A 72089-nucleotide genomic window follows, 5' to 3' on the forward strand; every position below is an offset into this window, starting at 1 on the left:
AAGATTATACAGAATATTATGAAAGTTTAAAAACTTTTGGGACCATGGCTCCAATTGGACCCCTCCCTCCGCCTCTGAGTGAGAGATAATAAACTTTTACATTCGTAATTCATTTTATAATTAATAAATTATAAAATTACGATTTTCATATGAAATTATGCTGGTCCTTTGTATATTAATGCCTGTTCCTTCCAATATTATCCATGAAAAAGTGAAGGATTGATTATAATACATGCTAAAATATCCCTTAATTATTCATAAAGATATATATCGCTAAGAATACGGAGTAAAAGGTTACTGTTAATGGGCTACAAATTCATTTGTCTATCTCTATCGCTTGCATGGCTTAATTTTTTAAATAAATATTTTTTAATTGAAAAGCGTGTTTAAAAATTATTAGTAATCATATTTTTCTAATTTATTTTACTTATAAAAAACTATTTCCATACCTTACTCAAAAAATAACTGTATAATTACAACTTTTTTTAAAAAAAATATATAAACAAACGGCCCATATCTATTTACTCATGAGTAAATACCGATACTTACATTTTAATAATTTCAGGCTGAATATAAATTTAAGAAATCTAACTGTTAAATTATTTGATATAATCTTAATATTCATATATAATATTTCTTGATAAAATATTTTTTAGAATTTATGTTTATTTATATTTTAAAAATACATTATTTATTAATATAAAACTATGTTATCAAAAAAATGTTTATTTATATAACTTAAATTTATAATAAATAAATACTTTTACTATATAAATCATATTATAAAAAATATCTTTAAACATAAAAATTATATTTAGATTTATGATATATATATATATTTAATTTTTTTATACAAGTTATTTTTACTCATCAATGATTTATTTTTAAAAATATTAAAATTAAACATAAAAGTAAAGGTTAAAAAGATAGATGGAAAGAGATGCTGAAAAATCCTCAAAAAGACTCATTGAAAAAAATCTAAAAAAAATATTTGTTAAATTATACTTCTTAAAAATGCTCTCGTTTAAAATAGTTATTCTAATTTTTAAATAAGATACTATTTTTATGAGCTTAATATATTTAATGAAAATATTCAATTCAACGATTAAGCAATAAATAGATTTTATTATTCATTTAAAAATTATTATTTTTTGACAGAAACCTTCACTTGAAAATTATTAGAAAATGCAAATATGAAAGAATATATTCATGAAGTACGCAATCTAAATGTTGAATAGCAGTTATCACGAAAAGGGTATTTCAACAAATTAAACAAAATTCAAGGGTGTAGGATTCTTATGTATAATATCTAAATGACTGTGTCTTATTCTTAGCATTATCTAATATTAAATTACAGGAAAACATGTATATCATAATATCAAAACAAAGTGGCTGTCTCAAGGGGACCCCATCATTTGCTTACAGGCGTGGGTTTAGAAATTTCAAAGACAATAAATATACTACAACAGTAGTAGCTAGGGTTTTGTTTAACAATTTAATAGAAAAATAAATTAAAAAAAAATGCACAATACATGAATGGGAGGTGAAAGAAATGATCATATGAACAAAGACACAGAGTTAGGGATAATTAAATGGAAATAGATTGATGCATGGACAAATAGGGCGACAGGTGGGAAGGATAAGATGGAAGCAACGCATATATAATATCAAATGCAAAAATTTGCAATTCAAGAAGCATTATCGATTGATTAAACCATTTAGAAGATAATCCAAATCCTAATGCTGATTGGTCACTTGATCTTGTGTTAAGCATTGTACTGATTACAATCTGTGTGTTTGTCATGTTGATCTGACGATCGAACAGGGACAACAGGACACACACGCATAAATGAGTTTCTTTTTCCATTTGGTGGGGATTGAGCCAATAGGCACAAGAGGCCGAAAGCTTTTCCTAGTTCTTGACCTAACGCACAAAAGGCCAAACTTGAAGGTGCCCCGCACGTTATCCATGTTAGAAAGAAACTACTTTTATTTTTTACCGCTGGAAAAAAGATACTCCCTCTTTAAACTTGAAAGCTATCTATGTAATTGGTGTAACATTATTTTAAATATATAAATATTATTGAAAATTAAAATAAAATATTGTAGTGATTTATAATAGTTAAAGATAAAAATGTTTTAAAAAATATTATAATAACTATTAAAATGAGGGGAATTAAAAAAAAAAAAAAGACAACAATAAAAGAGACCCAAAAAGAAAGAAATGGGCAAATAGCCCATTGAATGCATAGTGGGAAAGAGAGACGAAAAAAGTAAAAGGAAGCAGAGGAAGTAGCAAACAACACGGCAAATGTGTTTGGAATAATGTGTGTGTGGCACATGCTTTTCCACCGCTTCTATGTTAGGACAACAGATACAGCCAAATACTTAAATGCACGCTAACTACAGACCTTTATTTTATTTTATTTGACTACGGTTACCATTGAATTGAACTAAACTCGTCAACACAAACAAACGAAAACAAAAAATGAATAAGTAAATAAATATTATATAATATAATATATCATGAGAAACGATTTTATTTTTTACCTCTTTAGGGATGTATCACTCTCAGCATGTGTGCTAGAGACTCTTCTCCGTAAAGGAAATAAGATCGGTTGCTAAAATAGAATGAATTTCTCTGCGGTGAAATAAGAAAAATGCTTACTTTTCTTGTTTAGGTGGAACAAAAGTCCTTTCTCCCTCCCTCACTAGCATCCTTGTCTATTATAGTTTTGATATTTAGTTTATTTTCTTTTTGCGTACTTTTTTTTTCTCTAAAGAAAGTAACACAATTATTATGAACATAATTGCTTAACCATGCACTATGAGGAGGCAAATTCGCATTTGTTTCGTCTTTATCTGAAAAACATTAAAAAATAATGTGGGCTTAGTACTGTTGAACAGCTGAACAGCTGAACAGGTGCTGTGGAAAAAAGGTGCACAAAACTAGTTTTTAGAATTGCCTAGTGAATGGCTATACCATGAAAAGTTTTTCTTCTTCTGAATTTTGATAATAGTTTAGGGGACGAAAAGACATTGATTTCTAAAACTAGGAAATGCCATAAATCTTGATAAAAGTTTGAAGATGACATGCTCTGACATTCTATTTTAAATTGCATGTAACTAACAATTTTAATTTATTTGAAGATATTCATTATTTAATATATATATATATATATATATATATATATATATATATATATATATATATATTTGAAAAATATTGATATTTATTAATATGTTACTTTAATTTTAATTTACTATAATTATTAGTACAATTAATCATTTTCTCACAAGTACAATATCTTAAATGATAGATAATTTGAAATGAAGGAAACATTAATTAAGGATTAATGCATTAGGATGTCATTAAACTGGATGAAACATTACAGTGATATTTTCAGCTGACATATTAATTAGGAAGGACCATATCACTTTTTTTTGGGGTAATTAAATCACATCATTTTTTAGTTTAAATAAAAAATGAACCTAATAATAAATATTACTATGTATACATAAATTAGGAAATGCTTGGATGGGAAAATATTTCAAGTTAAAAGATTACAAATATTTCATAAAACTGAAAAGTTAAAATATTGGACATAAGGCTTGGAAATGTTGATTTCTCTTGCTTGTACGTTTCATGGTTGAAAGATTGACCATTATACTCCCATCTCAGATACTAGACTGAAAATTCATGATCTGGAGCGAAAAATTCTTAGCTGCAACCGAACAACCTTTATAATTTATTCTTATCCTCATCAAGTAAAAGTGTTTTTTTGCTTTCTTTTCTTCAATCTTCCATATTTAAAAATTATATCAGGTTTTAATTAATTCGAGAGAAGTTAAATAACACGCTTAAAAGATATTTCTTTCAATGTTTCTTTAATACATGATTCTAACTTAAATTTTCATTTAAAAGAAAATCAAGCTTCTATGACTTTTTTTTTTTTTTTTTTGACAAAGAGCTTCTATGACTTAAACCATATTGTATTGGTCATCAAGTATTCAAGTGGAAGCTAAGATAATTTCAGCTCCATTTGTCCTCAGTGTAGGTTACGATGACTGTATGACAAGTAATTTAGGAAAAAATATTATATGAGATTATGTAACTTGGATCAATTTTCATGTAACACACTATTAATATTTTTATAAACTAAAAAAATATATATTGTGTGGAAATTAGTTGAAATCACATAATTTTATAATATAGAATAATTTATGGTAGTTTAGATGCTTCGCGAACATATTTGCTAGTCGCCTAATGCTTTTGACCAGTCACAGAACGTTTAGCATGCTTTCATTTTGGTGCAGTGCGTCATGAAGCCTTGTCCATCTATCTCCGGCGTGTTAAATGACACATTTTTTTTTTCTTTTTCAAATCACATGTATTTACAAGAGATATAATTTTATTCGAATTGAATAAAATTAAATATTTTTTTTAATATTCAATAAAATTATATATCTAAGATTTAAATTTAAGATCATTAATTAATAATCTTAAACAACTCTATCCTAGATGATCTATGTGTGGGTGTTGTGGAGAGTTTGTTGTTGTTACACTATAGGTGATAGTTCCAAGTGGAGTATTGTCTTAAATTCTCGAGGGGTCTTAATAAATCTTAATAAATGCCTCTCCTATGGACGACAATTTGGTATCAGAAGTATCAGACAACTTTTGGAGTTGTGCTCAGACATGGATGCTTGTAAGGTCGGTGATCACCAACAGTTTAGAGTTCAATAACAATTAATGGACTGGGTCAAGCTTCAAGTGGAAGGAAAATTCAAGTTCTTAGGGCATTGTACGCAATTTGCTGGTGTAGTGCGGTGCATGACTGGTCCTTGGTATTGACTATTGAGAGATCGATAAGCCACGACACCAACAACGGTTATAAATGAATGAAAGAGTTGTACTAGAAATTTTAACTTTACCCAATAAAAAATTGGCAATTGAATTTAAATTTACAAGTTTCTTGAGTTCAATCATATACAATATTAAACTTAATTTATACTAAGTAAATGTTTAGTCTCAGTTAGTGGAATTTATATAATTTAATGAAAATGAATATTAATATACATCTATTCACGAATTTATTTAACCATCTGAATTAGATTATCTTGATAATGAAATTGGATAATAGTATGCATGGATTGTATTTTCTATTTTTTACCAACGTATACATCGATAGTAAATATTGTTGTTGTTTTAAACTATTTATATATTGAGCAAGTTCATAAATTAATGAGTCGAAAACGTGAAAAATACAAAGTCGATGTTTTTGTAAGTAACCTACATATTTTAGCTAATTAAGTTGTAAATAAATTTAGATGTGAACAAATTTATAAAGGTGTCTCGAGTCACTTTCAATCCTAATAGTAACTTCCTTAACTATGAAGCTTGAAGATACCCAGTGAAGCAATATTATGCTCGAGGAAGAAGTAGGTAGAGTAGGAGGGCAATATGCAAGTAAAATGAGTAATTAAATTACACTCTGATTTATCAAGAGAAGTTTAAATGAGTAAATACATATTCTGTTTGCTTTAAATTAGGACTAATATGTATTATATATATTTAAGTTCATTTTAATGCAATTGAACAATTTAGAGATTTTTCTCTTGTGAGATGATTCTCGACATGATGATCGAATAATAGTTTTGAGTATTCGTTACTACTATCAATTATGAGACTTTTAAATCATAAAATAAAATAAAACAGACAAAATTTAAGACCAATAATAGAGGTACTTAAATAAAAATAATTTTTATTTTCCAAAATTTAAAAATCAATAATTAGAAATTTAAAAATTAAGTATTCATGACACTAAAAGTTAATTGAAAATGACAATATTATTACAACATTTTCATAATGATTGATTATTGTGCAGAGCAGGCTATAAAAATTCCATCCATGAACTTGTATTGTGGTGGAGATCTAGATATTGTAGTATGAGCGAGAGATCCCGGGTCACACGATCTGGACGAAGGTTACACATGGCTAAAACTGGAACCAAGGGTGGTGAGATTTATGTCCAAGATTAGATTAATTATTTTATATGAGATCATAAATTCAAACATTATTATTACCATTGTAAAAAAATTTATTACTTCAACTTTTTTCATCTCGTTTCTTTTTTATATTATTCAACTGGGGTACAGTAATTAAAAACACGTATTGAATATATAATTTTAGAAATATTTTAAAAATCACTTGATGAGTTCAAGAGAATGAAGAACACGTGTGATAGGGTAAAGAAAATGTTTGTAAGAAAAATGTAAATTGATTTTAAAAAATAATAAAAAAGCAATGTTGTCCTTTGTTGAAAGTTTTTAATGTCAAAATAAACATTTCCAAATAACTTATATTTATCTTATAAAAAAATGGAAGTTCAAATCTATCTATAGATACAAAGCTTTATCGTGTCAAAATAAACATTTCCAAATAACTTATATTTATCTTATGTCAGGGTTCAAGTATGTTGTGGGTTTGTTTGTTGAAGATCAGATTCATTACTTTGTAATCTAGTAAATGCTTGATGACATCAGCAAAATAGACTTTATATGTAGTTTTCCATCAATACGAATAACCGGGTAAAAACATCATTCCTTTTAAGTCGTTTATCTTAAAACCGTTGGATCTTAATTTAAAATAAGTTAAATAAGTTATGTATATTATATATTGTTGAATCATGTTATATTATTTATTTTATTATATCAGAGTTTAATTTTTTATTTTTTATAAATAAAACCTAAGGATCTTTTTATAATTTTTACATTTTTATTTTTAATTTAATATATTTTAAAAAAAACACTTTAACCTTAATTAATTTTTAATCTTTCTAATTTTAAACCTAGTCTTCCCCTAATTAATTCCTAATCTTCCTAAAACTCACACCCCATCCCCGTCCCAAAACACATCCATGAAGCGGTGGAACGTGACCCAACATCTCAAAAATTACAATCTTCATCTTCTAATCAAGTTTGTTCAGTACCACCACGTACTTCAGGAACCAATCTTTTCCACCGCTCCAACCTCTCTCTTCCACCGTGTTTAGAAATTAAGTAGAAACATTACCTTTATGTTGCGGATTAGTTTATTAGACTTTTGGAAAATCAAAGGAAACTTCAACAAAGTTGTAGGTGTGGTGCGTTTATTAATAATATGATGTAAATTAATTGGATCAAGTAATATGATTATGACTTATGATTGTTAGTTGGTTGGTCTGTGTGCTGCTATATTCAATAAAGTTGGGTGGAGACAAGTTAGCAAAAACAAAGTTTATTAGAATTTGAGAGCTATATGAAATGTGAAGGAATTAAAAGACGACTTAAATTGGATCAAACAATATCATCTTTAATAAAACTTGTCAAACAATATTATCTTTGGTGGTAAATGTTTTGCATAGGGAAAGATTCATCAAATTGTTAAATCTCTTGTTTCAATAGAGTGCTAGCGCATGGTTGTATCAGTAGGTGAAAAGGAACTTTTTCAGCTGATATGTCCTTGAATGATATTTCCTTGAATATTATTGATCCAATTGATCATGGTTATTCTCAATTTATATCACGTTTGGAGGGTGATAGAGGCAATACCACAAAAATAATTCATTCTAAAGAATTATAGACATTTGCTCTCTACTGCAACAATACGTGTTTTGGGACGGGGATGGGCTGTTTAGGAAGATTAAGAATTAATTAGGGAAGAATAGATTTAGAATTAAAAAGATTAGGAATTAATTAGTGATTAAAGTATATTTTTAAAATACATGAAATTAAAAACAAAATATTAATTTACAAAAATGCCCTTAGGCTCCAATTGCAAAAAAGCAAAAAATTAAACTTAATTATTTGATGTGGTAAAATAACCATGTGATATTATATGATTGAATAATATATAACACATATTGGTGTAACTTAGTTTAAAGTCATACTGAAATAACAGATTTATCATAAATATAAAATATTTTTTTTAAGAGTAAATGGTTTAAATTTTTTCTTTATTTGTTTCTTTTTGTAGGTTATTAAGCGTGTTTGTAACTCTGTTTGATTTGTTTGTTTATTATGAAAAAGTCATTTGAATCAAACTTAAATCAAACTTAAAGATATGTGATTTGATTTGGTTCGGAATTCATTTAATCAAACTAATATTTTGGGATTCGTTATAGTTTTTGTGATTTTTATTAAAATATTATTTTATTAAAATTTATATATTTTGTTTTCATATTTAAAATAAAATTACATTAAAAAATTATTGATAATAATTTATGAAACTTATTAATATGTTAAACTTTTTATAATAAAAATATGTAAAATTTCACCTATTTTAAACTAAATATATCTTAAAAAAATCATCTAAAAAATAAAATAATATATATTATATAAATTTTATATATATAACACTAAAATAATATAAGTGTTAATATAAATGTTACGATTTGGATTGATTTCTAAAACATAAAGCATAAATCAAACTAAACCAATCCAACTGAAAAAAATCATTCAACAAATTTTAAAAAATATCAATTTAATTTAATTTTTATTTTAATCGGTTCAAATTTGAATAACCTTTATTATAACAAAACCGGTTTTCATAATAAAATAAGTAATTTGAATCATTAATAAATAATTAAATGTTAATATTATATACATATATAATAAATAATGAAATATTAATGATTAATTTTTAATCAATAATTAAGACTATTTATTTTATTAATTTTTACTTATGTAATAATATTATGCACACACCCTCGATGTGTTATATATACAGTTTATTTTTATACATCTTATATTATTAACGAATCCTTACAAATTGTAGATTTTCTAAAAATATGCATGATTAGACTATTTATGAGCATTATGACACGATTTTATAAAAACCGAAAAATATAATGAGATGAATTATGAAAACTAAATGCAAAAGGTGCTGCCGCCATTGATTCTGGAGTGGTGGTTTATTTTCTCCACTGGGGAAAGAATAAAGCAACGTGGAAAATGATAAGCCTTCTAGCGGATGCAGTAGGTCACCATGATAAAGATGATTAAAATATGTTTTTGATATATTTACAATAGGATACTTATTTTAAATTTAACTTTCAATATACAAGTATTTTACATCTACGTTTTAATTATACTAGAGTTATAATTAATAAATATAACATAATATAAAAACATTATATTTTTATATTTTCTACATTGTGCTAATTTTAATTATTATTTTTATGCTTTATAGGAGTAAAATGAAAAAAAAATATAAAAGCATGAAAATAATTATGTATAAAGCAAAATTAATTTTGTAATATAGAATTGAATCAAAATAAATGTTATGTATAGATAAAGAGAAAAAAAATTAAATATATAAAACAATAGAAGCATACAATGAAAAAAAATGGCAAAAGACAAAAAACAATAATAAAAAAAAGGACAACTCCCTTTATTTTAGTGACCGAGTCGGAAAAAGAAGTGGGGCTTCCAAATTTAAGCAAGCCATTGATTTAATGAAACAATAACAAAAACAAACAAGAAAATCTTTAAAAGATAGAAAATCTTTAAAAGATAGAAAATCAATTCCCTCCTCCACCACCACCATTACCTTCAATTGCATAATGGTCCAAAGTCCAAACTCCACGCCTCTCTACATTACAGGAAGCAAATGTGATGGCTCTCTTCATTTGTCAAACTTGAATTGAATCCCATTCTCATTTCACACACCCTCCAATCCATCCATCCATCCATGCATAATCCTTATTTATGCGTTGAAACTTTAATAAACAATCCTTGGATGATTCTTGTCATGAAATATTTACTGTAAAAAATAATAATTAATTTTTATTGGAGTACATAAGAACATATAAAATAAACATTTTTTCTAATATAATCTTTTATCATTCTCAAAATTAGAAATGAATTTCTACACTGTTTGATTAAAAGCAACGGCAGTGATCCAGCGCAGGGTCCCGTGCGAATCTGATTGAATCGGAAGAAGTAGAAAGCAAGATGTTGGGCACGTGTCAAGCAAGGAAAGCCGCACCATCGGATCCTCGAAGCGTGTCCCACATCGAAAGGGCAATTTGATCATCGTATCAAACTCGTTTTGAGAATAAAGACTTCAGCAGCGGGACCCACCCCGCAAACAAGAGCTACGTCAGTACGCCACTTGTTCGTAGTGCACGATGAGAGATGGAAACAACGGAACCGCCTCGGTTTCACTCAATACGACAAAAATCCAAAACCCTCCAAACTATTTTCTTCAATAAACAATAATAAATGTCATGTATTATTATTTAAATACCAGTTTAATTTTTTATAAGAGCAAATTGAGAGTATATATTTTTAAAGTCTTGGTTTGATTTGACAAATTGTTGAGAAGAAATATAGAAAGGACGAAAACGAAGGTCCCTTCGAGAGTCTGACAAAAAACATGGCGTCATGCGCGACCTACTACTGGACAAAAGACGTGTCATGGTCAATGGCAGAGTGGGGGGTTAAGTGGGAACGGGGAGGGTAGAATGGGGAATTTGGTTGGAGGGTGTGTTTGGCAAAAGCGTGGAGACGGAAGCCTTTGTCGCCACGTGCCTTGGCGTCGGCCACACGCAGGGAAACTGATTTGTCTCCTTGTTCCGTTTCGCTTTGTGTGTGGCTTCTCTTTTCTTTCTACCGAGATTTTTCATTAGGTACGGCTATTGCCAGACGCTGTTTTTGACTATTTCCCGTCTCTTCCAGATCTACTGTCTCTATATAAAATGTACTTTTTGGCGTTGCAAAAGTGAAGGCCATCTCTTCAATTCGTTACAACAAAATCATTATACCCGTGAAAAAATAAATAAAAAGCATCCTCCCATTTAGGTAGGAGCAGTGGCTAGCAAGGAAAGATAATATGATGTAGTCATTTTCATATAATTTCTTTAAAATGTTATCGTTTAATCATAATGTGTGGTTGGCTTTATCTCATAAAATCATAAAATTTATTTTATATATTTGATTTTATGTTTAAAAGTTAAAATTATTTTTTGATGAAGAATTTTGATTAAAAATTTTAAATAATTTTATACATTATATCCAAAAATTTGTATTGAGTTTTATTCTTAAGTTAATTTTATAATAAAATATTAAAACAAAAGTTATATTAATTCAAAATCAATTTTCACCAAAATTAATTTTAAATAAAATTAATTTTTTTAACACTCATCCAAACACACATTATTTAATATTAGTGTAAGAATTTTCTATTATCAATTAACCATAAAATTGTTGTTGAAGCAAATTTATTATATATATATATAGATTGATTTCTGATTACCGATCAGACAACAATAAAAAATGTTTTTATGTTGTAAGTATATAGATTAATTTTCAAAATATTAATATTTTCCTTTTCATTTAAAAAACTAATTAAAATCTATAAAATAAAGTTTTTAAATGAAAATATCAAAACATGAAGTTTTTAATGACAGGTTGACAAAAATACAGGAATTAAATGTTTTTTATCCATAAAAATCTAGTATCAAATAATTTACAATAACTCATAAGTTTTAACCAATTAAACTAGACCCAATTTACATAAAATATTTAAAGATAAAAAATATATATAGCTGGTAATGCTTAAATGAATTTAATTTCTTTTAGTCTGTCTGTATGAGTAAATAATCAAGTGTGCAACTAGTTATGAGGTACGATCCAGTGAAAACTTTGAGCTGTATGTAATTGTCAATGTCAACAAGGTTTTGTATTTTGTGATTTCGAATTCAATTTTCATTGAAAGTGCATACGGTCCAAGCCTCAAGCCACCTTATTAGATGTATGAGCATTAGTCATACATTTATAAAATTTAATAGTAAAGAATTGAACAGTATGAGCATTAACATATATTGATGTTTAATAAACCGAATTAAATTTCTTAATTATATTTAGATTATTATGACAAATAATAATACAAAGACCATGCATGACTATTCTTTTTATAATTTTGATGACCTATTTTTGAATGAAAAAATTAATCACATGAGTAAATTAACTTAAATTCCACCCAATTATAATACTATCTCTATTTCTTTTTTATTTATTTAATTACTTACGAAAATATTTTTATTTATACAACTCTTTAAAAATATAAGATAATATTTATTATTTATTATTTTTTAAAATTACACACTTATCATAAATAAGAAAAAATAATAAAAGTCATATTGAAAATTTTAAAATAATTTAAATATAAATAAGAATAATAATTATATTTAATAATTTATGTATTATTTTAAAAATGCACAAACAAAAAAAGAGACGGTATTAAAACAAAAGACATTAGAGAAGGAGGGAAAAAGGTAGAGAGTGAGTTTAAAATATGAGAAATAATTTGGTTCCGATACCATCTAACATCAATCAATTTGGGAAATACAATAATTCTTTCACAAATTATATCAATAAAAAAAAATAAAAAAGTTACCATAGTCCCGCAGTTCTATGATTTTGGTTTTCCCACCCCCAAAGTTGTTGAAATTAGATTTTATAAGGCCCATATTGTAAACGAGGCCAAAACGGAGTTGTCAATAGTGGCGAATACAGAAAGGGGGAAGAAAAAGACAACATAGGAAAGAGAAAATCGATGTGGAAGGAAGGAAAATCCGCAATAATAATAATAATAATAAAAAAAAAAACGATGTTGAAAAAGAAATGGGAAATAAAATACGAAAATGGTGGGTCCCATATTAACAGTTTAATTCGGCCGCCCGCTTTGTCGTTTCTCTCGTCTCCGTCCATTCCCGTCGTTCTTTTGCGTTTGACTCTCTCTTTCTCTTTCTTTGTTCTTCACTTTCTTATCCTCTCATATCCGTGATCTCTCTCTGTTCCCTTCTTCTGTCTCATGCACACACCACTGTACCTTGTTCTCACCGAAACCTTCAACTAGGAATCGATCGAGAGTGTCTTGTGTTGCTAGTGCAAGAGGCTGCAATATAGATAGATACGTTCGTGCGTACGTAGGAAGGGTACGTACGCGGTAGTACACAAGACACGACGCCGTTTTGCACTCTGTTCTTATTTCCGATCATGAGGGCGCACAAGAAGGGTGTTACCGTGGGGATCACTGTTGCTGCTTCTTAAGCCTTTTTCTTTTCTTATGTGGGTTCCCCCCTTCCCCTTTCGATTTTCTGCACTTTAGAGAGACAACCAGACATGGCTGGCAGTAACCAGGTCAATCTCAATGAATCTAGGGTAACCCCCCTCTCTCCCCCTCTCTCTCTTCTTCTTCTTCTTCTATTCCTATCTTCCCTTACCTTACCTTCAGTTTTCCCAAATCATTTTCCACCTTTTTTTTTTTTTTTAATTTTGAAACTTCGCATTTCGCTTCGGTTTTGCTTCTTGCTTTATTGCTCATGTTGGGTTGCCAACTAAAGGGTTTTTTGGTTTTGGTTAATAATGAACAGACTTAAAGACACCTCTTTTGGATCATCTTATTTTTGGGGTTTGTTTTTGTTTAGTTTTTATTTTTATTTTTGTACTTTTTCTGTTTCTTCCATGTAAGCCTTGTTTTTCTTGTTCTGGTAATTCGAAAACGAGTTTCATTTTTGGTGCCACAAGTTGGATAAGTATACTATTCTATACTATACTATACCCCTTTTATTTTGCTTCTCCTGCACTGTTTTTTCAATTGATTCTCTGGTTTTGCTTTTGCCCCTCTCGTGGGAACGATTCTAATAAATTCAATCTTTGGTTGTTTTGTTGTTTTTTTGTAGAGTGTTGTTCCGTTAAATACATGGGTGCTTATTTCCAATTTCAAGCTGTCTTACAAGCTTCTCAGACGTGACGATGGAACGTTCAATCGTGAGTTGGCGGAGTTTCTGGATAGGAAGGTCCCCGCGAACGCAATTCCTGTTGAAGGGGTGTTTTCAATCGATTATGTTGATAGAAACGCGGGTTTGTTTTACCGTGTGTACTTGCCAGCCTCTGGAAACGAGGCTCAATGGGGTATCAAAGACCTTGAGAAGCCGTTGAGTACTACAGAAATTGTTCCTGTGATCATATTCTTCCACGGGGGAAGCTTTTCGCATTCCTCGGCCAACAGTGCCATCTACGACACCTTCTGCCGGCGCCTTGTGAGGATTTGCAGGGCTGCTGTGGTGTCTGTGAACTACCGGCGATCACCGGAGCACCGGTATCCTTGCGCCTACGACGACGGCTGGGCGGCACTGAGGTGGGTGAAGTCGAGAGCATGGCTGCAAAGTGGGAGGGAGTCCAAGGTTCATGTCTACTTGGCAGGGGACAGTTCTGGAGGGAACATTGTTCATCATGTGGCAGTGATGGCTGCAGAGGAGGAAATTGAGGTCCTGGGGAATATTCTTCTCCACCCTTTGTTTGGTGGGGAGAAGAGAACGGAATCAGAGTTGAGATTGGATGGGAAATACTTTGTGAGGCTGAAGGATCGTGATTGGTATTGGAGGGCTTTTCTACCTGAAGGAGAGAATAGAGACCACCCTGCTTGCAACCCTTTTGGACCAAGGGGGAGAAGCATTGCAGGACTCAAATTCCCCAAAAGTTTAGTTTGTGTGGCTGGTTTGGATCTTCTGCAGGATTGGCAATTGGCATATGCAAAAGGTCTTCAGGATTCTGGACAACAGGTCAAGCTTCTTTTTCTCAAGGAAGCCACTATTGGCTTTTACTTCCTACCAAACAATGACCATTTCTATTGCCTCATGACAGAAATCAACAACTTTGTCAATTCTGATTCTGACTGTTAATATACTATTAGTACTAAAACGACTACGACTGCAACTACTACTTAACCTTACCTTACCTTACCTTACCTACAGGAGGCATACATAACTAAAGCTTGACATTTTACTTGGGTTATCTTTTTTTTTTCCCCTCACTTTTGTATCTTGTCTTTTCTTTGTAGTAAGGTGTGTAGTTATAAGATTGTGTAGCATTACTTGTTATTGTCATAACATCTATGGTGGCCAATTTGAGAGTTCTGTGACCTGGGGACTACTGCTTCTTGTTCTCTCTGTTTGTGTCTCTTGGAAGGTAGCCCCTAGCACCAGCTTCGGCAGTACCAGAACTCGGTTCATTTGGGGGGTTTGGTCGAACCACCGTATACAACGCTTCCCCCCCCCCCCCCCCCCTTTGAGGTCCATGGCAGGAGGGGCGATAGAAGATGAGGATTGGTTCATCATTTTGTTTGATTAAGTGAATGGTTTCCTCTTGTAGCACTAAATTACTGAATGTAAACTGGAGTCCCAACCTGTTGTTATATGAATTTGTATGTTATATATGTACCTATGTTATATAAATGTCTTGGATATTTGGTTTTGCTTTTTAGTTGGATTCTCCTTCTCCAAATCCTGCTATGGTTCCAATTAAGAATAAGTTCGGTGCAGTTTCAATTTCTCGTGTCACAAATGGTGTTGTTTAGATTGACTTGTTGAATATGTGTTTTCATTAGATGCATGTGCAAAAACTTTGGTGCGGTGCGGGGCTGTTTTTGCCTTTCATAATTGAAGGGAAATTATTGAAAGAAAAAAAAAGAATTGAGAGGAGGAAAATGGAATGTATGAAGGGGAATAAGCCTATGATAATGCGACACAAATTAATTTGAGGATGGCGTGTCCATTTGACTAAGAAAGTAAAGTTAAGCCTTTTAAGTTTTGTCTGTTATAAAGGGCCATCGTTTTAATTCTTGCCGTTCGGACCTTCCAAAATATAAAGTAAGTTGTTCATCTTTAGCATCTGAATCATAAGCAACAGTATAATAGAAGTAAAAGGTAGTACTAGTGCCCCCAGTGGTAAAAACAGATGAAGCATTTGATATATTCTCTGCTTCCCCCCTCCCCTCTTTGAGAGCATTCTAGTTACGTTCGAAAAATATGATTCTTCGTCTGAAAAAAGTTGATGCTGAAACGTCAAGGTGGAAAAGAGTGTTTTGCGTTTGCTTAATCAATCATGTGCTTGTGACAAGAAGAATGTAATTGAACTTGAGGGGAGTGAGAACTGAGGAGTGTTGTTTTGTTCTTTTAATCCATGTTTGTAAATTTGTCAGGTAAAAATAATTTTGTCAATGTATTAAAACTGAAGAGTGTTGTTGTATTTTTTAATCCACTTTGTAATTATTGCATTCGATTTACATTAAAATATGTGTTATAATATTTGTAACTAAATCAAACATACACATATACTAATATTCTGAGAAGCCTAATCACTCACATCCACCAAAAGGACAAGAAAAGCTTTCACGCGAAGAATGATTGGCAGGAGTTTGAATCATTAAATTTTTTTATCTTTCAACATCAGTCTGATCAATTCTTGTCATCTCCTTATAGCCTGTTCTATCAGTTCTGTTTGGAGCTTGGGAAAACAGCAAATGCGGGAATTTGGCATTGTTTTGACGGGGGGAACCCATTTTTCTAGTGGTTGGAATTTTTGGATGTATTCTTAGGGACCACTTTTGGGAACTCACGAACCCATAAAAGTCCAAATTATAAAAATTAAACCTGTTGGGATTGCTTTAAAGTGTTTAATGGTCACTGAGTGGTAGGGAACAGCTAAGCTTGGACAAGGACATTGAACCCTGTCTTTTATGGACTTTTCCTACACCATATTTTATACAGTTATACACACACACACACACAGAAATAATTATGTAAGTTTGATTTTCACCCATCTTGTGCTGATTATCTTGCTTATTTCATGTCTTATTGTGAACTGTCCTTAGTAAATTAGCTGTTTATGTCCCTGAAAATATTCCCAAATGCGACAGAGGAAGGAGTCATTGTCAACAAATGAGTTTTTGTTTATTGGGGGATTACGGACAGAAAACTTCATTTGTTTGGTCGGTCCCTTGCTTTTTAATAATACTACAATATTAAAATTAAAACCACTCATTGCTTGTAGTTTGCGCGTTCACAACATTATGATGATTCTTCTATTCAGGTGTGTGTCATTAGTGTCCAATTTTATTTAGTTATTATACTTTAACCATAGTACGAATTATGTCTCCAAGTTTAAATAATATGGAAATTTATTTATTTTCAAATAAAATTTTGGGCTTAAAGTTTTTTAAAAGGACAAATAAGGTGCTAAAATAGAACAAGGCCAGCTCAAATAGAATTAATTTTTTCTAAAATTAATTTTGCAGGGTAAAAAATAAACTTTAATCCTAATTACTTTGTCAAAGAAGATTTCAATTTGTTTCTCATCTACTGTTTCTTGAGTTATAGTTGAATATTAAACGTGAGCATTTCTTTAAACTTGATCTATTCGTCACTACATAAGAAATTATCTTGTCCATTATGCATTTATTATGCTCAATCTCTGTTGATTTGAAAAGGTTTACAAAGTATGATTCTCGATGGAGAAATTAAAATTCATTTATCTGTGATTATGTGTCGAGACTCGATTCAGCAGAATGAAAAATTCATGATGACTTTTATCTTCTATTCTCCAAAGTTGAAAGAGTGGTTTTCTAAACTTCTAAGATGGGATGCATATGGTAGTATATATGCAGTTGACAACTGGAGAGGATTTTGGTAATTGCATATATTGTGTTGTATACAAAGACAGCACCTTGTAAAGTCCTAGCTACACCACCGAGGGTTAGGGTCAATATTTTGGTGCTAAAACAATTATTATTAAAAATATGGTATGGCTAGGGTTATCCTTTGAACAGCTTAAACATATAGGATCTACTCATTACATTTTCAAAGTGTGGCTTTGGAAATGTGACACGAACTTCCTAAATATTATTAATGAGCATTAGCAACAATGATAAAACAAAATATTCCCAATATAATACTGCTTATAGGCTGTGAGTGATTGTAGATGTAGGTCAGCTGACAAAGCCAAACCAAATTAACACCCTGGCAAGAAGCAATACTATAATACTAATCCATAGGCTTCGACAAAAAATAAAAAATAAAGAAAGAAATCCATTTCAGGGTGGTGTGACTTTCACTATCTTTTTGAGTTTTTTTTTTTCAGACATGCATATATATTTAGGGCAAGGGGTAGTCAATGGCATCTCTAGCTTAGGTTGGGTCCTGATCTGACTGTGTTTGTTAATTGTATGTTAAGGAAACTTATCTAATGGATGAGAATGAATCTTTGGGGACAAAACAAAATAAACAAAAAAATAAATCGACACCCCACTCGCTTTCTATTTGCCCACTACGTACGATAATATACACAGTTTTCTGATGCAATTAATGAAAAATGAATGATCCTTGCATTCATGCTTTGTTTCATGCTAGTATCAGCGTTCTCATGCTTTTTACCAAATAAAATTATGAAATAGCAGACGTGCTTCATTTCCTAGAAGAAAAATTATATATCTTCACTGGATATTGACCCGCGAGTTACAAGGATAAACAAATACTTTAAAATTTTTATTTGGATTTTATATTCTATGTAATGTAGATTTTTATATTTTTCTCTTCACGCATTCACAATTTTTTTTTCATTTGTTAATTTTTTTCAGTTCATAAAATAAAACATTAAATAAAATATTTAAATAAGGAAAGAGACACCTATTAAAAACACATTTACTTAAAATTATTATAATAAAAATTTATACTAACGCGATTTCAAGTAAATTGTTTATCCCGTCAATTAAGTGAATGTTTTTTACTTGTGTTTATAAAATAAATTATCACTTAATTTGTGTTATATTTTACATATAATTTTTATTTTAATATACTGCAATATACATATTAATTTCTAAAAGAAAATGAAAATCTGTTCAGTTAGAAAAAATATCAATAATTTATTTAAGTGAGAAGATAATAAATAAATAAATAGTTATTTGTTTAAAAATTAATTTTAGACACTATTGGGTGAAAAAATAATGGCAATCATGTTGACTTAATTTGATTTTTTATGCTATTAAACACATATTAATTGTGCAAAACAATTAACTCTGATCGTGCAAAAATATTTAATAAAAAAAATTATCCGCGTGAATTCAATGTAAAGTTTAGTATTTGTTTTTTTATAAAAAAATATTAATCCTCTCGTGTGTTAGATTTTATGTATTTTATATAATAATAAATTAAGTCTAAATTTAAATTTCTCTTGATACTTAGAAAAAAATCTATTTACTATAAATATTTTTAATTTTTTATTATTGAAATGTGAAAGGACTGTATGACCCTGTGAAATGCACTAGTTTGCAAATCACATATGTACCCATATTTTAGGTGCATGGCGAAAATTGTCCTTAAGGGAGCAAAAATATCTAGGATTACACCAGACTTATATATCTACTTTTAATGTATTAAAAATATTTTGAGTTATTGCCTACAAAATTATTCTCTGGCAACATGAAACATAACCTTTCACGGTACTTTACTATATACAGCATTTTAAGTTAAAATAATGTATTTAATTAAAATTTCAAACAAAAAAGTATTATCATATGGATGTGTATTCTCATTTTTGTATCCCAAACCCTAAACCACAGTAAAACCTATATTTCAAAAATTAAACCATGCCTAGTTGATCAAATCTAGAAAAAACATGATAGGAATATATAAATAATTAACTTGAATATGTCTTTGGTTGCTAATAAATTATTTAATTTTATTTTTGATGGCTAATAATTTTTTTTAACTTTTTTGTCCGTGATAATTTTTATCTTGCCTTTGTTTCTAAAGTAGCATCTAATTTACTTTATTTCACTTTTTAAAACATTATCTAAAAAACTTGAAAGACAAAAAAATAAAAAAAAATTATAGGGATCAAAAAGTTAAAAAAATATTAGTAACAAAAATAAAATTCAATAATTTATCTAAAACAAAAAATATATATTTAAACCTAAATCATCACATTACAACTAAATATTATATGAACGTTGGTTATTGTGTATACTAGAATTCATATAAAACCATATAGGACCCAATAATATTTTAAAAACAATGTATGAATTTCAAAAGAAAATCTCTTGATATAATGTAATACTATTAGTAAAGTACATTATTTTTTTATGCCCTTCTTTTAATACTTTGTTTTTAAAAATAAAATAAATACATACGTGTGTGTATATATATATATATATCATAAACTCTATCTTAATTTCAATAACATTTTTTTATGGAGGAGAGAGATGAGATCAAAATACATGTAAAACAATTTTCTAAATTTCTTTAAATAGATAATAAAGTAACAATTACATGATTAATAACAACACTTATATTTATATCTTAAGATTTGAAATCTTACTAATAAAAATAATAGTAAATAGCATATCATATTATAACAAAAATTATCACCTAACTATTAAAATTAATTTATTAAAAAGGGGAAAAAATAAATTTAAGGCCCTGTAGAATTGGGAGCCTTAGGTCATTGCCTCAATTACCTAATGGTCTATACCACCAAGAAAATGCTATAGCTAGGGTTATCCTGTTTGGACAACTTAAACATGTAGGATCTGCACATTGTTTTCTCCTTTTTCATGTAATATTGTCTAGTGGTCTACACGGCTACAATACCATGATTTTTGTTTTCTCTTTCTTTCTCTAAACATACCCAGCTCATATGCTTCCTATGACTATTTTATATTGGTGGAAAAGTGGTCCGTAACATTATGTGAAATTCAAAGACAAGTAGGAAAACCATGTTGAAACCAATACCAACCATGTTTACCATTCACGGGTTATGGCCTCAAAATAATTTGCCTAAACCCCCACCCATATCGATCTGTGTGATCCAAAGAATCAGTATCCGTTGCAAACCAAAAGTTTATCTTATATATACACTAGTATTTACCATATATATCTTGAATGAAAAAAATAATACTTTTATTTTATTTTTCCAGATTCCTCCTGCCTTGAGATCTCAACCCTCAATGGAATTAATGGCTCATTTTTTTGGCACTTGATGATTATCGGTTTTGGAAGTATGAGTGAAGCAAACATGGAACGTGTTCATCAAAACAAGTTCCAGCAAAATGCTTATCTCAACCTAAAACTGACATACAAGAGAAAGATTGATCTAGATCTAGTGGCCATCCTTGCAAGAGCGTATATTGTCCCGCATACCATAATGACTTGATTGTCCAAACAATATGTGTGTGCAAGTATTGGCACATTCCCTCAACTTTCTTGTCATGAAAGTCCAATAAAAAGTTATAATCTTTCTATTGTTTTTTTAAAGGTATGGTAGATTTGACATGTGTCATATAAATCTCTTATTAGACTCGTCAACTTATTTAAATATATTGGATTCTTTTTTAATTTTTTCCTTTCATTTTTTGTTTTATTTTAATTTAAAAAATTAGGGAATTGACTCGTTTGAAGTGAGCTTGAGAAAAATAAGTAATTTTATTAAAAAATCAATGGTTATATTTTAACACACCCATGATTTTGTTACGTATGGCCACATAATATTACAATTGATTTTTTCATCAATGATTGAGATCGATTTGTTACTTTACTCTCTAAAGTGAAAATCTTACTCAAGAGAACTTGATCCAAAAAGTAGATAAACATCTTTTTATTTTTTTTAAATAATAACATTTAAGATAAAAGATAAATTACAAAAAAGATAACAAAATAAAAAATAAGTTAATAAACTACTACAAATGACAAGACATATAAGAATATTCCTTAAATTAACTTTAATAACAAAAAAAATTATTCTTAGAGGTGAAAAATAAACATGATTGTGACATGTGGTATAAGGCATGTGGACTTATATATATATATATAACATTATATTAAGGATTTGCAGAAAATAATATTTTGGGCTTTTTTTTTACTACGTTTCCTACAAAAATATTTTTATTGAAAAAATGAGAATCTAATTTTCTTGAGTTAAACAAAAAAATTTTGTTGTGATATTCTTATTAAATAATTTAATGAGATAAATAAGTAAAATTTGTGGTAAAATGTCATGTTACAATTTTATTTTTGCGAAACTTATATGAAAATATTTATGATCAATCAAATAAATTTAGTCACCTAAGAAGTATGATTTCTCCAAGATTAATGATTATCTATTAAAAATGATGATTCCTTCACTCTAGGGCATGAATGAAAAAAAAAAAAACCTTAGAAAAAAAGACTATACACTACGAAAGTAAAATGATTTTGTATAATTATCTTATCACAACCTCTAATTTTTTTTTCAGAATAATAATTTTAAAAGTTATATTAACAATCATTTGTAATTGAATGATAATATATAATCATTAAACTCTTCCATAAATATTAGATATGATTTGTTTTATTTTTCTTTTTGTTTGAATAGACCTTTCTTTTATATTTAAAAAGTTTATTGACATGCTGATTTTTTTTTTAAATAAAGAAAAACATTTAAGACAAAGGATAAATTACAAACAAGTTAACAAAAATAAAAATTAAATGATAAGATAAATAAAGATAGATAGAAGAAGATTGAAAACCCTTAATTCATGAGCATGTACTGCAATAATTTTATATTTAACTATTGTTCTTCGTACAAATCAAACATCCGTCTTCTTACAATACTTTGCACCATCTGTGTCGTGTGATTCAGATTCTGTATTGTATTTGCTTTCTGGTAAAAGATTTGAAAATATGATCAAATTAGATTGACCACCTCCATTTCAAGAAAATCCCAATTACAAAAAAAGTCTTCTTCCAATTCAAGGAATAAATAATTAATTTTTTTTTATTGTAACCTAAATTGTATATAAAAGTATCTTGTGAGTTATGAATATCATAATTATTATCAAGTATATGGCAAATTATGAAACCATTTGCCAATATGAATATCGATTTATCAATTTTGTTTTGAAGTTTAGTCTCTTTCTATTTGCAAACTGATCTGGTTTCTAATTCAATTGTAAGAATTTTTTTTGCCCTTATGTTTAGGGTACTTGATAATCTAACGGGCAACATATTTTTTTAAGTGAACTTCATCATCTATGACTATTATTAACTTTGCACTTTTTATTAATTTGAATTCCATTTAGTATTTTTCTATTTTTCTCAAATAAAAAAGAACCTTTCTTAATTTTATTGATAAGATCAAAATCAATAGGTTTGTGTCTTAAAGAAGTACCACCTAGAGCATTCCTTATACTGTTAGTTCTACATGCTCTCAGAACTCAGGCTTGGACACTGATGGAAATACAACACTGATTTTCCTCATCCTCTCCCTGTTTTCATCCTTGATAGGCCGTCTTAGACAGGTTCTATAAGGATGCACAAGGATCTGAATCTTCATACGAGGAGCAACTCAAAGATTTGAGAGGCCTAAAGCAAATTTAAGAATAAAATATTTTATTTACTCATAAAATAGTTTATTAAAATTATCATTGTTTTATTTAAAATTAGTTTTTTGAGTTTTTTGTGTTACAAAATTATCGATTAAATTGTCGTAATTAATTTTATTTAATTTTTTTTTCAATAAATTTTAAAATATAATTTTACAATATTTTTTTTAGGTATATTAGTATTAAAAATAAAATTTTGGGGCTTTTTTTTTTTGCGCCTAAACCCTTGCTTGGGCTGCTTCGGCCTTAGGCCGGCCCTGCTTCATACCAACCTCAACCTTTTGGAAGTTACAACTTACAAGCAAAGGAAAGAAGCCTGGTTCTGCAGGATCCAGGGGTCTGAACTTCAGATCAATAGGATACATATGGACGGTTCTAAAATTTATATTCTAAATTAGATTTGAAAGATATATTATTGCATCATTATTTATGTTAAAGCATACTAAATGATTTTTTTTAGTTAATACATTTCCTTATAAATATTTTATCTAAATTTTTATATACTGTAAATTAGAGTTTTGTCTCAATCTATCAATTTTAAAAAATATTTTTTATCCTATCAGAAGGACGTTTTGGTGAAAGGTGGATAGTGCCATATCCAAAGGTTTGGAGAAGAACTTTAAAGCTATGTGCTGATGGCATTTTTTTTTTCCTTGAGTATAGTATTAAATAGATGCATTGTAGTGTTACAATGTATGGAAGGTTGAGTTTTTTTATTGTTGATATCATTAGAAATGGGGTTTGATTATATGTATTCTGGTCAAGGGTGTTTCTATGTTAGTAAGATAGGTGATTGTGTGAGTTTTCATTTTATCTAATTCACTTTTTCATTATATACTGAGTTCAAAATATTCTTAGTTTTCTATGCTCTCTATATGTATCTACACATGCTATAAAATTAAATTTTTGTATTATTAGTTGCTGTTGTGAGTGTTTTGACTCTGTTTTGGAGTAGCCACTACGATATTTTAGTGTTGTTATTGAACCGTATTGACCAGAAAATGATTATTAGTTGAAGTTTTTATTATTATTAGAATGTAATTGCAGGGGATGGAGTCACTGATGTTGTCTACTTCTCTAGTTCTCTTCACATTCAATCTTCTCGATGTGTTCATGGAGATATTTCTAAAAGAAAAAAAATTGTTTTGTAACAATTTTTAATCATCAATATCTTCAGAAAAAAATCCCCAATATCTTAAAATCATTAATGACATTTAAATCTATATTGATGGAAGGATTAAAAGAAATCATTTTAAAAACATAAAAAACTAAAATAACTTTTTTAAAAGATAAAAAATCAAATTCAACAAAGAAAATAAAATAAAGGATAAAAAATAATATTTAACCTAAATAAAATTGGACCAAATCATTTTTTTTTTATCAAAGCAGACTACTATAGTATAATCCAATTCGATGAATCGAATTAACCGAACCGCCTCTTGTAGCCAGAAGAAATTTGATGTATGTTTATATATTCACGCAAGTTGAAACTTGAACGTAACGTGAATCCAAATCCTCTCTTCCTTCTACATTTCTGTTCTTAGAAAGCGTAATAAATTTGTTGAAGGAGAGTAGAATGACTTTCCAAACACGACTCTATACATAACTGTGGATGCTGGAAAGCAGAATGCTTCTCGGGCTCCATATTCTACCATGGTGCTTCTTTTCTCATGCTAACTACACTTAAAACTAATTTTGCTTTTTTAAAAAAAAATCGGTAATGAACATTTCTTGGAATAAATATAATAAAATATATATAATATTTCTTGATTCCTTCATCTTGATATATATTCCATGTTTCCAAAGACATATATATGACTGCTCACTCTAGCCATCCGTTTTATAAGTAGGGATAAGACTTATTTAGTTGACCTTTAAAGATTTATATATATATATATATATATATATATATATATATATATATATATTGTCACTTTTCATTTATTTGATTAATCTTTACAGCGGCTGAATCAATGGTTCCTTTCTTTTAGGAAGCGTCAGTACAAAATAAAGAACCTATTTATGGTCTATTTATGGAAAGACACCATCATACTCCAAATATGTTGATAGATATACGACCAACACATAAATGCTAGGCAAAATCAATAAGATAAAAATAGCAATAAAATTATTGAAATTAATAAGATCTATCCAATGACAACTTTTCACGGAAGTGAATAACAGGTATTAATGGACTTCTAGAGGCAGCCCTAGTTTCAAGCTCCAAAACCTGAAATATTTGCCACCCCTTAAGGCTTAAGCACCCTTCCAAAAATCGGGCAATCCTGTTGTACTACTTCTTTAGCTTGGGTTTCAGGATCAGCCGTATTATTGAAGTAATTGACCTTGAGGTCAAAGCTCTGAATTTCATTTCAATGATCTCCTTGTCGTTGCACATGAAACCAGAAGATCAAAAGATCTTCTACCTTGTGCTTTGATCTCTTCTCGAGCCATAACCAATATACACTTTGGTATCTTCCAAAAACAATTACCTACACAGATAAAAATACAACAAAAAAAAGATGTTTTTGTACAGCTGCATACTGTCTAGTAATATCCAGAGGAGTGTGCAATAGTAAAACCCCAATACAAAGTCTTGAGTAGTAAGCAGGCCACCAGTAAGGTCAACGAGCAATAAAAGAGACATGCTTGTGTCTTTCTTGCATGATAAAAGTATCTCTCATCTTACACAAGGAAACAGCAATTCCTTCATGCTCCCAATGAATGATGAAACAAAGTTCTTTCTTCCAAACATAGTTCAACTAGCATTTACAAAATGTATAAGAAAACTTATTCTACTCTACTTATTTGGAGTGGCAGCACAAATCATGCTTTTTAATTCGATGTCTCAATCACCACTATGTTCTAGTACCCTTTATAGAGACAGGAAATTCTGGGAATTCTTTCATAAAATGTGCTTTGGCAATAAATAATGCAAAAGGCTGAAAGAGCATGCAATGTGCAACTCCTCAAGTTATTTCGTTTTTCCATGCCATGTATATGAATGTTTATAAAAAGCACTGCAGAAAATGTGAATCATACAATCAGGAAAGAGAACCTACAGAATCAATTTGTCACCGGAGCAATTATCAGTATTTGAATGACATCTATGTCTACTATGTTCTCTTTTCCAAATAGAGTAAAATGCAAAGTGACCTGCATTAAGAAGGTTAGTTGAGTCAATTCAAAGGGAGGGGCAATTTCCATACTTACTTGATCCACTAATTCACACATAATTTACATGTTTCACTGCTATTTAATTCTTGTTACAGAAACAATTCACCGTTTTGGTTTTGTAATTCAGCTTCTTGTGGGTGTGAGCAAACTTTGAAAATGTTCCAGATACAACTCGAATGGTAGAACCTGGAATGAGGAGTTTAAAATCTATTCACGTGGATGAAACATCTGTGTCTATGAGCTGGTTAGAAGTTTTCCTAATTCTACTTCTACACTTAGAATCAACTCAACAATATCATTTGAAACATCATGTGCACCTCGGGGAATATATTTCATGATGGAAATGCACTCAAAGGAACTTCATAACCATGCTTGAACATTTGTCCCAATGTTTTTAAAACCATGGAACTCTGGCCATTTCTCATGTAAGCTTTGTACATTATCCATAATGTTTTCTTTGTGCATTCAAGGTTGACCATTTCCATCTCCTCAAGGACATTATGCATTAAGGGCAGCTGTGACCCATACATGACTAGCTTACAATGATATGCGGATCGGCAGATACTCCACCCAGAGATTTCAGCACGTCTCACAAAATTTTCTAGCTTTTCTACTGCATTGTATCGATAATAAGTTGCAACTATGCATCTCAAAATACCCTTGGTTGTTATAGAAGTCCCATGCTCAAATGCCTCATTTATAGCATTCTCCATTTTCTCTAACCAGTCTTCCTTGGCATAGAGTTTAATCAATAAAACATTTAACCATGGCCTGTACTCTTTTCCTGGAATAAACTTCAACAATAATTCTATCTTCTTAAGTCTATCTGCATCAGAACTTCTAGAATAGGCACATATCATACATCTGATTAATGAAATTTCCTTTATATCAACACGATCCGTTATAAAGGAATATATCTCTTCCATCTTTTCCAGATTACCTGAATTTGCATACCCACGAAGCATTAGCATGTAGGTTTTCATGTTAGGCTCAACAGGGCTCCTCTTCAACATTTGAAACACATTTTCCATATCATCCCACATCCAAGCCGTGATATATCCAGCAATCATGTGATTGTAAGTGCAGATGTTCATGGTGAAGGTTAACTTTTGTATCTCCCTAAATGTTGCTTCCATGTGATCAACCAGCATCAAGCGACCAAAAACAGATAGAAGAATATTGTACGTGGCAATAGAAGGATCACAAGTTGGATCCCTCTTCAAATCACAAAACAAGGACTGGCAGTTATCAGCAAGACCATTGGACATACAAGCACCCATAAGCGCATTGTAAGTGCTGGTCGTCTTGATACCTTTGACAGCAGCCTCCTTAAAGAGCTTAACAGCTAAATCAACATTCCCAGATCTACCTGCAGCTTTTATACCCTTTGAGTACTCATACGCATCCATAGGGTTTTCAACATTTGATCTCTTTCTTCTCCAACTAAACACCTGAATGTTAAACAACACAATCCAAAAAGAAAGAGGGTCACTTTCAAATCCCACAAACTATGATTTAGGACACCAGAAAAAAAAAACCCAAACCATTAAAACCAGTTTTATTCATTCATTTTTTGCAATAATATAAGTTTCAGTGAACCAATATTAACTGAACAAAACTGGATTGATCGAAAATCAAACAGAAGAAGAAAAAACAAAATAGCAACATTTTCAAGATACTAATACAGAGAAACTAAAAGAAACAAACGATATTAGGAGCAATTAGGAAGCAATAAGCAAAACCAAAAAACCTAAAAACCATTTTTAAATTGAGTTGATGATAAAACAAAATGGCAACAGTTTCAACATTTATTCGGTCAGTGCATAGCCTATTGTTTTCTCTATTATTATTATATCATGCAATTAGGAAGCAATAAGCAAAACCCAAAAAAACAACTAATTTTAAACTGAGTTGATAAAAAATGAACCTGGAGGGCAAGGGAAGGATTTGAATTCAATTGATTCATAAGCCTGAGCAACACAGATCCATCGGGGTGACGCTGAATCAAAGTGTCGGAATTATCGTCCAAAATGCTCAGAACCCTAGCAGAGTCGCTGGATTCTCGTATGAGCTCGTTCTTCAGAATGGAGGCCTTGTTGATGAGATCCTCTTTGGCTGAAGAGCAAGACTTGGCAGTGAACAAGGGAATGAGGTCAGAGTATGCGTTTGGCACGGAATTGAGATTGCGATGATGAGATAGCGCCGTGGCCAAAGAGGGAGTGGTTTTGGGGTTTGAGAATCCATGGAAATAATGGGATTGCAAGAGCAACAACAACTGAGCTCGCCTTGTTGCGTCGGAAGAGAATCTCCACACTCGCCTCATTGTCAGATGCTCAAATTTTTCTTTAGGGTTTTACGCAGAAGAAAACCCCAGACACATTACTATGCTGCCCTCTACTTATTTTTGGGCTTCGGCTTTTTCAGCCCATATCCCATTATGTCATACTCAACACAATTTTGACAAGCCTAACTCCATGTTTGTATTTCAATTCCAAATGTGACCAAGGAATTCTGAAATAAATTTAATTTTACAAAAGGAAGGGTTTGAATATTTTTGTAAATTTCATTTTGCTCCAAACATCCGCAGAATTTGGTTCCTTAAAAATTAAAAATACAAGTTTAATCCTTAAATGTAACAAAATATAACAAATTAATTCCCTTGTTATAAGTTGTATTTTTATAGATCAATTTCTTTTAGTCTGTAAAGTTAATTTGTTAATTATACTTTTTACATACAGAGACTAAATATAAATTTCTCATCTTTAAAAGATCAATTTATCTCTTTACACTTTCAACAATGAATTTGATTATTTATCCCTCTAAATCAGTTTTAAAAATAGAAAACATTCCTTAAACCAAACACCCCTAGTTTTTTAATTAACTACGTTTTTTCTCTCTTTAATAATCTTAAAAAAAAACCAAACAACCCTACCTCCTAGACGATTAGACAATTGCGTAAGTTGAAATGGAATGCAGATTTTAGAAGATGATTCCTGGTCTTTTATAGAGGATGATTATAATTTTTTTATTTTATGGAAGAGGATGATTATAATAAGTGATGAGAAAATAGTGTGTGTAGTTTAAACTGTTAACCAAACAACAAATGCCTATGTAATTGTGTTAATTTTTACGATAAACATTATATATTTTTTATTGGTTAATAGTATAATTTTTTTATATTAATATTACATAATAATTAGTTTCTATTATAAACTATAAATTAAAAAAAGTAAACTTTATTATTGTTTTCATAAAAAAATTCCTATTCAAAATCTAATCCTATTCCTGTGCCCTTGCAGTGAGACAGTTTTGTTAACCTTTAGAAGGCTTTATTATCTAATTAGTACAGTATTTTATTTTGTGGAATATATAAGATAAATATTTATTTACATAATTAAAATTTGTAATAAATAAATATAAATAGTTTTAAACATATGAATTATATTTTTTATATATAAAAATTATAACGTTTTGAATGAAGGTGCATTTAGGAGTTACTCTTTAATAAGAGTATTTTTAAGAATTTTTCCTTCAACAATAGTGTTTTTAGGTAATTTTTTTTTAATCTCTTATCTCTTTTAGTCTATCCATTTAATTAAATTAATTTCAATTTTTTTAAAAAAATTATTAATATGAGAGATGGAGGTTGGCATATAATGTTGCCATTCCAAATATGAGTTATAAATGTCATTATGAAACACAAAAATGTTCAAGCTGCAAAATGGTTTTATTTTTTATTTAAATGAAGGGCGTTTAGAGGTATCGCATTGGGTCCAGGCATCCCAACAAGGTTGTTATCTTGAACCTACAAATCATCTGCAGCGCACCCTAAATATATTAAAATGCAAAAGATAACAAAACAACCGTGTGGGACATAAACCAAACCCATGATCCAAGTTGAAAATGGCTTTTAATATACGTAATTTCAAGTTGACTTATTCTATAGAGTAATTGATGACAACTTAGATTCATTAATTTTCTACTTTTGATACGGAGAAATTGATTTGTTGTACTTAATTTTATCTTTCAACATTTTCTCTTTTTGAACTCTTGGCAATGGATAGTCAATTTGAAATAATTTCATAAATATGTGCTCTGAGAATGGATTTCAGAATTAGGAGGGACTATTGATCTTTCTATAAGTTTTTGAAGACTAGAAAAGATGCCTGATCAGTTGGTGTAGTTGCTTTTAGAGTTAGTTTTAATACTACTTGTGGCAGTTGTAACTACTGGAAGAGTTTTCTCTGCTATGAATGTCATCGAAAATTGTAAGCAAAATCATATGGAAATGAATGAATGATTGTTTGGATACTTATATATAGAAAGAGATTTTTGCTAATATTGAAAATGAGAAAATTATTCAATGCTTCCATACTATGAAAACTTGTAAAGAGCAATTCTGATATATATATTGCGGTATACTTTAAGAAATAATATTAATACTAAAAATTCAAGTATAGTGGCAGGTTGAGAATCTAATTCGGGATGGGGAGGGTTTTCATCAGCGGTGATTGTTGTCGTCTTTTTAATTTGCCTGTAAATGGTCCTTTGCTTATAATCAAATGGCAAACCAAGCATGTCTCTAAATTTTCGTCTGCTAGTTGCATGAGAGTTACTGGTATCTTTGACATAGGAACTAGTCATTGTCATTATCATCAAGGTTAATAAAATAGAGAAACTGAGTTAGTATAGGCTGAGATAAATATCAGAGTTCTTTGCTTTAATTTGGTTATCATTAATTCATTACCTGCTGCAGAATTATATATGTCCCACAAGTAGTCTGACAAGACAACTAGAGCAATTTAATTAATTTGTCCCTTTTAGCTTGTTCTTTAGTGAAGAGGAAACATTCTATTTCTAATACACGTACGATATATATTGTTTTTCTGTGATCAGCTTTGCCGAAAGGCAACCTAGCAGGGATTCGAATGGGACATGCACCTTGAGGATATTATCCTTATTCATAGCCGTGGAAATGAAAGTTATTTCATTTTGATAGTTGGAATATCTTTAATCTTTTATTGTTTATGTGGAAGCTAAAAATTCACAAGATCTATAATTTAGGATAATTTATCAAAAGCTACAAGATCGATAACATGTTTAATTATTAGGAATTAGATAAAATATTTGGATCTGTAGTTGATTTTTGATCTAAGCATTTTTTGACATTTGTTGTAAGATTTTTTGCAATTATCCATTACAATCATGAACAATGACATTATGGTTCTTTCTTAATTGGAGCATCGTTGTTATTCTTTAATAAGACCTTTGTATAGGTGGGAAGAAGAAAAACTATGTGTGACAGACTTATTGTAGGAGAAATCATGAACAATGATGATTGAATATATTGGGAATCATAGTATTCTTATAGTGTTTGTTAACATAATAAGATCAACAACACTAACATTTGATCATTTAAGTGTATATCATCTTATTTAGTTGTCTAATGAGTTCACTTAATTTGATTATATAAAATAAAATTATTAATGACAAATAACTAATATAATTATCTTATAATATTAATTGAAATTAATTATTAAAATAAAAAATTCTAACATTTTAGTAGTAAAGACCAGGGATTCAAACTTATGGATATGCACAAAATGTGATCAAATGTTTACATCTGCTATGTTCATTTTTAACTTCAAACATTGTAATGTCCATGTTTTTCAAAATATGTATTAGCATTACTCATGAATGATTGTATGGTTACTTATATATAGATAGACCTTGATAAATTTTCAAAAACGTGTGTGATAGCTGCTGCTTCTCCGAACCTTTTTCCTTCGTCACTCAAAAGGGATTTGAATTTTGTCTAATAAGTAATAACGAGAGTACATGTAAATAAATAACATGATGAATTCCATAATTTATCAATGCATGTTCATCTTTGTATAATAAAACTTGTTTCTTCCTCTTTCTTTTGTGACATGCGAGGATTTCTACACGAGGCACAAAGGGGTACCTTAGCATGCATACTGACACTAAAGTCCGATAAGTGATAATTGACCCAAAGGCGAAGGTGTTGCTCTGAAAAGGAAAACGAACAAAATATGGAATGTAAACAATTCTGTAAGAATAATGACGGTAATGTCTTGTCGACCAAATTCATTACCACCAGTACTATGAACAGTAAAAAAGCCTGTGCAGTATGGCTTTGTTGTTTTTTCTAGTTACAACGGCCAGTATTATGTTACATTCGTGTTGTATCTTGTTTAAAACAAGATTCCGCTAAAAACTGTTTTTAAAAAGAATCGTTCATGTGACGTATCGAACATCATTAGGTTTCAAATTCTGCAATCACCGGATTTAGACCAAGATCTCCATTAGTATTTATTATGAAAATTATAAAAAATAAAAAAATTATGAATAATATAATTTTGTATATTTCAACAAAAAAAATTAGTTTGATCAATGTTTTAAGAACATCAATTAATAACTATCTTAAAATAATTCAATGTGACGATTAATATTTAAGAATGATCATGGGTTGAATCAAATTCGGATTAATCTATCCAACTCAATTGTAATTTTCAAGGAAGGAAATTAATTTTTTATATGCAATCACAGCTCTAAAATTTAAACTTTAGAATTGCATATACAATCTACCTAAATTCCCATCACTAAACCGATTATAATGGATTTTTTTTTTTTATAATTTTAATATGTATCCAACTCGCGTGGAGGGGGGGAAGACGTTTTGTTTAGATACAGGTATGCATCTAAAAGGAAAAACTTACAACATTACAACTAGATCATGCAATCTAAGAAGGTAATTGACAAATGACAATGATACATATGGGAAAAGCCACCATTGGAGTGCAGTAGTTGAACTGCTGCTTACTTTTTTTTTCTTCTCCTTTGCATGGGGCCAATAGTGAACGCTACCTAATCAAAGATTTTCGTTTTTCCCTAACATTTTTTCTCACTCTTTACATGTGGTCAGTTCTACCACTTGTGACAAATTTACATTTCATTTCAGGTCTATATGGGTAAAAAAAAAATAAAAAAATTAAAATTATCAAAGGCAATAAATGCAGTAATTATTAGTTTAAAACTTTTATTATTTTTGTTTTCGTTTTAAAAATTAATTTGATTTTTTTTTTAAATGTCTTTCATAATCTTTTCTTTGTCAATTGTCTTTCTTTATTATCTTCTATTTTTTAAAACTCATTCTTTGTCACGATTATTATTGCCACACTTTCTTTTGTTAAATAAAAATGACCTACACACGGTGGTCATCATCACCATTATTTTTTAAACTTCCTATTTACTAATTGAAGAAAAGGCAGAATATAATTACATTTTAAATGTATTATTTTGTTTAATGCTTATCTTATAACACATTAGCAGGATTAGAAAGAGAATAATAAGGACATTTAATTTTCTCACAAAATTCTGAATCATTTAATAATTATTAATTAAGTCCTTGAACCCTTGAACTTATATTTATCTTCTAGTTGGGTCCTTTTATCTAACATGCATCAATTGTTCCTGACTGGCAACCAAAAATGTTGGAAAATAATACAGGGAAGAATTTCCCGTCATAAAATTGAGGACAATGGCGAGTTAGTTTTATTTGTTCTTTCAATTTTAAAAATATTTTTTGATATGTGCATGTAGTAAAAAATCAAATAATTATACATAATGTTCAAATACTTGTAAGGTTTACCTTGGGCGCCAAGCGAATATAGAGCTTGTTAAGTTAGAGAATTGGCATAGAGCATGTAATGTTCAAATGATATAACTATAAAAATAAAATAACATGAGATGACACAAATTTTTATTTGTACACGAATATATTACATTAATTATAAACTCTCCGGTCTGCGCTACAGTGTTGCAATTATTCTCATTTCACAATCCTCTTATTCACATCATAAAAATGAATGAAAGGGGTGAAAAAAATAGATAAATATAAATTCACATCTATAATACACAATATGATTTTTCTTATAAAAGGCGAAACTGATGTGAATTGAATGTAGTATACTAATAATTTAGTGAAATGTAAATGCTTTAATGGAACTGAACCAAGCTTCAGTTTCACTTTCACACAGTTTTAGCGGTTGCACTGCTGCGCTGGTCTTATTTTCCTTTTGCCGGCGTTGAAGGGGCACGCCGTCTGAACCGGCGGCACCATGCAGTTATACTGCAAACACAGGGTGCTGCTCACCGGAATCTCCGCCGTCGGGCTTATCGCGATTCCGGTCAAAAAATTGTGCTGCAAATACAATATCTGAATGCCCGCCGCCAGTAACCGCTCCACGAAGCTACCCGGAACCTGCCCTGTGAAGCCGTTGTTGTTCAGGTACAGGTTCTGCACGCTTGCTAGCATGGGCGACACCTCACCGGATAACCGGTTGTAGCTGAGATCGACGGTCTGGATCGTCACCTCGTTAACCGGTTGGATTGGACCCGAGAACTGGTTTCTTTCGAGTTGGAGGTTTGTGAGAGGGAATGTGAATAGTTGGGCCGGGATTGGGCCTGTGAACTGGTTTAAACTAAGGTCCAGGAAGTTGAGCCGGTTGAGCCGGGTTAATAGCCGGTCCACCGGTCCAGTAAACCGGTTCCATGATAAAGAGAGGTACTGTAGGGAAGGAGGGAGAGAATCCTCTGCGAACGAACCGGAGAGAGTGTTGTGTTTGAGTTCGAGCCGGGTTAGGGAATAAGAGGAAGCGAACGAGGGAACAGAACCGGAGAGACGGTTGTGGCAGAGGAATAAGTTTGTTAGCTCCGGCATTGCTCCGATGGAGGGAGGGATTGTTCCAGTGAGTTGGTTGTAGCTGAGATCGATTGTTCTGAGATTCCGGAGCTGACCTAAACCTGAAGGAATCTGGCCGGAGATGAAGTTGCGGCTGAGGCCGAGGAAGCGGAGGTTTTTTAACTGAGAGAGAGACTGAGGGAGAGGACCGTAGATTCTTCCCGGAACGACGGTGAAGTCTGCGAGAGCGGAGAGTTTGGAAATGGAAGGGTCAAGTTTTCCGGTGAGACCGGGAGAACCGGCTCTAGGATCGCCGAGGTTGAGCGCGATGACTTTGTCGTCGGCGCAGAAAACGCCGGCGAAGTTGCAGGGGTCGGCGGTGAAGTCCCAGGAGGAGAAAAAATTGGAACCGGGAACATCGTGAAGGGATTTCCGAATTGATTGCAGAGCGAGGAAATCGTTGGGGTCCAAAATCCCTCGCACCGATTGAAAGAAGCACAGGAAAAGCAGAGAGTAAAAAGCGACGTCGTCCATTGGAAGTTAGAGAGAAAAAGTGGTGGCGATCGGTTTAAATAGGGAGAAGGGAGGGTTGAGGGTTGCCTTTCTGGTGAGAAATGGTGTGAAAGTTTTAATGGCGGAAGATATAGCTAGCTTGGAAGAGAAGCAATTCCTTGCTGAATCTGTGTTTGCTTTTCATCATTTAGGCTTCTCTCACAAGCCTTTCTTTGCAAATACTACTTACTACCCACACCCACACACTTTCTCTCCTTTGGCTAAAATACAAATGCCTAAGGCTGGCAAAATTATAATACTGTTTCTTAATTGCACAGTGCACGCTAATTTTGTCATTCTTTCTTGCTTTGGACTTTCAATTAAGCAGCTTCGTCTTAAACGGTTCTCCGATCCTACCTGGACTCCAAGGCTCCAAGTGTACGTTTTAGGTGCTGACAATCTTGATGGTTAACTAGTTAAACGGCTCACACATTAATTTTATTTACAATGTGACGCGTTAGATATTATTATTATTGTAAAATGTAAACATTACTAATCATTATTTATAAGAGATATAAGATTAATTTAATAAATAAATAAATAAAAAGCACGAAGAGATGGTGAATTGAAATTGTTGGGACACGGTCTAGGAGTGACAGCTAAGCAGTTGAAGGTAAAGTGATTTGGATCGGATTCGGTTTCACCCACTTCAGTTCAGTTCATGCTGAAGACCATGGCTTTGTCGAGCTCACACTCACATGCTTCTTGTGAATAGCAAGGGTATCTGTCCTGTTTCTCTGGATAGCAAAAATCTCATCACAGAAATAAATTTGTGTACCTTGTTTTGCTTCCAGTTATTTATCAAAGGATGTGGTGATCATTGAACACGGTTCAATGCTTTCAATCAATGAAAGGGTGCCTTCTGTTAATGAAGGCTAGCTATTCATACACACATACGTTATATACTAGTATTTAAAAATATACATTCAAAAACAAATTTATTTTTTCCGTTTTTGATGTTACCAAACATTTTCGCTTCTTTTATTACTGTAACTTACACACTACTTGCACATAACAACGTAAGCTCCCTTGGGTCTACATGAATGTCTTCTAGCATCATTAATTAGTCTCTCATAAATAAGCCAAAAAAAAAAAACTATAACTACGACTCATAAAGTCAAGCAACTATAACTTGAAACACAATGTTGTAACTTGTATGCTCCGAGCTTGATTGCCAATTATTTACTACCTATACCGTATGGGAAAAAAAGAAGAAGCAAGGGACCAATCAATTAGCTAGTATATTTTTACTTAGTATAAAAGAAATCGATTGCTTACTCTTTAGTTAGTATGTTCAAATGAGGTCGAGTCTCATTTGTTCTTTTCTTGTAGGAAATCTCTCCAAATTTAGACTCACATTCGTGATTTGACTCATTTCTGTAGGGTTTTACTTCTTTTGAGCACATTACTAACTCTTTAATTAGGAGCATATTCACATAAGGTGTTCAAAGAAAATTTTGTTGTCTGACTATAGTAATAACAGTCTACTGCATCTGGCAGTCGAGAAATAAATTGATTTTTAAAGATTATCAATTTTCTGTAATAAATTTTGTTAGCAAAATTAAGTTTCTTATGTATAGACAAGCGCACTTGTCGCATTTGCTTTAGCATCTTGATATACACCTTCTTGTATTAGGAAGATTTTTTATTTTCTCTAGCGAAAGATACGCCCCATTTATTGTTGTATCATTTTGGATTTAATATAATTTATATTTTAAAAAAAAAAAACACACATTGTATCTCTTTTGTATGAAAGGACAACGGAGGAAGATGATTTGTCAGCTCAAACTAACTCAGTGCTAACAGACTCATAGTCAATTGCGTCCAATTCAAGATATTTGCATGCTCCAAAGCTTGTTTCGCAATTCCCATATTCTGCTTTTCACCAATTACTGTCTAGTAGAGTGGGTATGTGGCTCAACTCTCTTTCTTGGAGAGGAAGATTGTGAGTCAACATAACAGAATCAGATTTTCATCAAGTGCCCTGCTTATTATATGGGGAAGTTTATTCCTTTCCCCTGAATTGTTAATTTCTTTCTTGGCTTTTTGTTTCTGCTAAAAAGTTTTTAGGTCTTTTTTAGCTGGGTCAAACTCAAAAGCTATGCTATAATTAAGTTATAGGTCTGTTTGTTTGAGTTGAAAGAGAATAAATAAGAAGAAAGATGAATAATAAAATAAGGTGAGATTAACACTCTTATATTTTACCTTAATTCAAAACTTTTAATTTTATTTTAATGTACAAAATATGATGTTTAAGAACTTCTCCAAGAAAAATATCCATGTGTCATTATTTGATTTATGAACTTAAAGGTAAGGGTACAAGGTAAAAACTATCGTGACTGTGAGTCCAATCTTTTTTCATTCCAAGTTGTTTGCAATCTTAAAACTCAAGTCAAACTTTAAAAAAAAAATGGTGATCTTCTTTAAACTTAAAGAAAATAACGTTAAAATAATAATTTTTTTTATATAAGTATTTTTTTAAGAAGTAAATATGATATGATTCTTAAAATAAATAAAATAGTTTTAAACAGAGACAATTTAAACAAATACATTAAAAAATAAAAATTTATTTATTTTATCAAAATAAACATTTATTTCAATAAATAAGTTTAAACACACTTACTCGTATTATTATAAGATGAGAATTGATTGGTTTAATTTTTTTAAAATCACCCAATACAAAGGAGGTTGAACATGCCCATCTCTCTCTGACCCTCTCCATCTCTTCCTTAACAAAATAAAAGCTATAGCATATTCTTAACAAAAAAAATAAAAAGTGTAAAAGGAGTATCGGACATCATTGCTATTCAGCGTAATACTCTAAGTGAATCTTTCTTGCTACTTGAGCCCATTACGTCAAGTGCAAGTATTTTCACGAATACGCAAAACAATTACAAATTGTATTATTGCTCAGTAGCCTCATAATTATTTAGGATCGTCAAATTCATTTTGAGATCTGTTGGACAAGAGATACGGTGATGGAGGAAAGTGCCTCGTATATATGCCAAACAGGAGCATGAGGAAACACGTAAATGTTAAGAAATTATTAGGTAATAGGTAATTCTAAATCATATAATTCTCATGAGTTTTCATATAACATGTACTCCTATTTAAGTGTTATTTATTTTTCTCGTAATTTAAAAAATTCAAATACAGTACATGTTTGTAGAGATTGATTGGAATTTAGGACCATAGATTGATAGTAATGCTGAATTATCTAATAATTTCTCGTAAATGTAGACATTGGACCCGGTTAGTAATTTAGAGAACATGACAAAAACAATCCCGCTATATTAGTTATAGATGTGTTGAGGAACATGTGTCAACCTCGAACCTATATAAATAAGGCCATACTTGGGTACCGTAAGTACGTATGGGTTTAGTTGGTCTGGTCCCAAGACATACGTATATACATGATAGTAGCTAATACCAATATCCCAATAGGTGTACTGAGTTGATACAAATAATACAATGAAAACGAAAAATTTAGCATCATCTTTAGCTACTAACACCAAAGAAACCAAATGTTTGCTAAGAGTTTGGTAAGTAACTCCCAATAGCCCAAGAAGAAATGCTACTTAAAGATGTAATTAACTTTATCGCAGTTATCCTTTAAAGAAATAAAAAAAACCCATAAAATTACTTGTATATATAATAGTGATTGGTCATGAGCACCAGAAAAAGGAATTGATTGACAATTATGCTAATCTAGTGCTGGTTATGTACATCATTATACACTCTCAGCATGAAAAGAACACTATTTCCAGCAAAACTAGGACAAAAAACGTGTTGGTGCATCTTGTATAGGAGAGCATCTTCCCTAATAACTATAAACATTTCTTCAGTCTCTTCAAACTGTTTTCTCTGATGTTGATATAAATCTTGAAGAAAATAGTTATCTGATTCTTGAGAATTTCCTTTATATATTTGCAATTTGTTTAGCTCTAAAATTTTCTTGAGAAATCTGAAAGTTATTACGTTGCTTTCTAGAATATATTTTTTGGAATGACAACATGCATACTATAGAGGATTTAATGGAAATATTTTGGAAAAATGATCAATTTAATACAAGATTAAAATGATATAACAATAAGGTAAAATTTTATGAGAGTAAGGAAGTAAATTTTTTTATATTATCATTTAATTACAACTCATCATATATAATAAATTTGTTAATTTTTATAATAATTACTTTAAAAATTATATTAATAATGAATTATGATTGGACGATAATGTAAAACTTTACATTGGCAGTGTATGATCATTAAACTCAAATTTTAATATCTTTAATAAAAAAAAAGGAGAAAAGAGAAAATAGGTAGTGAATGATGAAAATGGAAATATAGAATAGGATTTATATTTTTTTATATATAAAAGAGTTAACAATCAATTTATTCTTTAAATTATAAAAAAATAAAAAATTATTTAATACAAGAGAATATTAGAGAGTGTCATTACCATCTCTTCCTTTTATATGACTGTACAAAACTTTTCCTATTTAATAAATATGTAACACTTAAACCCAAAGCTCTTTATTTCTATATAAAATTAATACAAATACCCCTATTGAAGCAAATTGAACCATGGGTGTTTCATAGTTTTTTACAAATCAAAGCAGAATTTGGAGAAAGGAACCACTATAGTTGCCCACTCCCTACACAAAAGGCCGTATAAAATTACTAAAATGTAAAATCCCTTGACCTGAAGGTATAGATAGTTTCGGTTACTTTGGTTTTGTGTCACCCGCGTTTATAATCAAGAGAATCTACGCTTGGACAAACTAAAATCAAAATCATATTCATACAATGGTTTCTCATAGCAATGACCAATAAACTTGTTACCTTACTGAGTAAAAAACGACACTCCAAAGAAACCAGTATAGTTCATTGGGAAATGAATCGTATATCTTAAAAGAAATGCCTATTCACATCCCCACCATCCCCTAGTTCAAACTGGAGACAATTCTCAAAGAATCATTCAAAAACTGGAAGTTGCATAACCCCAAAACAAATAAAAACTTGTACAAAATAAACTGTTCCATCAAAAGCTTAGGTTTCGTAGGTTTTTTTTTTTTTTTTTTATGATCAGCAAACAAAGATAATATTAATTAAGTGGTTCCAGAGAAACCATATTAATGAATACAAAGAGGTTACTAAGTATTTAAGGCAGCGGAGACTAAAATACTGCATAACCCCGATACAACAAAAAGCACTAACATGCAAATGATCTTTAAAACAATATATGCATTGTACTCCTGCATGATTATACATTGAACCAGCTAATATTCCACCAAAGTTCCACTGGATAAACAGCACTGTTCCAACCCAGCAACGTTCCCATCGAACGGATTGGTAACAGAAGATTTCCACCACTGTTTCGTAGCTTGTTTTGGTTTCCACTATATGACAATCATGTCGCTTGCATCTATTCCACTGTGGAAACTGAACCACCAGCAGCTTGGATTTCTTGTTGCAGCTGTAGTAATCAATATTAGGAACATAGTTAAGTACTAGTAATAGGATTCAAACAACCTGTAAGAATAGATCATTCAAGGAGGGACAAGCATTAGAAGCTACAAAATTGCCAAAGCCTTTCAGGTGATAAAGTTTTCAAGCCTCTCCTTGAACAAGATGTTACACTTACTCTAAATAAGTATTGAAGATTGATCCTCAATAGAGAGTATTCTTGCTGCAACTGTTGCAGACAATTCACACACCTACTCCAATACATGTTTTTAGTGATTCCATTTCTTATCCAACTATTGTGGTGAGGGTCATATCACCATGCTCAATTTCAATCATCAGTACAAGATCTCCTGTGTTCTTATTGGTTAATGATTATGACTCTTTCAAAAGTGCTCACGAAAAAAGCACACAACAAACATGCAATATTTTAGGCTGAGTGGAAAGGCATATTCCCTAACTAAGTGCGGAAGTGGAATTTTTTTTATAAATAATTTCCAACACAGGATAAATTAAGAACAGTTGGTTAATAGCATAGTTTTCTCTTAAAAAACAAGAATACAAGTGGACAACATCTTACATTAACTAATAATCTTTTTTCTTTTGTTTAGGTACCTGATCTTGGAAACCAGTTATATTTCAACCAATAAATGACTCACTTCTGCCACCCATGAAAATATGGACAGTACTATACCCGAGGAGGGGGAGTGATGAAAGTGGGATTTGATCTCAGGACCTTGCCCATAAATCACTTCATTAGCTGAGCCAGCTAGCACCTTCAAACTCTTGATAATTTATTTATCTCTAGAGTTTAGAAGGAAGAAAATATAAAATTTACCGGAACAACATACTTTTTATCTCTTTCATCCTAACACATTAGATAAGCCAAGGGAAGTGCAACAATACTTGCTTCATAATTTGCCGCCCATAATCTTACACAGTGAAACCATGGTAGTACACAAACAAGCATTATTAATTGCAGTATATGCATGACATAAAAAAGAGGTCTTCAATATCAAGAATCAGAAATATGAACAAGAACAGAGATGATCCATTATCATTACTAGATATGTTACTGGTCCCCCATCATTTCAACAGGTGAGTTCAAATTTTCATTGAACACCTAGCTCCTATGTTTCCAAAAAAAAAATGGCACTGGCTATCTAATTTTATAAAATCCAATTGCTTCTTGTGAGTTGTAAGATTTGGTTGTTTTGGTTCCTTAGACTATTCGATGAAATTCAAACATTATATTTATCATTTGACAATGGGGGCAAGTGTGATGTGTTGGCAATAAGGGTGAAAGAGTGAATGCAGAGTCGCTGATATCTTCTAACATTGCATTCATGAACAAATGCACCCTTTTATTTATTTACTAAAACATGAAATATGGAATTTTAAATGACAAATTCTGAAAAGATAAAAAAAATTAAATCTATTCTTTAAACAATCATTAAAAAAATGTCTGAATTGAGTAAATTGAAATACATACCACCAGACCAATTTAAGAAGTATTTTGTACTTGTAGCATTTTCAGTGTTTACTTCAAAATTGATTTCTGGATACAACTTCAAGTTCTTCATAAATTAATTAGTTACAAGAAAAGTCTTATTGCTTTGTGCCCAGGATTGACTACCGGGTTGTAATCCAAGCAAGCAGTAACCATAAATAATTCACAATCACAGGATACGATATACACATTTTAAGGCAATAAAGTGCATGTTCAAGAAGGGGAGAGGAGAGAATGTAATAGAAAATGAGTTTTCACTTTGCACAACTCGCCCTTCCAGGTTCTGAGCCTCGCAAATATTTCTGAAGTTAGTGCAGACATCTTTAACTCTCACAACACCAACACTGTTAATCAAATAAAATCACAAAATAATACAAATTTCTCATAGCATATATTTCTTCTGGCTAGTGCAACACATGAACAATAAAAAATATAAAGGAAAAAGCAATACTAGATTATACCTGGCACTGCTTCCTTTGAACTGATGGACATTAGAATCTACACTTTTGAAATCCACAGGTTTTTGTTCTCTACATAGGTCATACAGATAATTAACATTCCCTTTAACCTATTTCATTCACATATAATATATTCGATCACAATAAAAGTCCTACCCCTTGAACAGAGAGAATATATATTCACAGAGCTAGTGCAATTCTATTTAGAAGTTTCTCAGAATCACCAAAGAACATGGTCATAACCTCCATCACAAAATATGGACTACTCTCATCTTGCAGTTTCTGAAGCTGATTGAACTGATCATCCAGAAATCCCTACACCCCAACAACAAGAAAACATTACCCTACATTCATTATTAAGCATGTCCCAACTATCCAGATTATCCACCGGGAAAGAAAAAAAATAGGAAAAGGAAGAAAGTTTAAAATTGAAATAGTAAATTGTAGCCATCAAAGTGATCAAACTTTTGCTTGTATTTGTATTCTATTTATTTTTTTTATCGGTAGGAATCGAAGACAAGTACTAAGTACTCTACAACAATTCACTCACGCTCTACCAATTGAACTAGACATTTTGCTTGTATGGTTAATAAAAATACGAAGAAGTCATACAAAAGATTATAAATTAAAAAAGGAGGAATTTAATTTACTCACATCCATGATGGTTTGGTTTGATTTAGTTCAATTTGAGAGGGAATACAACTGAGTTTGGAATTGGAAGGGGTTTGAGTTGAAACTAAAATGGAAATGAAAACGTTGTTTGTGTCGTGTGTTTTTGTTCAGCTACCAATGAAGGAGAGAAAGGCACACGTGGATTCCTCAGTGATTGTCAACATGCTTACTTTTGGTTTTGTCTCACCAATATTAGTACCCAAAATTATGTAAAGTTCTTCCCCTTTTTGTTGTGGAAGTTCAGGCTGAAGGGTTGATCTTTTTGGAATTTTAGGGTAAAATAGTAAAAATTGAATTTAACATATTTAATTAGATTAATTTAGTTTAATGTTTAAAACTTTCAGACAAATTAAATTAAATTACATCAATAAACACTGTGTTGTGGCTTTTCCCCTTTTTCTTTTAAAAAAAATCAATTAACATTGTGTTGATTTGGTTTGGGTTATTAAATTAAATTAAAAAAATATTATGTTTTTAAAATTTATGTTCTGTCATTTCATATTTTACATAAAAGTTGAATTTTATATTATTGTAAATTAAAAAACTATTTACACTTTAATATTTTAAAAAATACTTAAATAAGTTTTAGGTATTCATATTCTTAATTAATATACACTTTTTTTTAATAAATTAATGTACGCTTTTTAACAACTGTAACTTTATATATCTCATTCTATAAAACATATTATATCTTTCTTTATCTAAAATATGATAAAAATAAATAAATAATATATATGAATCTAAAATGTATAAATTTCTATTATAAAAAATTATCGAGCGATTAAGTATGTCTGTGTTAAAAAAATTAAGAGTAGAACTGATTGTAGATGATTTGATTTCAATTTAAAGAAAAATAAATAAATAAATCAAACTAATTTGAATTAATTTAATTGATTTGGTTTAAATTTATTTTGAAGAACAATTTTTTTTATAAATAGAAAATAACTCAAGAAAATGAATTAGTATTCTACATCATTCTTTGTTTTGTTGACAAGGGATAAGACTGTGTTTGAATTAAAGTTTGAAAAGTATTTTTTGTAAATTCTAATACACTAACGAATTCCATTATACTGAACGAATAACTTTTAGATTTTCTCAACTTTAAGTTAAACATGCACTTAAATTCTAAATAAAAACAATAATAAACATTGAGTAAATAATTTATCTACTAATAATATAAAACATTTTTACACTATCAATAAACATTAAATAAATAATTTAAGAACCAATAATGTAAAATATTTTTTAATTATCATTGAATTACAAATTAACATGGTAAATTTATTAAGTTTTGCAATAATTACTTTAAAAATTATACTATAATTTCTAATTAAACAATAGTGCATAAGAATTGAACTCATAATATTTATATAAATTTACTAAGCTTTTAAACCATAACGGAGAAGCAGTTTCTTGGCATCCAACATCTTCAATTCTCACCGGAGTTTGACTGTTTTGATGGATGAGATGTCAAATTCATCAAATGATAAATATATCTAGAGAAGCTAATGTGGCTGTTTATCCTTATGTACCTTGACCCTCACAACCATGCTGTCCATTCTCTTATCCTATAATAATAATCGCACATTCCATTCTTTCTTCCAATAAAAGGAACTGAAGCAGAGTTTAGAGAGACAGTCCTTTCCACTCGTTCACATAATCAATCATCATACTAAGTTATCATACTACACCGTCTGCAACTGCAAGAATGAAGGGAGGCAGAAGCATTAATGAACACTATTAACTGAGCTTTTTTACATTTTTCATTTCTTCTTGTCAAATTTAAAATAAAAATGTTACACAACTTGAAGGGAATTCCATGCCTGATTCGTATTTATAGACATTGGTAAATGACCCGCTTACAACTGTGAATGCAAGCTCAAACTACCTTTACCCAGAACTTTTCACACTATAGGGCCCAAAGTTAGCGAGCCCATGAACTTCCATCTACAGAATGTACACACGGGTGAGAGTCCCACGGAGACCGCACAATTCAGCAACAAATCAACTAAATTTTTGCTCATATGTCATTTCTTATTCACAACATTTACATTTGATTTTATATATCCTAGCTATGATTCCAGACAGCACAGATGACAAAATGACTTCATAGATGCTGTGACTTATTCTTCAACTGTGGTAATCAACCTAAAGTACGTGTGAAGTTAATAAATTAATTGGAAATAGACTTATAGATGATAGTAATATGATGATACCAACAAAACAATCACAAGATTAATTAAAATAGATGCAGCCTTATATTTTTACCTTCTTCGGAAAAGGAAAATATGCCACCAAGCATTTCATCGTTCTCCCCATGCTCCTCTAGTTGCTCTCTTTCATGGTAGCTACAGCTGCTGTCAACATCATCAGTTACAACTTCAGTTAACACGTCACTCCCATCATGCTCCTGTGTTTTGCAGTGGGTATCCTTGAAAGATATCCCAACACCTTCATTTTGCTTTGCCAAGGCTACTTCCACAAATTCAGTCTCGTGTGAAGCATGTTCTAGAACCAATGCTGAGTTCTCACTGATCTCAACACCTATAGAATCTCTTCCTTCAGAAGTTATATTTCTCCCTTGGAATATAGGACTGGCAATGTGGTCAGCGTTGAAATCAACATGTTTCAAGTTTCCAGACAGACATGATGGACTCATCACAATCTGGTTTTGTAGACAAGGCTCAACATTGATTGTCCCCATTCTTTCCAGGCATATCTCACCAAGTATTTGATAACTAGAAGCAACTTGATCCAAGTCAAGCAGATTTTCAATTCTTCTTGATGAACCTAGAGTAAATTAGTAAATATCGTATCAATGAGAGGTTGCCACAATACCACATGAGATTCAAAATAATAAAAAACTAAAAATAGACTTAGCAGAGAATGTTGATGGTTGCAAAATATAAGAAATTACTTAAACACAGTGTGGAATGTTTAGTACTCAGCTATTCATCAAGCATTCCATCGAAGGAAGAAAAAAAATAGTAATATGAAAATGTGTCTCTATATTCTTGCACAACTCCAATGGGTCATTAATTGGCTGGAATATAATTTTTCAGTAAACTAGCTTCTTACCTCCTTCTGAGCTTTCAGTGGAACTCAGTGATGCTGGCTTTGAATGACAAATAACTGTCACATCAGCAGTTTCCTTGTCATCAGCTTGATCGAGAACAGGAGATGTAGAGCTTAAATATCTGTCCCCAGCAAGACCTCTGAACCAAAAGCCAGTACTAAGTAATTAGAATGACTAATAAATAAGATCATTGACGAGCACATACAAACGAAAAACAGTTCCTTTAGGATAACAGTTGTAACTGATTATAATGTATGCATTTTGCAAGACAATAATACTCAATTGGTCAAGGTAACAGATCCCCATAAATGCCTCCAATTCGTCAACTGAATGCAAGCAGCAGATACTTAAAATATGGATGACCTCATGCCATCTAGAGACCCTAAGAAAAAAGGTTTGCAACATTTGATAATATTGGCATTCATTTCTTTTTCTTTGTCCTTTTATTCTGACAGGCGTGCATCTATAAGTCAAATTATCTTTGACTTTGAAACCCAGACTCAACACAGACAAAATCAAAAGGAAAAGATAAAAACAAGACATTCTCTCATTCAAAGAAGCAGCCAACAAGCATGATTCAACAATCAACAAAGGTGAGATAAGACAGGAAATCCAGTTTATCCATGGCATGATATGGTGAGTCAGTTAGGGTGAGCTTGCAATACCAAGGTTGTAGTTGGAAACTTATAAACTACAATCTGTAAAATTTAGATTGAATATGTTCAACATCAATGAATATCATGTGTTCCCAAGGTAACCAGTTAAGTGAAATAAGTATTCAAATAATAAACATTATCCTTATACATTCTCCCCTGAAACAAGAAATTCTGTGAACTCTAGAGCTGCTAAAAACCCATTTTATCGTTTCTTTAATGTCCTTGCTAAAGCTCATTTTGTTATAGGCTAAATTGCAATTTTGGTCCCCCCTTTAATTCCTGATCCGCGATTTTAGTTCCCAAATATTAGAAATTTTGGTCCAATCCTCTATTCTGCATATGTTTGTTTCTTTTATTTTTTACACTTTAATTAATAAATTATTTTTTAATTCTTAAATGTTAATTTCCACCTCATCACAATACTGTCACATCATTAGTCAAACATTAAGTGTAATTGTATGCAAAATTGAGGACTAGACCAAAATTACAGATTTTTTAAAATTTGGGAACTAAAACCACAGGAAAAAATAGGGAGACCAAAATTGTGAATCAAGAATTAGAGGGAGACCAAAATTGCAATTTAGCCTTTGTTTTATAATGTACCACTGTTACAGTAAATTTTTGTCATCCAAAAGTAGTATTAATCAGATAGAATGACATGATTTGATAAAGCATTGACACCATACACAGATCGCAAAATCTGCAAGGAATGAAAAAGAAAATAGTCACCACCTCTCATTCCAGCTTGATCTGATGCTATGAAAATGGTCAAAAACAGGAAGCAGCTCCTTCCGCCTTATTTCAACTTCATTAGCAGGGACCTTTTCAATTTCAAACTCCCCAGTACCACTGAAACTAGCTCCTGCACAACTCATTGAATAGAAACAAATCTGAAGAAGCAAAATTGTTAACTACAAATTCATAGTATTGTATATGAAAATCAGAACTTGGCACAATAAATACCTTAGACTTTTGCCATATGGGTAACCTTCCAAAGTTCCCTTGCACCTCCGCATTAGACAGATACCAATGGAACCTGTCTTGCATATTCTCACTGGACGATTTTATCATCTTTTCCCCTGCCTCATCTCTTGAGCCCACAAAATCCAATCCATGGAAGTCACTATAACTTATTTTCTCTTGAACTCCCTCAATACCTCCTTGTCTATCAAAGGTACTGCAGCAAGAATCCCCTCTTTCTGGCCATTCTGACCTTCTACATACATCCCACCATTGAATAGGTTCAACTTTGACTCTGAACTCATCCTCCTGCATATGCAAGACTGAAGTTGACTGGTTTCTCAAACCACTATCAGTTGTTCCTAAACCAACAGATGGCAGAAGTTCATGTTGAACTACATGACCTGAAGGTGTATATACCAATATATGTTCTAAGGGTTTTGCCTTTGAGTTAACAGGCTGTTGCGAGTGAGACAAGGAATTGTGAAAGATGGCAGCAATGGCACCAGATGGCACAAAAACTTTTTCAGTCACATTTGTAGAAGAGTTGTGAACAGTATTAAGCCATCCAAAACTACTATATTTTATCCGGCTAGCCACAGAAAGAACAGCAGGTGCTGGAGGAGGCAAAGATTGCTGGTAAGGAATGGAAGCCGGAGTATACCACCAAGGCAGAGAAACAACAGGGAGTAGGGACGGTTCTTCACCCTGACAACTAATAATTTGGAAGCCAGTATCACCCCCAAAGGGTGACAAAACAAAAAGATGACAAGTACCCTTGGATGAGACAATTGCAATCCACTGACTAAAATTACTGAAACAAATGTCCTGAATCATCTGGCAAATAAGAAAAAAAAAGATCAAAAGGGTATGAAGGCAAGCTATAAAAGGAATATCGTACTTGAAAAGCAAGCAAAATAAACCCATCAGAACTAAGATATACTGACAGCTGGTGTTATTCCGCGATGAAGTTTATAAAGATGCACATGAGAAGAGTTCCAGTTGGAGCTTGGAGTGGCTGAACTCTTGCATGTGAATGATGGCATTATCCGAAATATATTAATGTTATTCCCATATACTGATGCAGTGACCAGAAGGGTCCCACTAGGGTCAAAACATAGTGCAGATATAGGACTAGTGTGAGCTTTGAATTGTGATATGATACTTCTAGAAACAAAATCCTGGACAACTACCTGCAATCAACCAAATGACACAAGAACATGTTGGATATTAACATCTCATATAAAGCCCACAAATATCTAACTTATCAATTAGTCCAGGCATCATGAAACAATACCAACCATTCCCGCATTATCTGCATCAATTCCTGTAACCCTATCGACTTTCACACCTGAATTTGATGACACGGGAGAAGAGGAACCATCAGGAAGCAGCTCTTGACAGTATTTGATTATTCCGGCAGCTAAATGTCTACTAGACTCCATTGCATACCGAGCCACTAAACTACCACTCCTTGGAGAAGTTGATGGACTAATTCCGGGAGAAGCACTGAAGTTTTGTGGGCTTAAGCAACCTAAATTAGAGGGCAGGGGGCTGTTAGAAGCATATGCCAACCACCTTCGACCCAGAGCCATTGGACCATAACCAACATTAACACCAGTTGTTCCTTGTCCAGCTAACTGAGTAACAGGATAAGTGAGAACACTTAACTTATTCTCAAGAGTCGAAGCATCAAAGCAGTGTATCTGCAAAAATAATCAACAAAATGCATCAATTATTGTATACATTACACAAAAAAACTAAGTCAAATAGATCCTATTATCTTTATCTGACAATAAAGCTCTAATATAAGTATTAAAATTTCTACAAGACACCGGAGAAATCACTGCATACTTGTGTTGCAAGACCAACCGCTACTATCCTTGAACTGCATCTGATCATACACACAGTTGAACGGAACCTCAGAACATGAACATAAGAGTGAGACTTCAAGGAGTAAAACTGAACAACGGTTGAAGAATTGACATTGTTCCTCGTTTGGGTTTCAACATTACCATCCCTTCCTACACCACTCAAACTGGTACTTTTGTGGTTTACCTTGCTAGTGTCATCCCCACAAACAACCAACAGTAAAGGGTGTGACTTTCTGAATCCCTCCTGACCATCACAACCTACAGGCAAGGGCTGCATCTGTAAAAAAGAAACTGGACCATCGCGCTTTGAGACCAGTTCACTGAAGCCAGAGGCATCCTCAACATCAAGAACTTGAAATCCATTCAGATAACCAAGTAAAAGAACACGTTTGAGGTTAGATGAATCAAGCTCCAGTGTATCAAAACCAGCCCAGGTTACCTATCCACCAAGTAGTAAAAGGCACGTGATATTGGATACATTAGCTCATGTAATATAAAGGTCAAAGAAGAAAGTCCAATCATCATAAAACAAATGAACTGGAAAATGTAAAATTAGCCAAAATGCAAAGCAATTAATGTGCAAAATGTTGGGAAATCTATAAACCAAGTCAAAAAGCTAATAAAGCAAAATCTGCAACAAAACCCTGTACAGAGAATTTAAAACTCGTATAAATTCCAATGTGAATTTTGTTAAACTATACAAACTCTATATCTAATATCTTCATATCATTGGAAGTAATTATTAAATTAACATTCCCTACGATAGCTTTCAAGTCCCAAAATCCCGAAAAACTATTGAGTAGATTCACAAATATTGTCCCCCGGAATCAGTTTTATAACAAAAGAAAAAAAAACTGAAGGTGAAGATGAAAAATTCAGGGTTGATTTTTTCTTTTACATACAATTTTCTCCCAAAATTCATCCCTGATTGTTTTCACCCTCATTTCCCATTGAAAGGCTATTCTACATCAATTAACAAGTTAGTAAAGCCAACTCAGTGAGCACTTTCATTAGACAAACACAAAACCTCGGTGCAAATAAATGATATTCCCTAATATCTTCAGTGTAAACTCTAAACTACGCATTTATAATTATAGAGCTAATCCAAGAAGAGATACAATAACACATTTGCTCTACAAAGTAATAAAGCAAATAAGTATAGTTGGTTCTTTTTCGTGATCAACTCCTTCTTCCAGTGTTAATATTCAATAAGCAACGCCAACAAATAGGTTTATCTATCTAGCGGTACCTGATCTTTGTGATCCTCCGAAGACGAGGAAATAGAAGCTGCGAGGGAGGCGCCGGCGGAGCGCACGGTGGAAGCAACGGTGGTGGCATTCGTTGACACAGTTTTGAGGCATAGAGAGATAATCCTCAACGAATTCGGCAACAAGCCGTTGTTCTTCCCCTTTCCTTTCTTCATGATGATTAATCTCCTTCTCCTTCGGCACCGCCACCCTCAGCCGCGTCTACTTTCCCCGCCGCCGACATTTCCGATCAGAAAAGGAACAAAATATCATCCGCGAAAGCGATAGAAGACTTCTCTCACTCTGTTTGAGTTTTTTTATCAGCAACTTCTGATGGCGAAAGTTTCTCTCTTACGAGTTTCACTTTCGTTTATCGCTCTCTCTATATGTCCATGTCTCTCTATATGTCTGCAGTTTTATTTTATTTTATTTTTCTTTGCCTTTCCTCTCTTCTTCTTCTTCCAGATTTTCTCTCTCTGGTATTTTTCAACGAAAAATAAGGTGATGAAAATAATGGATTGGGCTTGCATTGTATAACACTCTAATCTAAGCAAGCAAATTAAAAAAAAAATATTGTGCTGCACAAGACTTTCTTTTGTTTTTTAAGCAAGATTTTCTTTAGTTTGGTTGTTGAAATAAACTTGATAGATACTGTATTATTTTATAGTTTAGTAGTTTAAGTTTACTTGCAGTCACTTCATAAATAAAATTTTTTTTCTTCTGTCAACTGAATTTGTTTATTTAGGTAAAAAAACAACAAACTACCAGAAACGAGTTTCGAATAAATTTTCGTACTTTATTTCCATTTTGGTCATAAAATTAGGATCCTGTTTCTCTTTTTATCAAAGTACATGGTAATATTAAATTACTAACAATGAATAATAGTGGCATTATGATTATGTTTCAGATATTATTTATCTTGTTTGAAATATCCACCCAAAAAAAGTCTTACTAAAAATTAACAATATTATATCTTCAATTAAAATAAAATTTAAAAACATAATTAGTTTTTTATAATATTCATAGAAAAGGTAATTACTTAAATATTTTTAATTATATTTATTTTATGACGTTAAAATAATGACTTAAACCATTACATACTTTTTCTTCCAAATTATCCGGTTATTCATTAACAAAGTGATTGCAATAATTGCTGCTAGGAACAAACATTCAAGTATATCCATAGAGTCATCAAAATGGGTTTCGACCCACGCCACGCTAGAGGTGGATCAAGTTCAATTTAAAAATAAAAAAAATCGATACCAATAACTTTTCAGCTCGGTCCATTTAGCTCATGGGTTAAGTGAGCTCAACCTGTGGGTTGGTGGGTTAGCCCGTCAACCCACCAAATTTAAATAATATATTATTTTATTTTATTATTATTATAAATTTATAATTATTAAAAAATTAAATTTTTATTTTATAGCTAAAAATCCGCTTTTTTAGTGTCCAAAATAGGTATTATTAGACACCAAGTCCCTAAAATAGGTGGTATGATGAATGTTTTGAGTGGTGCAATAGGGCAAGTCTAGATAATAACAAAACCCAATTGAATTAACAAGTGTTAATTTGTTAATGGTTCGCAAGGCAACTACGCTGCACCTTTCTTAATTTCTTAAAAATATAATTTCTTAATATTTTATTGGTATTTAATATTATTTAATATATATATATATATATATATATATCAATAAATTTATCTTTTTTTAAATATTTAGTATCATATTAAATATAATTACATTAAAATTGAGTAAAAAAATTAATTATATTTTTAATTAAGCACGTATTATCTTCAAACATGTTTAAGCCTATTGAAAATTTACATGATTTGCTCCTTATGTGTATAAATTAAAAAGAAAATAGTAAATATAAATTTATAATTATTTAAATTTAAATTCATTAAACTTTTGCATTATAAAATATTTATAAAATAAATTTTTTATTATTTTATAATTTATTATAAATAATTCATTATAAATGAAATTTGTAAGTATTATGAATATCTTTTAAAATTAAACATATTGATGATCAATCTTTTCATGAGATTATCATCATAAAATACAATATATCAAATATTATGATTTATTAAAGTAATTTATCATATATTTTCTTATAACCTGTATATTTCATATTCATTAATATTTAAATAAGTAAAAAGAGTAAAATATAAAATAATTAACTTAACTTTGAAATCATCAAAGATATGAGTATAGTTTTATAGCATATAATCATAATAATTGTTCTTAAAATAATCATAACAATAATGTGAATAAATTTTACATTTATGTAATTTCTCACTCACATAATTAATATGAAGTAATGGGTAAAAGCATGACAATAATTGTTCTTAAAATAATCATAACAATAATGTGTGTTGTTTTATTTATTTAACTTATTAATGATATTATTTATTTTTTTTGTCGAAATTAATGGTGATGTTGAAAAAGAAGAGGAAGTTGTTCTGGATTTCACGGTACATGACTCTAATGTTTAATTTCAATAGTTTAGAAATTTATTTTTGATGATATTTAAATTTCAATTATCTTAATGTTGAATGTTTATTTTGAAGACTTCAATCACTTTAATATTGAATGTTTGGATTTGATTTAATTTGTTTTTTATATTGGATTTTATTTTAAGTTGTTTGGAATAAATTTAGTTTTGTTAAAAAAAAAAAAGCAGGAAAGTGGGTCAGCCGGCATAACCATCGATCTGTGATGGGTCAGGCCGGGCTGACATTTTGTTAGCCCACACAAAAGTGAACCGAGTTGGGCTAGCCCACTTTTAACTCAACCCGTTACGAGTCAACCCACGTGGACTGGACTGACCCGTTTTGACAGCTCTAAATAATCAGGACACAGAAAACAAAATGTACCACGATATGTATTATGTACCCCAAAAAATATGCAAATAGGTGTTCATAAATTATTCAATCCAATGATAACCGGATGAATCAATAATCAAACGAATAGAAAATAAGTAAAACCAAATTTGTAAAACCGACTTCTAAAAACATAAAAGTAAAATAAAATTGAAAATCATTCTATCAAAATCTCTTTGAATTGGATTGAATCGAATAAGATTTTGAACAAAATCAATTTGACGATGAATCAAGAAAAATTAAAAAAATTAAATCAAATATTTTTTTTATATCGAATAATTTAATCTGCGAACACCCTGTTATAAAGAATATTTAATTACACGAGAACAACTAATTATAATTCTCAGATTATATTTAACAGTCAAGATTACAATCCCAACTAAAAAATGCATGTCTTCTATTATTCACGTTTTCTTTCTACATCGTGCGCAACTCTGGTTCTCTCCCACTCGGCCGGATCACGGCAACCATGGGGGCCTTGGCCACTATCTTTTTTAATGTAGTTTTTTGTATTAGGTAATGTAAAAAAATTAATATTAAGTAACTATTTTTCTTTGAAAAGTTCTAAATATCTAAATAATATTATTTAAGTATTACTTATCATTTTCATATTTTAATAAAATATTTTATTCTTGTGTAATATTTATTGTAGAGATAATTATATTTATTGTAGTCATTGTCACAACAAATATTTTTCTTTTTTAATTTTTCAATTTTTTTTAAAAAGTAAATTATTCTTCAATAGTTATTGGCTACTATTGTTCTAAAAGATAATTTAGTTAGTAACGTAGCTTATTCAAATTTAGTACGTCTTTGGAATATGATTAATATCAATTTTCATAAGAAAGATATAGTTAACATAAATATTAATTTTTATTATAAATTAATTAAATTTCTTGGTGACATATGAAATTAGTTATTGTCATTTGTAAATTAAGATATTTAGAAATAGGTTTTTTTATGAATGAAAAATATGTTTGATATTTTTATGTAAATGTATTCTCTATTATATATATTTTTTAATTATTTTATAAATTATATGGATATTTTTTATGTAAAATATATAAAGTTGGATGGTAGTTTAGATAAGCATGGAAGTAGGCATGACAATGAAACTCGTATCGGTGGGTGTCCGTCCAAATTCATCTCGATTTTGACGGGAAATATCCGAGTTGATAAGGTATGGGTTCAGGTTTGAGGATTATTCGACTTTTTTAATCGGGGTCGGAGACAGGGATGCCACTAGTTGTCCCATACCCATTCACAAAAAAAACTTTTATATAAATCTGAACTGGAAATAAGGCGAGGATGGGATATCTGATACCCAACGAGGATGAGGTAACAAATTTTAACGTATGGGTATATGTTGGGGAGTCGAGATCGGAGATTGGGGAGACAATATTCGTCCCCATCTCATCCCATTGCCATATCTAATGGAAGGAATGTTTATAGTGGTTAGAATTTTTATATATTTGATACGAGTCTATGGAATGTATGTATAGATTGTAGAGTTAAAAAGAAGAAAGAGAGGCAAAAAGAATGAAAATATATATAGTTGGTAACAATGAAGTCCGTAGTAAATTACTACCATGTTCTTTTGTGTACGGCAAAATTACTATCATGTAATTACATTGTCAATTGGTGGACCAAGTTTGTAACTAGCAAGCCTATTTTCTGTGTTGATGGTAAGGTATTGGAATTAGGACCGGTTCTAAGCGTAAAATAACTTGAAGTTGTTGTTTTATGCTTACAAAAATATTAGGTAAAAAAATATTAATAATTATAAGACTCATATTTTCTAATAATATTCATAAAAAATAATATAGAAAAATTATAGTTTTATTTTTTGTTAAGACCCATAATTTTATTGTTTAATTTCATTTAAAATTAATTACTCATTGATTCTCATTAATTAGCTATCTATTGATTGGTTATATCAAAGGTCTCTCAATTTGAATTATTAATTTTTATTTAAATTAATCTGAAATCTCCTTTCTTATTTTCTTCAATTAGCGAAAGTAATTCAAAAGTCACTTTTTATTCTCTCTCAAATTAGATGAAATATCACTCTTATTTTTATTTATACTCTTTGTGGCTCTTTGTTTATACAGATTATTCATTCATTTATTCTCATTTGATTGATTAAGTACGCTTATTGATCTTTTTCTCTTTATATTCTTTGTTTTGGTTTTGAGTTGTGACTTGACTTTGCTACTCCTGTCCTGATTTACATGTAAGATATTACACATGTTATTTTAATAATTCTTCTATCCATTTGGCTAAATCATTTGAATCTTTTATGTTTTTTTTGTCTTTTGAAATATGATTGTAATTTTTATAATTTTATTTTAATCCAATTCGGGTATTATTTTGGTAAAATTTATTGAAATTCTAAAATATTTTTGTTTTACATTTATTAGTTTTGGCGTTCACATAGCATTGTGGTAAAGTATGTCAACTCAAATAAGTATATAAAACAATTCATTTGTAAGTTGACAATCAAGTTTTATTGTTCTAACATATTTTTTCATAATCTTGATTTATAATTTTTATTTATTTTTTATACACTAGTTGCTTTATTTCAAAATGTCAATTTGAAAATTTGAATATGATTATTCAAAACTTAAAAAAAAAGAATTAATGCTTTAATTGAATCACAAAAAGGGACTATAGATAGATTTATTATAATAGATAAAAATAAATATGAAAATATAGGTAATTACTTGTTGGATGAACAAGTTAATAATGTAGAAATGGATGAAAATGAAAATAGAGAAGAAGTATTACTTAATGAAGAAGTTGACAATGTAGTAATTGATGAAAATGAAGATAGCGAATAAGTATTATTAGTTAATGAACAAGATTATATTGATTCCCAAACTTAAAATGAAAAAGAAGAATAAATTAATAAATTAAAAGAAACAACTATTAAAAATATATATGATCCAAGTCAATGGACAAATATTATTACAAGTTTGAGAGTTTTATTAGTAGAAAAAAGTCCTATTGAAATTACTAATATAGATTTTCCTAAGGATGAATTCTCAAGGCATTTTTCTTTATCATTTTACATTCAGAAGTTGTCTAATGGTGAACAATATGAAAGAAGATGGTTAATTTATTAAGATTTGGATAAAGTTTTTTGTTTCTATTGTAAATTGTTTAATCTTGTTTCTAGTACAATTAAATTAGCTAATGAAGGTAGTAGGGATTGGAGAAATATTAGTCATAAGTTGAGGAATCATGAGATAAGTAATGGGTATATTACTACTAATATGAATTTATAGATTGACTTAGAAACAAGGTTACTAAAAAATAAAACAATTGACAAACATGTTCAAGAACAAATAAATAGAGATAGGAAACATTGGAGAAATGTTTTATTTAGAATCATTGCGGTTGTTAAAACTTTTGCAAAGAATAATTTAGCACTTCATGGAACAAATGAAAGAATTTACAAAGAAAATAATGATTTTTTTTAAGTATAATTGAAATGATTGCAAAATTTGATCCTATAATGTAATAACATATTCGTCAAATTAAAGATAATAAAATTCATAACCATTACCTTGGACAAATGATGCATGATGAATTGATAAATTTGTTAGCAAGTGAAATTAAAACAAATATTATGCAAAATATTAAGAATGCAAAATATTTTTCAATCATACTTGATTGTACTCCTGAAGCAAGTCATAAAAAACAAATGTCTTTTATATTACGGTGTGTAAATGTTTCTTCAACTCAAATGCAAGTTTTTGAATATATTTTAGAATTTTAATAAATAGATGATACAACTCGAAAAAAGTCTTTTTGATGCTATTAAGAATGAAATAAATAATATTGGACTTGATGTTAGTAACTTAAGAGGACAAGGTTATGATAATGGATCAAATATGAAAGGAAAACATCAAGGTGTTCAAAAAAGAATTTTAGGCGTTAATCCTCGATCATTTTATTCTTCATGTGATTGTCATAGTCTAAATTTGGTACTTTATGATATGACTAACTCTTGTCCTAAAACTAGATCTTTTTTGGAGGATTACAACGCATGTATACTTTATTTTCCTTTTCAACAAAAAGATGGAAAATTCTAAAAGTCATATTCCTAGTCTAACTTTCAAACCATGGTCACAAACACAATGAGAAAGTCGTATTGAAAGTATAAAAGCTTTAAGATTTCAAACTCCACAAATAAGAGATGCTTTATTAAAATTAGATGAAATTAATGATGATCTGAAAATAAAAAGCGAAGCTAATTATTTAGCAACGTATGAGCTTGGAAATTTTGAATTTTTGTTAAGTACTATTTGGTATGATATATTATTTGTTATAAACTCCATTAGTAAAAAGTTACAATCAAAAGATATGGATATGGATGTTGCTATAAAACAATTGAAAGGTCTTATTTCTTTTTTTAAAGAAATATAAAGAAGATGGATTTAAAAATACTATAATTTTTGCCAAAGAAATTATTACTGAAATGGATATAGAACCTAAGTTTCGTGAAAAAATGTGTTATTTATAGGAAAAAATCATTTTATGAGAATATTGATAATGAAGTTGTAAATTTGCTTAAAGAATCATTTAAAATTGATTATTTCTTGTATATAATAGATCAAACAATTATCGCATTAAGAAATAGATTTGAACAATTAAAATATATGAAGATATTTTTGGTTTTCCATTTAGGATTAAGAAATTAAAGTTTTTGGATAGTAATAATTTAAAAGAATATTGTCTTAATCTTAAACGTCATTAAAACATAATAATTACTCTAATATTGATGGATTAGATTTATTTACAAAACTAAAAATTATAAGAAAAATTATACAAATAGAAAATGATATATCGATTGACATACTTAATTTTATAAAAAGAATTAATTCTTTTCCAAATGCATTTATTGTTTATAGAATAATATTAACAATTTTCATAAGTGTTGGTTTGGTAGTTTTTTTTTCAAAATTAAAATGAATTAAATGTTATTTAAGATCAATAATATCTCAAGAAAGATTAAATAAATTAGCTTTAATATTACTTGAAAAATAAATATTATAGGAATCAATTATAATAAATTAATAAATAACTTTGCATCCTTAAAAACTCAAAAAAATAAAATTTCAATAAAAATATTAATTTTTGTTAAAAAAAATTATTAGACTAAAAAATATTTCATTTTTAATTTTTTTTAAGTCTCTAAATAGGTTAAGTCGACCTTCTAAAAATGATGTTTTAAATAAATAAAAAATGAGTCAACTTATATTAGAAGAATGGGGTCATTTTTTGCTTATATGCACGAGAATGGGCAAAGTAAGAAAAAAGTTGCTTCTTATGATAAATAGAGTTATTAACCCTAAAAAAAATCATTTTATTGCATTTAAAGGTGATTCTATGCAAAAGAATTCGATACTTTCACTGAGTCCAATCTTTATAAAGAAGAATAGTTACTTGACGAATGAGAAAGTTTCTACATAAACAACACCTTTCCAAATTTTGAAATCACCCTGTAAATTTTTAAGATTTGATTTCGTGTTAATTGAATTAGGAACGTGTGATCACAATTATTATTATTTTTAGCAAACTTCTATTTTAATCTTGGAATTGTACTTTTAAAGTGGGAATTATACGCAGTAAAATATAATACAAGACAAAAACTTAATTTTTTTTATCTTATATTTTATTTGTTCTACAATATACAAGTAAAATAATATCAATTTTATTATAATATATTTTTTAATCTTAATTATTAATTTTAAATACAATTCATATTATTATTATATGTACCAACAAAACTAAATCCAGTGATAAGGATTGGGACGAGAAGAGGAAAATCAACATCTGTGTAGTGAAAACAATATTTTGGATTCATCACTTTGATTGAGCGTAAGGAGACTTGGAGAGTCTGGGGAGAGAGAAAAGAGAGAGTGGGGGAGGGAGACGTGGGAGTGCAAGATAGCGGGGAGGAAGAAGTGATTATTTTTGTCTTTTCAATCTTTACTATTTGAGATAAAAAAAATTATTTCATGATTTTGTAAATAACAAGAAATTGAATGTGTTTTGTCCATCTTTATCTCATTTATGCTATCTCATGATAATTTTTGAAATCAAACATAAAACAATTGTATTTGATCCTGATATGTAGTATGTTTTTTTAACAAATCAAACGAATATATAATATACAATTTTATAAAATTTTAATTTTAAACCCACCTTTGCAAAGTTGTTATTTTTTATTCTTTAATATACAAAAAATATGATAAAAGGAGTAGAGTAAATGACTAAATATAGTTTCACAAAATTAGGAATTAAAATAGTAGTTTTATAAAATCAGAAATCATAACTGACTCTTATATTTTTAAAGACTAAGTTGAGACTGAGAGTTCACGGATTAACCAAAAAAGGATGAGAGTTCACTTTTCTTTTTTCTTTTTCTTTTAATATGATTTTTGTTCATCTTAAATATGTATTTTGGTAATCAAACTGATATCTCTTAAAATAAAATTGTACTTTTCACATAATATTTTTTTTAAAAAATCTCACATGTTTTGAAGAAGATTAATAGGTTGCCCTAATAAAAAAAATGTGGATGAGAATTGGGAGAAAATAATGTATTTCTTTCTTTCTTTCAAGTAATTAATAATCTTAAGTATTTGACTTCTTTGCAAGAATCTATCATGAGCATGTTTGAGAGACATTACCATACTTTTGTGTTTCATAAACTACAATATATTCGGTTTGTTAGGGGCAATTTCTATGGGCAGAAACTCCAATTCCTTCAATGACGTATGGGGGGAAAATGTAAAATTGGAAAGGATTAGATACATCACCATCATCATTCTATCACAATTTAGTGTTGCTGTTACTCGTATGATTTATGTTCCTTTCAATTAATCAGAATCGTCAAGAAGCTCTTCTTGAAAGACTTTTCGGAAGAATGGATGTTGAGATTTCTTCGTGAACTTAAAGCAGCTAAGGTTACCATTCAAAAGTTGTACAACCTGCACCAATAGGTCAATTGCCAAATCATGAGCTTTTTATTTTTTTATTTTTTATAATGCCAAATGATTAACTTTGTTATAATTAAACAGAGACCCCTAAGAAGTATCTAAAAGGGTTCCATTTTCCTGGGGTTTAATTTATTTACATACATAAGTGATTAAACTTTTGGGGAAAAAAAAACTCAAAATTTCTAAATGATCAAGTCAGTTAGAGTTGCATATTGTCTGCCACTAGTATATTTGACCACGGTAAAAATAGAAACTTGTATGGAAGATATAAGCATTATACAACATTCAATATACGCCACAAAGATTCATGAAGAAAACACGAAGTGAAACAAATAATCACGTCATAAATAGAATAAGAAAAGGCATAAAGAAGCCGCCCAGAGCATAATTACGTTTAGTTGAAACTTTAGAAGAGCAAGAGAACGTGCCTGTTTCATAAAGGGACGATGAATAGAAGATTGTTGAATGCATAAAGAAGCCGCCCAGAGCATAATTTTAATCTGACGACAGTCAAAATCATCGGCTAATGAAGGATCAATCAGCTCCCTAATAGAATTCTTTTTCAGCAAAGGTTTTGCCTGAAAAAGAAAAGTATTAGAAAAATAAGAAATTACCCTATTACTATCATTCATAATTAGATGTTCAAACACGCAATTTTATTTGTTTATTTATTTTGTTGAATTGCACAACATACCCACAAAACAAGGCTTTGTTGTGAATGATCAAGTGCTCGTCTCCCTGTGACTAATTCTAATAGCACTACACCAAAGGCAAATACATCTGTTTTCTCATCCACTATCCCATGAAGCAAGTATTCAGGAGCAAGATAACTGCGCAGTCATAATTGAAAATTGAGTTAATTCGAAGTTACAAAAATGTACAACACGTAATCATTTAGGAAGGTCACAACAAACCCAAAAGTCCCTTCAATTTTTGAAACAGTGTGATGGGTCCAATTCTCTGGTAGCCATTTTGCTAGCCCGAAATCACAAATCTGCCAAAAATAAAAATTCTCAACTTTTCAAATTATAATTTATTCTTAAAGCTTTATGCAGAAATAATGTCCACTTACGCATTAAAAAACAGTGCAATTCATTTTAGGTTGTTAGAGTATAAACGGGAAAAGAGACAGGTTTAATGATTTCATGTCCTAACAAATCCTGGGATCTTCCAAAAATTGTTTGTCTTTACGAACCATAAAAAAAATGCCAAAAAGCCTGAGTATGTGGTGATGAATCATAGAATCATATTTGCACAAAAGAATCCTAATGCATATCCATACCTGCGGCTCAAAGTCCTCGGTAAGCAAGATATTTGCTGCTGTTATATCTCTATGGATAATTCTTCTTTGACAACCTTCATGAAGATACATTATACCCTTAGCTGTTCCTAATGCTATTTTCTGCCTTATAGACCATGGTAGTTTCTCCTTGAAACCTAACATCAGTGAAGAAATTAACAACAGTAAAATGAACTGTAATGGTAAAAATTGGATAAATAGTAATGAACAATAGACCTACCATTAAGCACTGAAGCTAAGCACCCTTTTTCAGACAACTCAAGCACTAAATGCATTCCTCCCTCCACCCCATAGCCAACTAACTTAGCAGTATTGGGGTGGTTTACATGAGCCATTATGCCAAGTTCTGATAAGAAGTCCCCTATAGTTTCATTTTCTGTTCCATGTGTCAGCCGTTTAATCGCTACCAGCTGACCATTTGGCAAACAGCCTTTGTAAACCTCAGCATAACCACCCTTTCCAATAAAATTTTCTGCAACCAGCCAATGTAAAATGAATTTAATTTCTATATTATCCCAGTATAAAAAAAGTTATACTTCAATCAATAAAAAATTAGTGTTGGTATTACTTATGGATATGACTTTTAAAATAATTTTTATAAAAATCAATAAATTTATCGTATATTATTTGTTATATTCTTAATTTGTGATTGAATAATACGGTGAAAAACTTAACTTTTTATGATTTGAATAACAATATAACTTTTTACACCATCCATTAATAAAACTATTTAAACTATTTAGTGATGTAAAATTATCTAACTTATGGTAAGAAATGTAAACCTGAAGCACATTGCATACCTTGGGTGAAGCAATTGGTTGCAATTTGTATCTCATGGTGAGTAAAGATCTTCCAGGGTGGTCTATGCAAGGACGAATCTGCATCTATTATAGTCTCCCTCATGCTACTGCTCATTCTTCTCGAAAGCTTGAGGACACTAAGAGGATGCAATGTGGCTATTGGCTTCTTCGATGTGTCCCTCAACAATTGAAGAAACGCATGCCACCTAGAACCGGGTTTTGACTTATCAGAATCCACAATAGTACTGGGTTCTTTGGAAGAACTAGTTTCTGATTCCGAGCTCTTGAAATAGTCCTCAAGAACACCAACAGGGGAATCCACCTCGTCCTTCATTTTCCGAAGCCCGCAAACCCAGAGGGTCCGAACTAAAGAGAATAAATTACAAATCCAAATCCAACACGAAAGTGTGAAACTTGATGAAGCAGGGAACACATAGTGGATAAGATGAGGAAGAATTTGAAGCGAGTAGACAAATAAAAAATCTGACACGACAGGAAAATCTAGGAAACCAAATTAACGAGGATAAATTTGAAAGGGCATTGTGGGGAACGGTTGTAGAAGTTTAAGTTAATGGAGCTATCAACATAATTTTGCTAGAAAACAATGAGGACTTGGTTGAGTGTAAGAATGAACGAAGCCCGAGGAATAAGTGAAAGCAACGCAACAACGAATGTATCGGAACAGGTGCACTGAAAAATCACATGGCAACACCAACACAACATCTCAGTTACCCACAACGTGAAATCAATTCACAGCAAGGACAACAAAAATTTAATCAAACATTACATGCTGCAAGTAAAAGTGAGGTAGCTGGAATGCCATAAAGGCAATATCATAGGTTATTTTCATTAATGTTTTGTTTTTTGTTTCTCACTTTCTTTTCTTGAGACTTGTAACACTTGTAACACAGAAGGGGTGGGAGACCAGGAGACAGAAGCGTGAACAGAGATGAAGACATCAACCGTTAGTTATTACTTAGCCTTCTCCATTCAAGCAAACAACAAGCTTCTCGCAATGTCGCTTTCTAGTTTAATTGTTTAAACGAATTTTTATGACTCATTCACGCAAAAGAGAACGATTGGATGATAAGAATAAATGGTAATGACATCACTTGTGAGACTGTTATCTTGGCTTTATGAAGTTATAATTGCGGATGATTGCCTATAGAATAAGAAATCAAATCAGGCTAAAATATGTTTTTTTTTTCTTCAATGTTCGAAATTTTTTGTTGTATGTTTTTTGTCTTCAATAAAATTTGATATCAATTATATATCTAAACATTACTCTGATGACATATCTTAATTTTGTGAGAATTAAGAAAATATTAAAAATTTTACAAGGAATTTTGAACATTTTCTTATTTGCCCGGAAAAAATTATTTTAGCCAATAAAACTATTATTATTATATGATGATAATGCTATGGAATTATTTTTTAATTTTATTTTACATTTTCTTTCTATTGCAAAAAAGATGCTGCAATGTCTTTTGTTACTATTTGAATTCTCGAAGACGACGAAGAAATAGATAAAAGTGAACTAAAGATGGCCTTAACTGCTTGTCATGGATGGTAATAGCTTCTTTGGTCAGAGAAAGGCTCTGTTTTGTGTCTGTGGTCTCCTCTTGATTTATTGGGGCTATTCGGCTTGTAGCTAACTCAGTTAGGTGACCCTTGGCTTCATTCATCAAAATGTGTCCTGTTTAATGTCCCATGTGTAACATGAAAAGTGAAAGAGATTTTAGATTATGGGCAAATTCTTGGGTGAACCACCACTTTTTTTCCTTTTTTTTATTAATTAAAAGTCAATTTTATCCTTATTTTTCACCATTGATATAAAATAAAATAATTAGATGGTGCAGATTAAAAAGCACCAACTAAATATTTATTTGCTTAAAAAATGTTAAAATGAAATTATATCATGAATAGACTACTTTGACCCTAGAAATACGGATTATATCATGAATAGACTACTTTGACCCTAAAAATTACTAGAAATACCAAATAGGTATGGTACCATAGAATGTTTGTATTACGGATTTAAAGGGGTATAGCTAATTAAGTTGTTTGCATAAATTGTTGTAACTTTTCTGGTATTTAAATTCAATTTTTATTAATAAAAAATAAGATGTTTGCATTTAGTTTTGGCACAAAAGGTTAGTTAAACCAAATATAAAATAATATCTAATTCAGTTCGGTTTGCCTTTAAATTTAATGTTAAACTTGAATAAAAAAAATCATTTTTTTTCGATTCAATTTGGATAGTTTATTTCTTTTTTTAGTTTTAATTTATTTTTATACAAATACTATAATTATTTTTAATTTAACAACTAATAAAATATTTTAATACAATGATTTGTTTGTTTGAACTTAATTTAATTTTTGTTAGAATTAGATATATAAATTAACATTTATATATCTAATTCTTTTCTTAAACTACATTTCATTTATTTTTAAAATTACTTAAATAAATTTATTACAAAACTTAACAGACAGGTTAATAGTTAATAAGAGTATGAGTGATCTGGGAAAAAATTATTATTTCTTTCATTTAAAAAATTTCTCAAACTTAAAAACAATAAGGATGTCTTTTTAATAAAATAATAAGGATATTTTAAAAAATTAATATTCATAAAATATTATATTATTTATATAATAAATAAAAAAAATAAATCATAAATATATATTCATAATATCATTCATAAAATAATATATTATTTTAAAATAAACAAAAAAGATAAATTATACAAATAATATATTATCTTGAGAATGAAGTGTGTTTATTTTAGAATTTTTATATTAATAATTTAATAATATAAATATTAGATTGAGTTTTGATTGGGATTAAAAATTTTAAATCCGTCACAAAATTTAATTTTAATTGAATTTATTAAACTAAAAATAATCTAATCAAATGTCAGAATCTAATAAATAAATAAAAATTGGATTGGATTGAATTATAGGTTTCAAGGATTGAGAGTTAGAGAACAAGAAGTTCTAAATTTACTCAGCATCAAATAAAGCGATTAGTACATTACAATTTTTTGTTGTTGAAAAAGATGGGTTAAAAACCCCAAATTAGATTAATAACCAGGAGGAAAGGCAATAGCAGCAGCATGAGCCAATACAAGCAATAATGAAATAAAAAACATTAGTAAAATACTGGAAGGAATCTATTGATTGCTGAGTAAAATATGAAGGGGTTCCATTTTGGAGATTCTAGATGTAAGAGGAGAGAACAAGAGACAAGAGTTGAGTTCAATAGCATGTGCTTTGCTCAACCTTGATTCATTATCACTAACTAACTAACTCATCATTCTTCAATGTCCTTTCCCTTCTATTTCTACATCTTTTCTGTTCTTTTCCTTACCTTGGATCTCCCACCTCCTTCCCTGGCCGCAAACCACACCGTCCCATGCCCCCTCCACGTCGACGTCCTCCGCGAGGTTGGCGGCGGGCGGCGGCCCAAGTTCGACTCCGGCACGCAGTGCCATTACATCCTCCAAGCCCTCCACCTCCTCCAGGCCGACTACCTCCGGCGCAGCAGCCTCTTCGTTCCGCCGTTGAACTCCTCGGAGTCGTGCTGGAAGACCTTCCAATCCTTCATCAACGAGTTCGACCCCAGCATCACCGACATCCGCGCCTCCTGCGGCTTCAGAACCGAGTGGATCTCCCAGGGCTGCATGAACTTCACCACCAAACAAGAATTCGAAGAAATTGTTCCCCCCAACGCAATCCAACCCGTGGTAGCGGACTGCAACCAGCCCCTCGATAACAACGCCCCCTGCGCCCTCTGCATCACCAAACTCTCCAGCATGTTATCCTACTTAACCGGAACAACCGTAGGCAACGTCACCGATTGCAGAGCCTATACTCAAATCTACGCCGCTTCTCTTTCTGATCAATACGGAGCCTCTGATCCTGGAACAGCTAAGTGCCTCTTCGGTCTCGATTTTTCCTCCTCCGGCTCCGGTGGTAAGCGACGAAAAATCCTTATTGCGGTCGTTTCCGTTTTCTGTGTGTTGGCTTTGGCTGTGTTTGCTGGGCTTTGGGCTTACTTGAGATTCAAGAAGAGGAAGGAGGTTGCTGGAACAACTGAGCTGGGTTTGGGTTCTGGGTTGGATTCAATGAACCAGAGCACCACTTTGATTAGGTTCACTTTTGATGACATTAAAAAGGCTACCAGGAACTTCTCCAGGGATAACATAATCGGAAGTGGTGGTTACGGGAATGTTTACAAAGGGATGTTATTGGATGGTAGCCAAGTTGCTTTTAAAAGGTTTAAGAATTGTTCTGTTGCTGGGGATGCTAGCTTCACTCATGAAGTTGAGGTTATTGCGAGTGTGAGGCATGTGAATCTTGTTACCTTGAGAGGTTATTGTACTGCTACCACCAATTTGGAAGGCCACCAGAGGATTATTGTCACTGATTTGATGGAAAACGGGAGTCTTTATGATCATTTATTCGGTTCTGCTAAGAAGAATCTCAGTTGGCCAATTCGTCAAAAGATTGCTCTGGGGACCGCTAGGGGGTTGGCTTATTTGCACTACGGAGCTCAACCTTCCATAATCCATAGGGATATTAAGGCTAGTAACATTCTTCTGGACCACCATTTTGAAGCCAAGGTTGCGGATTTCGGGTTGGCCAAGTTTAACCCCGAGGGAATGACTCATATGAGTACTAGAGTGGCTGGGACTATGGGGTATGTTGCTCCTGAGTATGCCTTGTATGGACAATTGACAGATAGAAGTGATGTGTTCAGCTTTGGGGTTGTGCTTCTTGAGCTCTTGAGTGGGAGAAAGGCCCTTCAGACGGACAATGATGGCCAACCCGCTGCACTCACTGACTTTGCTTGGTCGTTAGTTAGGAATGGTAGTGCTTTGGATGTTGTTGAAGATGGTGTTCCAGAACCTGGTCCACCAGAAGTTCTTGAGAAGTATGTGTTGGTTGCTGTGCTGTGTTCTCATCCACAGCTATATGCTAGGCCTACAATGGATCAGGTTGTTAAAATGCTTGAGACAGATGAATCTGTGCCCTCATTGATGGAAAGGCCAATTCCTTTTATTGCTGGGAGGCTTGATATTCAGAAATCTGCGCTGAGTAACTCGGGTCACCTATGCAGTCCAACTGGTTATCAAGCATATACATTACAAGCTCGACGAAAATCTAATTCTAAGGAGGAAGAAGAAGAAGAAGAAGAAGGAAGTTCGGTGGCTGAGACTGTTACAACAGATTGAAATTGGGGAAATTGGATCGTTTTCCACTGGCTGGTGTAGGCATGATTTTTTTATACATTCAAATTTTAGATTGTATCTTTTTTCTTTTTGAAGGTTTTCTGTTGTAAAGGGAAAAAAGGTGTCCAAAATTTGATTCTTTTTAGAGTTTATAAAGGGACATGGACAATAGCTTCCTCTTGCTCTTGAACAGCCCTCACAGATTGAACCTGAACACTCGCGAGAAGAACTTGAACATGTTAAAGAACTTCCTCGGATACAGGTTCTTGTTCTTCTAACTAAGCCACGCCACATCTGGTACCGAAAACCGTTTGATTTTCATCTTGTGGGGTTTATACTTTTTCTTTTGAGTGATTCCATGTCATTCCCTCAGGATGCATCATTTTTCTGATTCTAAGTTAGCATTTTTTTTTTCTGATTCCCGCAGACAGAGAAAGGAAGGTCAATCTATATCGTTAAATTTATTTTTCGATTTCTTACAAAATTAATGAAATATAAAATAGCCCTTGGATCATGAATGTAGTGTGAACTTTTTGAAAAGGTGAAGCGTGTGAAAATTAACTGAAGCGATCAAAGTTCTGGTTTGTTTTTGGTTTTAGTGGTTCTAATATGGGGGTGCCATTATTGTTGTTAACAAAGTTGTTCCAGTGTAAAAATAAATAGAAGGGATATTCTTTCTCCACAGGTGGGAAAGGTAATCTCAGAACCATGGTAAGCGCCGTCTTTCCCTACTTCACAGCTATAGACGAATTTTTTTATTTTATATGTTTTATAAATAATGATGAATAAAGGATAAAATATTAGGATTTGGGAAGTAGAAGTAGCTTAATAAAAAAAAAAGTGTGAAATGATATATATTCATAATTCAATGGCAGTAGAGTATGTCGATGTCTTGTTTATCTTTTTATGCATCAGTTTTCATATAAAATAATAGCAATAAGTTGAAATTGGATCTATTTTTTCTTTTGCAATAAACATTACATGCGTGTTTGTTTCAAAGTGGCATTTGACTTGAAAAAAATAAAGTATTGATTGAAGTTAGTAACTGTTACTTCCACGTTTTTTTAGAAACAAGGTAAGCAATTAGTTAAGATGATAAACTTACTCTTAACACTTACGCTAGTACGCTAGATTCGCTCTTCGTGACATAACCTACCATTTGGTGAAGCGATAGCTGTTGGTATAATAGTTTACTTCCAATGTCAACTGTGGATGTCGATTTGCTTAAGTTAGAGAGACAAGCAAAACATAATCTTTGCTATTTTATTTTCGAAACTTTATAAAATTAATGAAATACTACTACTAGTATAAGCTAATGGAATTGGATATTTACTCGAAAAGCAATAAATTTATAGTGTAAATAAGGAAATTTATTGGTTAATTAATCCATGCGGCCTCTGTTTATATTGATTCTATTTCTTGATAACTGGCCCAACTGGCTTTTTGTTTTATTTATTGGACAACATCATAAGGCAATCAGAGACAACATTATACTATACCTGGCAATCAGAGACAAATATACAGATTCCGCTGTTTAAATTAGGTGGTGTTTATATAAATTAATGCATTCTTTGTTGGACAGTATAAGGCAATAGGTTGAATGTAATAAATTACTCAAAAGCTTCTTAATAAGTGGAGCTTTAATTGGTGTGATATGGCGTAATTGATGATAACAACAAAGTAGTCGGGTGAGGCTATACAGATTAATAAAAAGAAAATATGCAATTATTAATCTGATACAGCTACTATTAATGGTATCATTGTGATGTAGCAGAAAAAATAAAAATAATGGTATGTTGTGTCTCTGTGATCTGTTTAGCCATACAATTATACTAGTAATATAAATAAAATTGTGACGTAATACAAATAAAATTAAGAAAAAAATTACTTTTTAATTGTTTTCTTTAAAAATATACTCAATTAACAGCTAAATTAAAAGTGTGGGGGAAGAAGTACCATATTATATTGCTAACAAATTGACAAGAGTAATGTGTGCAATCCTATCCTTCTGCTAATTGACACAGAATATCCTTTCATTAAAAGCACAGAGAATTTCATGAAGCTACTTTCACTACAAGATCAAGTTCCTACCTCACAAAACAAATCAATGTAGGGTCTCCAACCTCACTTTGGAGGCTATGCAGTCCTTTTACAGGGGATTTGGAACCTTCGCCATTTTTTTTAAAAAAGAAACTTTAATTGGTTCAATGATTTTATATATTCAAGGAGTTATTATAATTATTTTTTTAAAAAAAATCTCTTTCAAGGAACTGGAAAAAAATAAGGTTTTTTTTTTTTAAAATATTTTCTCAAGCAAACTTAATCAAACGTGTACTTCATTCTCTTATTAAAATAGTTTAATATGAATGGAGGTTCTCAAGTTCTTAGGTAGAGTACAAAGCAAATCCTGATCTATTTCTAGAAAATGTAACTTCCCCAAGTTTTCTTTCTTTCTTTCGTTTTTTTTTTTTGTGAATACTTCCCTAAGTTTATCACCCTAGATCTATTTAAATGAGTTTCTATCCCCATTAATCTATGGAAAGAGTTAATGAATTTTTATTATTACATTTGTTTTTTTCCTTCTTCTTTTAAGGTTTCGGTGTAGAAATAAAAAAATACAATAAATTTTATTTATCCTAATAAAATAGTTGTAGAGTTTATTTTATTTATTATTTTTTATTTCTACTTAAAAATAAATACATATGTGAATATTAACTAAAATTTTGGTAAAAAATAAGGGTATAATTAGCAAAAGAATAATTAATGTTATCTTTGAAAACAAAAAAAAAACATTTAAAAAAACCCGACAATTAAAAAGGGATGAAGGGAGTAAAATCTTAAGTTAGTGAATAAATCATGGGCATTAGCTTCATAATTGGATGGGTAGATTAACGCTAACATCTAATGTGGACAACCAAAATTGTTAAAAGCAGTCACTCTAATTTTTTACTTTATAAAAAATTATTCATTTTTGTTTTTTACTATTATTTTAATTATAGACAACATTTATAAGGATTAAAATGAAAACTTTATAAAATCATATACTAGAATGACCAATGCCTACCGTCTCAAGTACTATAATGAGCGTTTATAAAAAAATAATAGTAATGTAATTAAACCAAGCAATAATATGAAGAAAAAAAGGAATTTAACCATGAAAATTAACACGTGTGTATTTGTTTAGGATTTTCTTTACCCTGACACACATTCTTTCAAATTCTAACCCAGTAAATGGAATACAAATCTCAAACCCAGTAAATGAAAGTCAAAATTCTAC

At 30.8% G+C, this 72089-nt stretch overlaps 7 protein-coding genes across 12 annotated transcripts; 2 read left to right on the forward strand and 5 right to left on the reverse strand.

Moving 5' to 3' along the window:
* Positions 1-12744: 12744 nt before the first annotated feature.
* On the forward strand, positions 12745-15333 carry LOC114399667 (gibberellin receptor GID1B-like). 2 transcript variants are annotated; one of them, XM_028361875.1, is made up of 2 exons: positions 12745-13188; positions 13731-15333. In XM_028361875.1, the coding sequence occupies exons 1-2, from the start codon at positions 13171-13173 to the stop codon at positions 14730-14732; spliced, it is 1020 nt and encodes a 339-aa protein (XP_028217676.1). In that variant the 5' UTR covers positions 12745-13170; the 3' UTR covers positions 14733-15333. The 2 variants fall into 2 exon arrangements, with proteins under 2 accessions (XP_028217676.1, XP_028217675.1); XM_028361874.1 differs by having other exon boundaries at positions 12746-13209.
* A 10015-nt stretch (positions 15334-25348) lies between these two features.
* LOC114400609 (pentatricopeptide repeat-containing protein At2g30780-like) lies at positions 25349-28824 on the reverse strand. Of its 2 annotated transcripts, XM_028363136.1 has the most exons (3): positions 28347-28824; positions 26737-27870; positions 25349-26605 (listed from the first exon to the last, which is right to left on the reverse strand). In XM_028363136.1, exons 1-2 carry the CDS (start codon positions 28740-28742, stop codon positions 26752-26754), a joined length of 1515 nt encoding a protein of 504 aa, XP_028218937.1. In that variant the 5' UTR covers positions 28743-28824; the 3' UTR covers positions 25349-26605; positions 26737-26751. The 2 variants fall into 2 exon arrangements, with proteins under 2 accessions (XP_028218937.1, XP_028218936.1); XM_028363135.1 differs by having other exon boundaries at positions 25349-27870; positions 28347-28823.
* Positions 28825-34175: 5351 nt separating this feature from the next.
* Positions 34176-35941, reverse strand: LOC114398074 (probably inactive leucine-rich repeat receptor-like protein kinase IMK2). Its single transcript, XM_028360211.1, has one exon. It carries the CDS (start codon positions 35655-35657, stop codon positions 34482-34484), a length of 1176 nt encoding a protein of 391 aa, XP_028216012.1. The 5' UTR covers positions 35658-35941; the 3' UTR covers positions 34176-34481.
* Positions 35942-40669: 4728 nt separating this feature from the next.
* On the reverse strand, positions 40670-45336 carry LOC114398838 (histidine-containing phosphotransfer protein 1-like). The gene is made up of 5 exons (XM_028360958.1): positions 45310-45336; positions 43290-43420; positions 43109-43177; positions 42906-42991; positions 40670-41150 (listed from the first exon to the last, which is right to left on the reverse strand). The coding sequence occupies exons 1-5, from the start codon at positions 45334-45336 to the stop codon at positions 41074-41076; spliced, it is 390 nt and encodes a 129-aa protein (XP_028216759.1). The 3' UTR covers positions 40670-41073.
* LOC114399217 (autophagy-related protein 18g-like) lies at positions 45021-52069 on the reverse strand. 4 transcript variants are annotated; one of them, XR_003663681.1, is made up of 10 exons: positions 51593-52069; positions 50324-50782; positions 49771-50175; positions 49417-49662; positions 48473-49306; positions 48242-48399; positions 46856-46992; positions 46046-46567; positions 45601-45724; positions 45021-45477 (listed from the first exon to the last, which is right to left on the reverse strand). XR_003663681.1 is itself a non-coding variant. In XM_028361351.1 (9 exons), exons 1-9 carry the CDS (start codon positions 51764-51766, stop codon positions 45458-45460), a joined length of 2955 nt encoding a protein of 984 aa, XP_028217152.1. In that variant the 5' UTR covers positions 51767-52069; the 3' UTR covers positions 45021-45457. The 4 variants fall into 4 exon arrangements, 2 of the variants coding, with proteins under 2 accessions (XP_028217152.1, XP_028217154.1); XR_003663682.1 differs by having other exon boundaries at positions 45583-45724; XM_028361351.1 differs by lacking the exon at positions 45601-45724.
* A 9088-nt stretch (positions 52070-61157) lies between these two features.
* LOC114399322 (receptor-like cytosolic serine/threonine-protein kinase RBK2) lies at positions 61158-64637 on the reverse strand. The gene is made up of 7 exons (XM_028361498.1): positions 63582-64637; positions 63002-63253; positions 62764-62918; positions 62396-62475; positions 62176-62311; positions 61910-62059; positions 61158-61472 (listed from the first exon to the last, which is right to left on the reverse strand). Exons 1-7 carry the CDS (start codon positions 63913-63915, stop codon positions 61362-61364), a joined length of 1218 nt encoding a protein of 405 aa, XP_028217299.1. The 5' UTR covers positions 63916-64637; the 3' UTR covers positions 61158-61361.
* Positions 64638-66716: 2079 nt separating this feature from the next.
* Positions 66717-69326, forward strand: LOC114400847 (probable LRR receptor-like serine/threonine-protein kinase RKF3). Its single transcript, XM_028363493.1, has one exon. It carries the CDS (start codon positions 66902-66904, stop codon positions 68813-68815), a length of 1914 nt encoding a protein of 637 aa, XP_028219294.1. The 5' UTR covers positions 66717-66901; the 3' UTR covers positions 68816-69326.
* The last annotated feature ends 2763 nt before the right edge of the window (positions 69327-72089 follow it).

The sequence above is a fragment of the Glycine soja genome, chromosome 19, assembly GCF_004193775.1.
Source record: "Glycine soja cultivar W05 chromosome 19, ASM419377v2, whole genome shotgun sequence".
Lineage (NCBI taxonomy): Eukaryota > Viridiplantae > Streptophyta > Magnoliopsida > Fabales > Fabaceae > Glycine > Glycine soja.

Bases quoted from the DNA above. Each gene is read 5' to 3' on its own strand.
- LOC114399667 (XM_028361874.1), top strand. From the start codon at position 13,171: ATGGCTGGCAGTAACCAGGTCAATCTCAATGAATCTAGG. The intron at 13,210-13,730 runs GTAACCCCCCTC...GTTTTTTTGTAG, and splicing joins TCAATCTCAATGAATCTAGG to AGTGTTGTTCCGTTAAATAC.
- LOC114398838 (XM_028360958.1), bottom strand. From the start codon at position 45,336: ATGGACAGCATGGTTGTGAGGGTCAAG. The intron at 43,421-45,309 runs GTACATAAGGAT...GTTGGGGTGTAG, and splicing joins GCATGGTTGTGAGGGTCAAG to GGATTTCTGGATGATCAGTT. The intron at 42,992-43,108 runs GTATAATCTAGT...TTTGATTAACAG, and splicing joins TTCAAAGGAAGCAGTGCCAG to TGTTGGTGTTGTGAGAGTTA.
- LOC114400847 (XM_028363493.1), top strand. From the start codon at position 66,902: ATGTCCTTTCCCTTCTATTTCTACATCTTTTCTGTTCTTTTCCTTACC.
- LOC114398074 (XM_028360211.1), bottom strand. From the start codon at position 35,657: ATGGACGACGTCGCTTTTTACTCTCTGCTTTTCCTGTGCTTCTTTCAA.
- LOC114399217 (XM_028361351.1), bottom strand. From the start codon at position 51,766: ATGAAGAAAGGAAAGGGGAAGAACAACGGCTTGTTGCCGAATTCGTTG. The intron at 50,176-50,323 runs GTATGCAGTGAT...TTATTTTTGCAG, and splicing joins CGGTTGGTCTTGCAACACAA to ATACACTGCTTTGATGCTTC. The intron at 48,400-48,472 runs GTATTTATTGTG...TTGCTTCTTCAG, and splicing joins CCATATGGCAAAAGTCTAAG to ATTTGTTTCTATTCAATGAG.
- LOC114399322 (XM_028361498.1), bottom strand. From the start codon at position 63,915: ATGAAGGACGAGGTGGATTCCCCTGTTGGTGTTCTTGAGGACTATTTC. The intron at 62,312-62,395 runs GTTTGTTGTGAC...ATGACTGCGCAG, and splicing joins AAAATTGAAGGGACTTTTGG to TTATCTTGCTCCTGAATACT. The intron at 62,060-62,175 runs GTATGTTGTGCA...TTTCTTTTTCAG, and splicing joins AACAAAGCCTTGTTTTGTGG to GCAAAACCTTTGCTGAAAAA.
- LOC114400609 (XM_028363136.1), bottom strand. From the start codon at position 28,742: ATGAGGCGAGTGTGGAGATTCTCTTCCGACGCAACAAGGCGAGCTCAG. The intron at 27,871-28,346 runs GTTCATTTTTTA...TTTAACATTCAG, and splicing joins ATCCTTCCCTTGCCCTCCAG to GTGTTTAGTTGGAGAAGAAA.